The following is a 70,641-nucleotide window of genomic DNA, read 5'->3' on the forward strand; positions in this document are numbered from 1 at the left end:
TCCTGCACCCTCCTCTGTCACTGCTACGCTGAGTTTGGTCTCTCGTTGTCCTGCACCCTCCTCTGTCACTGCGACACTGAGTTTGGTCTCTCGTGGTCCTGCACCCTCCTCTGTCACTGCTACACTGAGTTTGGTCTCTCTTGTCTTGCACCCTCCTCTGTCACTGCTACACTGAGTTTGGTCTCTCATGGCCCTGCACCCTCCTCTGTCACTGCTACACTGAGTTTGGTCTCTCTTGTCTTGCACCCTCCTCTGTCACTGCTACACTGAGTTTCGTCTCTATTGGTCCTGCACCCTCCTCTGTCACTGCTACACTGAATTTGGTCTCTCGTGGTCCTGCACCCTCCTGTGTCACTGCTACACAGAGGTTGGTCTCTCGTGGTCCTGCACCCTTCTCTGTCACTGCTACACTGAGTTTGGTCTCTCGTTGTCCTGCACCCTCCTCTGTCACTGCTACGCTGAGTTTGGTCTCTCGTTGTCCTGCACCCTCCTCTGTCACTGCGACACTGAGTTTGGTCTCTCGTGGTCCTGCACCCTCCTCTGTCACTGCTACACTGAGTTTGGTCTCTCTTGTCTTGCACCCTCCTCTGTCACTGCTACACTGAGTTTGGTCTCTCATGGCCCTGCACCCTCCTCTGTCACTGCTACACTGAGTTTGGTCTCTCTTGTCTTGCACCCTCCTCTGTCACTGCTACACTGAGTTTCGTCTCACATGGTCCTGCACCCTCCTCTGTCACTGCTACACTGAATTTGGTCTCTCATGGTCCTGTCCCCTCCTGTGTCACTGCTGCACAGAGTTTGGTCTCTCGTGGTCCTGCACCCTTCTCTGTCACTGCTACACTGAGTTTGGTCTCTCGTGGTCCTGCACCCTCCTCTGTCACTGCGACACTGAGTTTGGTCTCTCTTGTCTTGCATCCTCCTCTGTCACTGCTACACTGAGTTTGGTCTCTCGTTGTCCTGCACCCTCCTCTCTCACTGCTACACTGAGTTTGGTCTCTCGTTGTCCTGCACCTTTCTCTGTCACTGCAACCATGAATTTGGTCTCTCGTGGTCCTGCACCCTCCTCTGTCACTGGTGCACTGAGTTTGGTCTCTCAATAACCAGCACCCTCCTCTGTCACTGCTGCACTGAGTTTGGTCTCTCCTGGTCCTGCACCGTCCTCTGTCACTGCTACACTGAGTTTGGTCTCTCGTGGCCCTGCCCCCTCCTCTGTCTCTGCTACACTGAATTTGGTCTCTCATGGTCCTGCCCCCTCCTGTGTCACTGCTGCACAGAGTTTGGTCTCTCGTGGTCCTGCACCCTCCTCTGTCACTGCTACACTGAGTTTGGTCTCTCGTGGCCCTGCCCCCTCCTCTGTCTCTGCTACACAGAGTTTGGTCTCTCGTGGTCCTGCACCCTCCTCTGTCACTGCTACACTGAGTTTGGTCTCTCGTGGCCCTGCACCCTCCTCTGTCTCTGCTACACTGAGTTTGGTCTCTCTTGTCTTGCACCCTCCTCTGTCACTGCTACACTGAGTTTGGTCTCTCCTGGTCCTGCACCCTCCTCTGTCACTGCTACACTGAGTTTAGTCTCTCCTGGTCCTGCACCCTCCTCTGTCACTGCTACACTGAGTTTGGTCTCTCGTGGTCCTGCACCCTCCTCTGTCACTACTACACTAAGTTTCGTCTCACATGGTCCTGCACCCTCCTCTGTCACTGCTACACTGAATTTGGTCTCTCATGGTCCTGCCCCCTCCTGTGTCACTGCTACACAGAGGTTGGTCTCTCGTGGTCCTGCACCCTTCTCTGTCACTGCTACACTGAGTTTGGTCTCTCGTTGTCCTGCACCCTCCTCTGTCACTGCTACGCTGAGTTTGGTCTCTCGTTGTCCTGCACCCTCCTCTGTCACTGCGACACTGAGTTTGGTCTCTCGTGGTCCTGCACCCTCCTCTGTCACTGCGACACTGAGTTTGGTCTCTCTTGTCTTGCATCCTCCTCTGTCACTGCTACACTGAGTTTGGTCTCTCGTGGTCCTGCACCCTCCTCTCTCACTGCTACACTGAGTTTGGTCTCTCGTTGTCCTGCACCTTTCTCTGTCACTGCAACCATGAATTTGGTCTCTCGTGGTCCTGCACCCTCCTCTGTCACTGGTGCACTGAGTTTGGTCTCTCAATATCCAGCACCCTCCTCTGTCACTGCTGCACTGAGTTTGGTCTCTCCTGGTCCTGCACCCTCCTCTGTCACTGGTGCACTGAGTTTGGTCTCTCAATATCCAGCACCCTCCTCTGTCACTGCTACACTGAGTTTGGTCTCTCGTGGTCCTGCCCCCTCCTGTGTCACTGCTACACAGAGTTTGCTCTCTCGTGGTCCTACACTCTCCTCTGTCACTGCTACACTGAGTTTGGTCTCTCGTGGCCCTGCACCCTCCTCTGTCTCTGCTACACTGAGTTTGGTCTCTCTTGTCTTGCACCCTCCTCTGTCACTGCTACACTGAGTTTCATCTCTCATGGTCCTGCACCCTCCTCTGTCACTGCTACACTGAATTTGGTCTCCGTGGTCCTGCCCCCTCCTGTGTCACTGCTACACAGATGTTGGTCTCTCGTGGTCCTGCACCCTCCTCTGTCACTGCTACACTCAGTTTCGTCTCTCATGGTCCTGCACCCTCCTCTGTCACTGCGACACTGAATTTGGTCTCTCATGGTCCTGCCCCCTCCTGTGTCACTGCTACACAGAGTTTGGTCTCTCGTGGTCCTGCACCCTTCTCTGTCACTGCTACACTGAGTTTGGTCTCTCGTTGTCCTGCACCCTCCTCTGTCACTGCTACGCTGAGTTTGGTCTCTCGTTGTCCTGCACCCTCCTCTGTCACTGCTACACTGAGTTTGGTCTCTCGTGGTCCTGCACCCTCCTCTGTCACTGCGACACTGAGTTTGGTCTCACATGGTCCTGCACCCTCCTCTGTCACTGCTACACTGAGTTTGGTCTCTCATTGTCTTGCACCCTCCTCTGTCATTGCTACACTGAGTTTGGTCTCTCGTGGTCCTGCAACCTCCTCTGTCACTCCTGCACTGAGTTTGGTCTCTCGTGGTCCTGCAACCTCCTCTGTCACTGCTACACTGAGTTTGTTCACTGATGGTCCTACACTCTCCTCTGTCACTGCTACACTGAGTTTGGTCTCTCGTGGCCCTGCACCCTCCTCTGTCACTGCTACACTGAGTTTGGTCTCTCTTGTCTTGCACCCTCCTCTGTCACTGCTACACTGAATTTGGTCTCTCGTGGTCCTGCCCCCTCCTGTGTCACTGCTACACAGAGTTTGGTCTCTCGTGGTCCTGTACCCTCCTCTGTCACTGCTACACTGAGTTTCGTCTCACATGGTCCTGCACCCTCCTCTGTCACTGCTACACTGAGTTTGGTCTCTCGTGGTCCTGCCCCCTCCTGTGTCACTGCTACACTGAGTTTGTTCACTGATGGTCCTACACTCTCCTCTGTCACTGCTACACTGAGTTTGGTCTCTCGTGGCCCTGCACCCTCCTCTGTCACTGCTACACTGAGTTTGGTCTCTCTTGTCTTGCACCCTCCTCTGTCACTGCTACACTGAATTTGGTCTCTCGTGGTCCTGCCCCCTCCTGTGTCACTGCTACACAGAGTTTGGTCTCTCGTGGTCCTGCACCCTCCTCTGTCACTGCTACACTGAGTTTCGTCTCACATGGTCCTGCACCCTCCTCTGTCACTGCTACACTGAGTTTGGTCTCTCGTGGTCCTGCCCCCTCCTGTGTCACTGCTACACAGAGTTTGGTCTCTCGTGGTCCTACACTCTCCTCTGTCACTGCTACACTGAGTTTGGTCTCTCGTGGCCCTGCACCCTCCTCTGTCTCTGCTACACTGAGTTTGGTCTCTCTTGTCTTGCACCCTCCTCTGTCACTGCTACACTGAGTTTCGTCTCTCATGGTCCTGCACCCTCCTCTGTCACTGCTGCACTGAATTTGGTCTCACGTGGTCCTGTCCCTCCTGTGTCACTGCTGCACAGATGTTGGTCTCTCGTGGTCCTGCACCCTCCTCTGTCACTGCTACACTGAGTTTGGTCTCTCTTGTCTTGCACCCTCCTCTGTCACTGCTACACTGAGTTTGGTCTCTCATGGTCCAGCACCCTCCTCTGTCACTGCTACACTGAGTTTGGTCTCTCCTGGTCCTGCACCCTCCTCTGTCACTGCTACACTGAGTTTGGTCTCTCGTGGTCCTGCACCCTCCTCTGTCACTACTACACTGAGTTTCGTCTCACATGGTCCTGCACCCTCCTCTGTCACTGCTACACTGAATTTGGTCTCTCATGGTCCTGCCCCCTCCTGTGTCACTGCTACACAGAGGTTGGTCTCTCGTGGTCCTGCACCCTTCTCTGTCACTGCTACACTGAGTTTGGTCTCTCGTTGTCCTGCACCCTCCTCTGTCACTGCTACGCTGAGTTTGGTCTCTCGTTGTCCTGCACCCTCCTCTGTCACTGCGACACTGAGTTTGGTCTCTCGTGGTCCTGCACCCTCCTCTGTCACTGCTACACTGAGTTTGGTCTCTCTTGTCTTGCACCCTCCTCTGTCACTGCTACACTGAGTTTGGTCTCTCATGGCCCTGCACCCTCCTCTGTCACTGCTACACTGAGTTTGGTCTCTCTTGTCTTGCACCCTCCTCTGTCACTGCTACACTGAGTTTCGTCTCTATTGGTCCTGCACCCTCCTCTGTCACTGCTACACTGAATTTGGTCTCTCGTGGTCCTGCACCCTCCTCTGTCACTGCTACACTGAGTTTCGTCTCACATGGTCCTGCACCCTCCTCTGTCACTGCTACACTGAATTTGGTCTCTCATGGTCCTGTCCCCTCCTGTGTCACTGCTGCACAGAGTTTGGTCTCTCGTGGTCCTGCACCCTTCTCTGTCACTGCTACACTGAGTTTGGTCTCTCGTGGTCCTGCACCCTCCTCTGTCACTGCGACACTGAGTTTGGTCTCTCTTGTCTTGCATCCTCCTCTGTCACTGCTACACTGAGTTTGGTCTCTCGTGGTCCTGCACCCTCCTCTCTCACTGCTACACTGAGTTTGGTCTCTCGTTGTCCTGCACCTTTCTCTGTCACTGCAACCATGAATTTGGTCTCTCGTGGTCCTGCACCCTCCTCTGTCACTGGTGCACTGAGTTTGGTCTCTCAATATCCAGCACCCTCCTCTGTCACTGCTACACTGAGTTTGGTCTCTCGTGGCCCTGCCCCCTCCTCTGTCTCTGCTACACTGAGTTTGGTCTCTCTTGTCTTGCACCCTCCCCTGTCACTGCTACACAGAGTTTGGTCTCTCGTGGTCCTGCACCCTCCTCTGTCACTGCTACACTGAGTTTGGTCTCTCGTGGCCCTGCACCCTCCTCTGTCTCTGCTACACTGAGTTTGGTCTCTCTTGTCTTGCACCCTCCTCTGTCACTGCTACACTGAGTTTCGTCTCTCATGGTCCTGCACCCTCCTCTGTCACTGCTACACTGAATTTGTTCTCTCGTGGTCCTGCCCCCTCCTGTGTCACTGCTACACAGATGTTGGTCTCTCGTGGTCCTGCACCCTTCTCTGTCACTGCTACACTGAGTTTGGTCTCTCATGGTCCTGCACCCTCCTCTGTCACTGCTACACTGAGTTTGGTCTCTCGTGGTCCTGCACCCTCCTCTGTCACTGCTACACTGAGTTTGGTCTCTCATGGTCCTGCACCCTCCTCTGTCACTGCTTCACTGAGTTTGGTCTCTCGTGGTCCTGCACCCTCCTCTGTCACTGCTACACTGAGTTTCGTCTCACATGGTCCTGCACCCTCCTCTGTCACTGCTACACTGAATTTGGTCTCTCATGGTCCTGCCCCCTCCTGTGTCACTGCTACACAGAGTTTGGTCTCTCGTGGTCCTGCACCCTTCTCTGTCACTGCTACACTGAGTTTGGTCTCTCGTTGTCCTGCACCCTCCTCTGTCACTGCTACGCTGAGTTTGGTCTCTCGTTGTCCTGCACCCTCCTCTGTCACTGCGACACTGAGTTTGGTCTCTCGTGGTCCTGCACCCTCCTCTGTCACTGCGACACTGAGTTTGGTCTCTCGTGGTCCTGCACCCTCCTCTGTCACTGCGACACTGAGTTTGGTCTCTCGTGGTCCTGCACCCTCCTCTCTCACTGCTACACTGTGTTTGGTCTCTCGTTGTCCTGCACCTTTCTCTGTCACTGCAACCATGAATTTGGTCTCTCGTGGTCCTGCACCCTCCTCTGTCACTGCTGCACTGTATTTGGTCTCTCCTGGTCCTGCACCGTCCTCTGTCACTGCTACACTGAGTTTGGTCTCTCGTGGTCCTACACTCTCCTCTGTCACTGCTACACTGAGTTTGGTCTCTCGTGGCCCTGCACCGTCCTCTGTCACTGCTACACAGAGTTAGGTCTCTCGTGGTCCTACACTCTCCTCTGTCACTGCTACACTGAGTTTGGTCTCTCGTGGCCCTGCACCGTCCTCTGTCTCTGCTACACTGAGTTTGGTCTCTCTTGTCTTGCACCCTCCTCTGTCACTGCTACACTGAGTTTCGTCTCTCATGGTCCTGCACCCTCCTCTGTCACTGCTACACTGAATTTGGTCTCTCGTGGTCCTGCCCCCTCCTGTGTCACTGCTACACAGATGTTGGTCTCTCCTGGTCCTGCACCCTCCTCTGTCACTGCTACACTGAGTTTCGTCTCTCATGGTCCTGCACCCTCCTCTGTCACTGCGACACTGAATTTGGTCTCTCATGGTCCTGCCCCCTCCTGTGTCACTGCTACACAGAGTTTGGTCTCTCGTGGTCCTGCACCCTCCTCTGTCACTGCTGCACTGAGTTTGGTCTCTCGTGGTCCTGCACCCTCCTCTGTCACTGCTACACTGAGTTTGGTCTCTCTTGTCTTGCATCCTCCTCTGTCACTGCTACACTGAGTTTGGTCTCTCGTGGTCCTACACTCTCCTCTGTCACTGCTACACTGAGTTTGGTCTCTCGTGGTCCTGCACCCTCCTCTGTCACTGCTACACTGAGTTTGGTCTCTCGTGGTCCTGCACCATCCTCTGTCACTGCTACACTGAGTTTGGTCTCTCTTGTCTTGCATCCTCCTCTGTCACTGCTACACTGAGTTTGGTCTCTCGTGGTCCTGCACCCTCCTCTGTCACTGCGGCACTGAGTTTAGTCTCTCCTGGTCCTGCACCCTCCTCTGTCACTGCTACACTGAGTTTAGTCTCTCCTGGTCCTGCACCCTCCTCTGTCACTGCTACACTGAGTTTGGTCTCTCGTGGTCCTGCACCCTCCTCTGTCACTGCTACACTGATTTTCGTCTCACATGGTCCTGCATCCTCCTCTGTCACTGCTACACTGAATTTGGTCTCTCGTGGTCCTGCACCCTCCTCTGTCACTGCTACACTGAGTTTCGTCTCACATGGTCCTGCACCCTCCTCTGTCACTGCTACACTGAATTTGGTCTCTCATGGTCCAGCCCCCTCCTGTGTCACTGCTACACAGAGTTTGGTCTCTCGTGGTCCTGCACCCTTCTCTGTCACTGCTACACTGAGTTTGGTCTCTCGTTGTCCTGCACCCTCCTCTGTCACTGCTACGCTGAGTTTGGTCTCTCGTTGTCCTGCACCCTCCTCTGTCACTGCTACACTGAGTTTGGTCTCTCGTGGTCCTGCACCCTCCTCTGTCACTGCGACACTGAGTTTGGTCTCTCGTGGTCCTGCACCCTCCTCTGTCACTGCTACACTGAGTTTGGTCTCTCATTGTCTTGCACCCTCCTCTGTCACTGCAACACTGAGTTTGGTCTCTCGTGGTCCTGCAACCTCCTCTGTCACTGCTACACTGAGTTTGGTCTCTCTTGTCCAGCACATTCCTCTGTCCCTGCTACACTGAGTTTGTTCATTCGTGGTCGTACACTCTCCTCTGTCACTGCTACACTGAGTTTGGTCTCTCATGGCCCTGCACCCTCCTCTGTCACTGCTACACTGAGTTTGGTCTCTCTTGTCTTGCACCCTCCTCTGTCACTGCTACACTGAGTTTCGTCTCTCGTGGTCCTGCACCCTCCTCTCTCACTGCTACACTGAGTTTGGTCTCTCGTTGTCCTGCACCTTTCTCTGTCACTGCAACCATGAATTTGGTCTCTCGTGGTCCTGCACCCTCCTCTGTCACTGGTGCACTGAGTTTGGTCTCTCAATATCCAGCACCCTCCTCTGTCACTGCTGCACTGAGTTTGGTCTCTCCTGGTCCTGCACCGTCCTCTGTCTCTGCTACACTGAGTTTGGTCTCTCTTGTCTTGCACCCTCCCCTGTCACTGCTACACAGAGTTTGGTCTCTCGTGGTCCTACACTCTACTCTGTCACTGCTACACTGAGTTTGGTCTCTCGTGGCCCTGCACCCTCCTCTGTCTCTGCTACACTGAGTTTGGTCTCTCTTGTCTTGCACCCTCCTCTGTCACTGCTACACTGAGTTTCGTCTCTCATGGTCCTGCACCCTCCTCTGTCATGCTACACTGAATTAGGTCTCTCGTGGTCCTGCCCCCTCCTGTGTCACTGCTACACAGATGTTGGTCTCTCGTGGTCCTGCACCCTTCTCTGTCACTGCTACACTGAGTTTGGTCTCTCATGGTCCTGCACCCTCCTCTGTCACTGCTACACTGAGTTTGGTCTCTCGTGGTCCTGCACCCTCCTCTGTCACTGCTACACTGAGTTTGGTCTCTCATGGTCCTGCACCCTCCTCTGTCACTGCTTCACTGAGTTTGGTCTCTCGTGGTCCTGCACCCTCCTCTGTCACTGCTACACTGAGTTTCGTCTCACATGGTCCTGCACCCTCCTCTGTCACTGCTACACTGAATTTGGTCTCTCATGGTCCTGCCCCCTCCTGTGTCACTGCTACACAGAGTTTGGTCTCTCATTGTCTTGCACCCTCCTCTGTCATTGCTACACTGAGTTTGGTCTCTCTTGTCTTGCACCCTCCTCTGTCACTCCTGCACTGAGTTTGGTCTCTCGTTGTCCTGCACCCTCCTCTGTCACTGCTACGCTGAGTTTGGTCTCTCGTTGTCCTGCACCCTCCTCTGTCACTGCGACACTGAGTTTGGTCTCTCGTGGTCCTGCACCCTCCTCTGTCACTGCGACACTGAGTTTGGTCTCTCGTGGTCCTGCACCCTCCTCTGTCACTGCTACACTGAGTTTGGTCTCATTGTCTTGCACCCTCCTCTGTCATTGCTACACTGAGTTTGGTCTCTCTTGTCTTGCACCCTCCTCTGTCACTCCTGCACTGAGTTTGGTCTCTCTTGTCTTGAACCCTCCTCTGTCACTGCTGCACTGAGTTTGGTCTCTCGTGGTCCTGCAACCTCCTCTGTCACTGCTACACTGAGTTTGGTCTCTCTTGTCTAGCACATTCCTCTGTCCCTGCTACACTGAGTTTGTTCACTCATGGTCCTACACTCTCCTCTGTCACTGCTACACTGAGTTTGGTCTCTCGTGGCCCTGCACCCTCCTCTGTCACTGCTACACTGAGTTTGGTCTCTCTTGTCTTGCACCCTCCTCTGTCACTGGTACACTGAGTTTCGTCTCTCATGGTCCTGCACCCTCCTCTGTCACTGCTACACTGAATTTGGTCTCTCGTGGTCCTGCCCCCTCCTGTGTCACTGCTACACAGAGTTTGGTCTCTCGTGGTCCTGCACCCTCCTCTGTCACTGCTACACTGAGTTTCGTCTCACATGGTCCTGCACCCTCCTCTGTCACTGCTACACTGAATTTGGTCTCTCATGGTCCTGCCCCCTCCTGTGTCACTGCTACACAGAGTTTGGTCTCTCGTGGTCCTGCACCCTTCTCTGTCACTGCTACACTGAGTTTGGTCTCTCGTGGTCCTGCACCCTCCTCTGTCACTGCGACACTGAGTTTGGTCTCTCTTGTCTTGCATCCTCCTCTGTCACTGCTACACTGAGTTTGGTCTCTCGTTGTCCTGCACCTTTCTCTGTCACTGCAACCATGAATTTGGTCTCTCGTGGTCCTGCACCCTCCTCTGTCACTGGTGCACTGAGTTTGGTCTCTCAATATCCAGCACCCTCCTCTGTCACTGCTGCACTGAGTTTGGTCTCTCCTGGTCCTGCACCCTCCTCTGTCACTGCTACACTGAGTTTGGTCTCTCGTGGTCCTGCCCCCTCCTGTGTCACTGCTACACAGAGTTTGGTCTCTCGTGGTCCTACACTCTCCTCTGTCAGTGCTACACTGAGTTTGGTCTCTCATGGCCCTGCACCCTCCTCTGTCACTGCTACACTGAGTTTGGTCTCTCTTGTCCTGCACCCTCCTCTCTCACTGCTACACTGAGTTTGGTCTCTCGTTGTCCTGCACCTTTCTCTGTCACTGCAACCATGAATTTGGTCTCTCGTGGTCCTGCACCCTCCTCTGTCACTGGTGCACTGAGTTTGGTCTCTCAATATCCAGCACCCTCCTCTGTCACTGCTGCACTGAGTTTGGTCTCTCCTGGTCCTGCACCCTCCTCTGTCACTGCTACACTGAGTTTGGTCTCTCGTGGTCCTGCCCCCTCCTGTGTCACTGCTACACAGAGTTTGGTCTCTCGTGGTCCTACACTCTCCTCTGTCACTGCTACACTGAGTTTGGTCTCTCATGGCCCTGCACCCTCCTCTGTCACTGCTACACTGAGTTTGGTCTCTCTTGTCTTGCACCCTCCTCTGTCACTGCTACACTGAGTTTCGTCTCTCGTGGTCCTGCACCCTCCTCTCTCACTGCTACACTGAGTTTGGTCTCTCGTTGTCCTGCACCTTTCTCTGTCACTGCTACACTGAGTTTGGTCTCTCGTGGCCCTGCACCCTCCTCTGTCACTGGTGCACTGAGTTTGGTCTCTCAATATCCAGCACCCTCCTCTGTCTCTGCTACACTGAGTTTGGTCTCTCTTGTCTTGCACCCTCCCCTGTCACTGCTACACAGAGTTTGGTCTCTCGTGGTCCTACACTCTCCTCTGTCACTGCTACACTGAGTTTGGTCTCTCGTGGCCCTGCACCCTCCTCTGTCTCTGCTACACTGAGTTTGGTCTCTCTTGTCTTGCACCCTCCTCTGTCACTGCTACACTGAGTTTCGTCTCTCATGGTCCTGCACCCTCCTCTGTCATGCTACACTGAATTAGGTCTCTCGTGGTCCTGCCCCCTCCTGTGTCACTGGTGCACTGAGTTTGGTCTCTCAATATCCAGCACCCTCCTCTGTCTCTGCTACACTGAGTTTGGTCTCTCTTGTCTTGCACCCTCCCCTGTCACTGCTACACAGAGTTTGGTCTCTCGTGGTCCTACACTCTCCTCTGTCACTGCTACACTGAGTTTGGTCTCTCGTGGCCCTGCACCCTCCTCTGTCTCTGCTACACTGAGTTTGGTCTCTCTTGTCTTGCACCCTCCTCTGTCACTGCTACACTGAGTTTCGTCTCTCATGGTCCTGCACCCTCCTCTGTCATGCTACACTTAATTAGGTCTCTCGTGGTCCTGCCCCCTCCTGTGTCACTGCTACACAGATGTTGGTCTCTCGTGGTTCCGCACCCTTCTCTGTCACTGCTACACTGAGTTTGGTCTCTCATGGTCCTGCACCCTCCTCTGTCACTGCTACACTGAGTTTGGTCTCTCGTGGTCCTGCACCCTCCTCTGTCACTGCTACACTGAGTTTGGTCTCTCATGGTCCTGCACCCTCCTCTGTCACTGCTTCACTGAGTTTGGTCTCTCGTGGTCCTGCACCCTCCTCTGTCACTGCTACACTGAGTTTCGTCTCACATGGTCCTGCACCCTCCTCTGTCACTGCTACACTGAATTTGGTCTCTCATGGTCCTGCCCCCTCCTGTGTCACTGCTACACAGAGTTTGGTCTCTCATTGTCTTGCACCCTCCTCTGTCACTCCTGCACTGAGTTTGGTCTCTCGTTGTCCTGCACCCTCCTCTGTCACTGCTACGCTGAGTTTGGTCTCTCGTTGTCCTGCACCCTCCTCTGTCACTGCGACACTGAGTTTGGTCTCTCGTGGTCTTGCACCCTCCTCTGTCATTGCTACACTGAGTTTGGTCTCTCGTGGTCCTGCAACCTCCTCTGTCACTCCTGCACTGAGTTTGGTCTCTCGTTGTCCTGCACCCTCCTCTGTCACTGCTACGCTGAGTTTGGTCTCTCTTGTCTTGCACCCTCCTCTGTCACTCCTGCACTGAGTTTGGTCTCTCGTTGTCCTGCACCCTCCTCTGTCACTGCTACGCTGAGTTTGGTCTCTCGTTGTCCTGCACCCTCCTCTGTCACTGCGACACTGAGTTTGGTCTCTCGTGGTCCTGCACCCTCCTCTGTCACTGCGACACTGAGTTTGGTCTCTCGTGGTCCTGCAACCTCCTCTGTCACTGCTACACTGAGTTTGGTCTCTCTTGTCTTGCACCCTCCTCTGTCACTCCTGCACTGAGTTTGGTCTCTCTTGTCTTGCACCCTCCTCTGTCACTGCTGCACTGAGTTTGGTCTCTCGTGGTCCTGCAACCTCCTCTGTCACTGCTACACTGAGTTTGGTCTCTCTTGTCTAGCACATTCCTCTGTCCCTGCTACACTGAGTTTGGTCTCTCGTGGTCCTACACTCTCCTCTGTCACTGCTACACTGAGTTTGGTCTCTCTTGTCTTGCACCCTCCTCTGTCACTGGTACACTGAGTTTCGTCTCTCATGGTCCTGCAGCCTCCTCTGTCACTGCTACACTGAATTTGGTCTCTCATGGTCCTGCCCCCTCCTGTGTCACTGCTACACAGAGTTTGGTCTCTCGTGGTCCTGCACCCTCCTCTGTCACTGCTACACTGAGTTTGGTCTCTCAATATCCAGCACCCTCCTCTGTCACTGCTACACAGAGTTTGGTCTCTCGTGGTCCTACACTCTCCTCTGTCACTGCTACACTGAGTTTGGTCTCTCGTGGCCCTGCACCCTCCTCTGTCTCTGCTACACTGAGTTTGGTCTCTCCTGGTCCTGCACCCTCCTCTGTCACTGCTGCACTGAGTTTGGTCTCTCATGGTCCTGCACCCTCCTCTGTCACTGCTGCACTGAGTTTGGTCTCTCCTGGTCCTGCACCCTCCTCTGTCACTGCTGCACTGAGTTTGGTCTCTCATGGTCCTGCACCCTCCTCTGTCACTGCTGCACTGAGTTTGGTCTCTCCTGGTCCTGCACCGTCCTCTGTCTCTGCTACACTGAGTTTGGTCTCTCTTGTCTTGCACCCTCCCCTGTCACTGCTACACAGAGTTTGGTCTCTCGTGGTCCTACACTCTCCTCTGTCACTGCTACACTGAGTTTGGTCTCTCGTGGCCCTGCACCCTCCTCTGTCTCTGCTACACTGAGTTTGGTCTCTCTTGTCTTGCACCCTCCTCTGTCACTGCTACACTGAGTTTCGTCTCTCATGGTCCTGCACCCTCCTCTGTCATGCTACACTGAATTAGGTCTCTCGTGGTCCTGCCCCCTCCTGTGTCACTGCTACACAGATGTTGGTCTCTCGTGGTTCTGCACCCTTCTCTGTCACTGCTACACTGAGTTTGGTCTCTCATGGTCCTGCACCCTCCTCTGTCACTGCTACACTGAGTTTGGTCTCTCGTGGTCCTGCACCCTCCTCTGTCACTGCTACACTGAGTTTGGTCTCTCATGGTCCTGCACCCTCCTCTGTCACTGCTTCACTGAGTTTGGTCTCTCGTGGTCCTGCACCCTCCTCTGTCACTGCTACACTGAGTTTCGTCTCACATGGTCCTGCACCCTCCTCTGTCACTGCTACACTGAATTTGGTCTCTCATGGTCCTGCCCCCTCCTGTGTCACTGCTACACAGGGTTTGGTCTCTCATTGTCTTGCACCCTCCTCTGTCATTGCTACACTGAGTTTGTTCTCTCGTGGTCCTGCAACCTCCTCTTTCACTGCTACACTGAGTTTGGTCTCTCTTGTCTTGCACCCTCCTCTGTCACTCCTGCACTGAGTTTGGTCTCTCGTTGTCCTGCACCCTCCTCTGTCACTGCTACGCTGAGTTTGGTCTCTCGTTGTCCTGCACCCTCCTCTGTCACTGCGACACTGAGTTTGGTCTCTCGTGGTCCTGCACCCTCCTCTGTCACTGCGACACTGAGTTTGGTCTCTCGTGGTCCTGCACCCTCCTCTGTCACTGCTACACTGAGTTTGGTCTCATTGTCTTGCACCCTCCTCTGTCACTGCTACACTGAGTTTGGTCTCTCTTGTCTTGCACCCTCCTCTGTCACTCCTGCACTGAGTTTGGTCTCTCTTGTCTTGCACCCTCCTCTGTCATTGCTGCACTGAGTTTGGTCTCTCGTGGTCCTGCAACCTCCTCTGTCACTGCTACACTGAGTTTGGTCTCTCTTGTCTAGCACATTCCTCTGTCCCTGCTACACTGAGTTTGTTCACTCATGGTCCTACACTCTCCTCTGTCACTGCTACACTGAGTTTGGTCTCTCGTGGCCCTGCACCCTCCTCTGTCACTGCTACACTGAGTTTGGTCTCTCTTGTCTTGCACCCTCCTCTGTCACTGGTACACTGAGTTTCGTCTCTCATGGTCCTGCAGCCTCCTCTGTCACTGCTACACTGAATTTGGTCTCTCATGGTCCTGCCCCCTCCTGTGTCACTGCTACACAGAGTTTGGTCTCTCGTGGTCCTGCACCCTCCTCTGTCACTGCGACATTGAGTTTGCTCTCTCGTGGTCCTGCACCCTCCTCTGTCACTGCGACACTGAGTTTGGTCTCTCTTGTCTTGCATCCTCCTCTGTCACTGCTACACTGAGTTTGGTCTCTCGTGGTGCTGCACCCTCCTCTCTCACTGCTACACTGAGTTTGGTCTCTCGTTGTCCTGCACCCTCCTCTGTCACTGGTGCACTGAGTTTGGTCTCTCCTGGTCCTGCACCGTCCTCTGTCACTGCTGCACTGAGTTTAGTCTCTCCTGGTCCTGCACCCTCCTCTGTCACTGCTACACTGAGTTTGGTCTCTCATGGTCCAGCACCCTCCTCTGTCACTGCTACACTGAGTTTGGTCTCTCCTGGTCCTGCACCCTCCTCTGTCACTGCTACACTGAGTTTAGTCTCTCCTGGTCCTGCACCCTCCTCTGTCACTGCTACACTGAGTTTGGTCTCTCGTGGTCCTGCACCCTCCTCTGTCACTACTACACTGAGTTTCGTCTCACATGGTCCTGCACCCTCCTCTGTCACTGCTACACTGAATTTGGTCTCTCATGGTCCTGCCCCCTCCTGTGTCACTGCTACACAGAGGTTGGTCTCTCGTGGTCCTGCACCCTTCTCTGTCACTGCTACACTGAGTTTGGTCTCTCGTTGTCCTGCACCCTCCACTGTCACTGCTACGATGAGTTTGGTCTCTCGTTGTCCTGCACCCTCCTCTGTCACTGCGACACTGAGTTTGGTCTCTCGTGGTCCTGCACCCTCCTCTGTCACTGCGACACTGAGTTTGGTCTCTCGTGGTCCTGCACCCTCCTCTGTCACTGCTACACTGAGTTTGGTCTCTCATTGTCTTGCACCCTCCTCTGTCAGTGCGACACTGAGTTTGGTCTCTCGTGGTCCTGCACCCTCCTCTGTCACTCCTGCACTGAGTTGGGTCTCTCTTGTCTTGCACCCTCCTCTGTCACTCCTGCACTGAGTTGGGTCTCTCTTGTCTTGCACCCTCCTCTGTCACTGCTACACTGAGTTTGGTCTCTCTTGTCTAGCACATTCCTCTGTTCCTGCTACACTGAGTTTGTTCACTCGTGGTCCTACACTCTCCTCTGTCACTGCTACACTGAGTTTGGTCTCTCGTGGCCCTGCACCCTCCTCTGTCACTGCTACACTGAGTTTGGTCTCTCTTGTCTTGCACCCTCCTCTGTCACTGCTACACTGAGTTTCGTCTCTCATGGTCCTGCACCCTCCTCTGTCACTGCTACACTGAATTTGGTCTCTCATGGTCCTGCCCCCTCCTGTGTCACTGCTAAACACAGTTTGGTCTCTCGTGGTCCTGCACCCTCCTCTGTCACTGCTACACTGAGTTTCGTCTCACATGGTCCTGCACCCTCCTCTGTCACTGCTGCACTGAATTTGGTCTCTCATGGTCCTGCCTTCTCCTGTGTCACTGCTACACAGAGTTTGGTCACTCGTGGTCCTGCACCCTTCTCTGTCACTGCTACACTGAGTTTGGTCTCTCGTGGTCCTGCACCCTCCTCTGTCACTGCTACACTGAGTTTCGTCTCTCGTGGTCCTGCACCCTCCTCTGTCACTGCTACACTGAGTTTGGTCTCTCGTGGTCCTGCACCCTCCTGTGTCACTGCGACACTGAGTTTGGTCTCTCTTGTCTTGCATCCTCCTCTGTCACTGCTACACTGAGTTTGGTCTCTCGTGGTCCTGCAACTTTCTCTGTCACTGCAACCATGAATTTGGTCTCTCGTGGTCCTGCACCCTCCTCTGTCACTTGTGCACTGAGTTTGGTCTCTCCTGGTCCTGCACCGTCCTCTGTCACTGCTACACTGAGTTTGGTCTCTCGTGGTCCTGCACCCTCCTCTGTCACTGCTACACTGAGTTTGGTCTCTCGTTGTCCTGCACCTTTCTCTGTCACTGCGACACTGAGTTTGGTCTCTCGTGGTCCTGCACCCTCCTCTGTCACTGGTGCACTGAGTTTGGTCTCTCAATATCCAGCACCCTCCTCTGTCACTGCTGCACTGAGTTTGGTCTCTCGTGGTCCTGCCCCCTCCTGTGTCACTGCTACACAGAGTTTGGTCTCTCGTGGTCCTACACTCTCCTCTGTCACTGCTACACTGAGTTTGGTCTCTCGTGGCCCTGCACCCTCCTCTGTCTCTGCTACACTGAGTTTGGTCTCTCGTGGTCCTGCACCCTCCTCTGTCACTGCGACACTGAGTTTGGTCTCTCGTGGTCCTGCACCCTCCTCTGTCACTGCTACACTGAGTTTGGTCTCATTGTCTTGCACCCTCCTCTGTCACTGCTACACTGAGTTTGGTCTCTCTTGTCTTGCACCCTCCTCTGTCACTCCTGCACTGAGTTTGGTCTCTCTTGTCTTGCACCCTCCTCTGTCATTGCTGCACTGAGTTTGGTCTCTCGTGGTCCTGCAACCTCCTCTGTCACTGCTACACTGAGTTTGGTCTCTCTTGTCTAGCACATTCCTCTGTCCCTGCTACACTGAGTTTGTTCACTCATGGTCCTACACTCTCCTCTGTCACTGCTACACTGAGTTTGGTCTCTCGTGGCCCTGCACCCTCCTCTGTCACTGCTACACTGAGTTTGGTCTCTCTTGTCTTGCACCCTCCTCTGTCACTGGTACACTGAGTTTCGTCTCTCATGGTCCTGCAGCCTCCTCTGTCACTGCTACACTGAATTTGGTCTCTCATGGTCCTGCCCCCTCCTGTGTCACTGCTACACAGAGTTTGGTCTCTCGTGGTCCTGCACCCTCCTCTGTCACTGCGACATTGAGTTTGCTCTCTCGTGGTCCTGCACCCTCCTCTGTCACTGCGACACTGAGTTTGGTCTCTCTTGTCTTGCATCCTCCTCTGTCACTGCTACACTGAGTTTGGTCTCTCGTGGTGCTGCACCCTCCTCTCTCACTGCTACACTGAGTTTGGTCTCTCGTTGTCCTGCACCCTCCTCTGTCACTGGTGCACTGAGTTTGGTCTCTCCTGGTCCTGCACCGTCCTCTGTCACTGCTGCACTGAGTTTAGTCTCTCCTGGTCCTGCACCCTCCTCTGTCACTGCTACACTGAGTTTGGTCTCTCATGGTCCAGCACCCTCCTCTGTCACTGCTACACTGAGTTTGGTCTCTCATGGTCCTGCACCCTCCTCTGTCACTGCTACACTGAGTTTAGTCTCTCCTGGTCCTGCACCCTCCTCTGTCACTGCTACACTGAGTTTGGTCTCTCGTGGTCCTGCACCCTCCTCTGTCACTACTACACTGAGTTTCGTCTCACATGGTCCTGCACCCTCCTCTGTCACTGCTACACTGAATTTGGTCTCTCATGGTCCTGCCCCCTCCTGTGTCACTGCTACACAGAGGTTGGTCTCTCGTGGTCCTGCACCCTTCTCTGTCACTGCTACACTGAGTTTGGTCTCTCGTTGTCCTGCACCCTCCACTGTCACTGCTACGATGAGTTTGGTCTCTCGTTGTCCTGCACCCTCCTCTGTCACTGCGACACTGAGTTTGGTCTCTCGTGGTCCTGCACCCTCCTCTGTCACTGCGACACTGAGTTTGGTCTCTCGTGGTCCTGCACCCTCCTCTGTCACTGCTACACTGAGTTTGGTCTCTCATTGTCTTGCACCCTCCTCTGTCAGTGCGACACTGAGTTTGGTCTCTCGTGGTCCTGCACCCTCCTCTTTCACTGCTACACTGAGTTTGGTCTCTCTTGTCTTGCACCCTCCTCTGTCACTCCTGCACTGAGTTGGGTCTCTCTTGTCTTGCACCCTCCTCTGTCACTCCTGCACTGAGTTGGGTCTCTCTTGTCTTGCACGCTCCTCTGTCACTGCTACACTGAGTTTGGTCTCTCTTGTCTAGCACATTCCTCTGTTCCTGCTACACTGAGTTTGTTCACTCGTGGTCCTACACTCTCCTCTGTCACTGCTACACTGAGTTTGGTCTCTCGTGGCCCTGCACCCTCCTCTGTCACTGCTACACTGAGTTTGGTCTCTCTTGTCTTGCACCCTCCTCTGTCACTGCTACACTGAGTTTCGTCTCTCATGGTCCTGCACCCTCCTCTGTCACTGCTACACTGAATTTGGTCTCTCATGGTCCTGCCCCCTCCTGTGTCACTGCTAAACACAGTTTGGTCTCTCGTGGTCCTGCACCCTCCTCTGTCACTGCTACACTGAGTTTCGTCTCACATGGTCCTGCACCCTCCTCTGTCACTGCTGCACTGAATTTGGTCTCTCATGGTCCTGCCTTCTCCTGTGTCACTGCTACACAGAGTTTGGTCACTCGTGGTCCTGCACCCTTCTCTGTCACTGCTACACTGAGTTTGGTCTCTCGTGGTCCTGCACCCTCCTCTGTCACTGCTACACTGAGTTTCGTCTCTCGTGGTCCTGCACCCTCCTCTGTCACTGCTACACTGAGTTTGGTCTCTCGTGGTCCTGCACCCTCCTGTGTCACTGCGACACTGAGTTTGGTCTCTCTTGTCTTGCATCCTCCTCTGTCACTGCTACACTGAGTTTGGTCTCTCGTGGTCCTGCAACTTTCTCTGTCACTGCAACCATGAATTTGGTCTCTCGTGGTCCTGCACCCTCCTCTGTCACTTGTGCACTGAGTTTGGTCTCTCCTGGTCCTGCACCGTCCTCTGTCACTGCTACACTGAGTTTGGTCTCTCGTGGTCCTGCACCCTCCTCTGTCACTGCTACACTGAGTTTGGTCTCTCGTTGTCCTGCACCTTTCTCTGTCACTGCGACACTGAGTTTGGTCTCTCGTGGTCCTGCACCCTCCTCTGTCACTGGTGCACTGAGTTTGGTCTCTCAATATCCAGCACCCTCCTCTGTCACTGCTGCACTGAGTTTGGTCTCTCGTGGTCCTGCCCCCTCCTGTGTCACTGCTACACAGAGTTTGGTCTCTCGTGGTCCTACACTCTCCTCTGTCACTGCTACACTGAGTTTGGTCTCTCGTGGCCCTGCACCCTCCTCTGTCTCTGCTACACTGAGTTTGGTCTCTCTTGTCTTGCACCCTCCTCTGTCACTGCTACACTGAGTTTCGTCTCTCATGGTCCTGCACCCTCCTCTGTCACTGCTGCACTGAATTTGGTCTCACTTGGTCTTGCCCCCTCCTGTGTCACTGCTACACAGATGTTGGTCTCTCGTGGTCCTGCACCCTCCTCTGTCACTGCTACACTGAGTTTCGTCTCTCATGGTCCTGCACCCTCCTCTGTCACTGCTACACTGAATTTGGTCTCTCATTGTCCTGCCCCCTCCTGTGTCACTGCTACACAGAGTTTGGTCTTTCGTGGTCCTGCACCCTCCTCTGTCACTGCGACACTGAGTTTGGTCTCTCTTGTCTTGCATCCTCCTCTGTCACTGCTACACTGAGTTTGGTCTCTCGTGGTCCTGCACCCTCCTCTCTCACTGCTACACTGAGTTTGGTCTCTCGTTGTCCTGCACCTTTCTCTGTCACTGCAACCATGAATTTGGTCTCTCGTGGTCCTGCACCCTCCTCTGTCACTGCTACACAGAGTTTGGTCTCTCATGGTCCTACACTCTCCTCTGTCACTGCTGCACTGAGTTTGGTCTCTCGTGGTCCTGCCCCCTCCTGTGTCACTGCTACACAGAGTTTGGTCTCTCATGGTCCTACACTCTCCTCTGTCACTGCTACACTGAGTTTGGTCTCTCGTGGCCCTGCACCCTCCTCTGTCTCTGCTACACTGAGTTTGGTCTCTCTTGTCTTGCACCCTCCTCTGTCACTGCTACACTGAGTTTGGTCTCTCCTGGTCCTGCACCGTCCTCTGTCACTGCTGCACTGAGTTTAGTCTCTCCTGGTCCTGCACCCTCCTCTGTCACTGCTACACTGAGTTTGGTCTCTCATGGTCCAGCACCCTCCTCTGTCACTGCTACACTGAGTTTGGTCTCTCCTGGTCCTGCACCCTCCTCTGTCACTGCTACACTGAGTTTAGTCTCTCCTGGTCCTGCACCCTCCTCTGTCACTGCTACACTGAGTTTGGTCTCTCGTGGTCCTGCACCCTCCTCTGTCACTACTACACTGAGTTTCGTCTCACATGGTCCTGCACCCTCCTCTGTCACTGCTACACTGAATTTGGTCTCTCATGGTCCTGCCCCCTCCTGTGTCACTGCTACACAGAGGTTGGTCTCTCGTGGTCCTGCACCCTTCTCTGTCACTGCTATACTGAGTTTGGTCTCTCGTTGTCCTGCACCCTCCTCTGTCACTGCTACGCTGAGTTTGGTCTCTCGTTGTCCTGCACCCTCCTCTGTCACTGCGACACTGAGTTTGGTCTCTCGTGGTCCTGCACCCTCCTCTGTCACTGCGACACTGAGTTTGGTCTCTCGTGGTCCTGCACCCTCCTCTGTCACTGCTACACTGAGTTTGGTCTCTCATTGTCTTGCACCCTCCTCTGTCATTGCTACACTGAGTTTGGTCTCTCGTGGTCCTGCAACCTCCTCTGTCACTGCTACACTGAGTTTGGTCTCTCTTGTCTAGCACATTCCTCTGTTCCTGCTACACTGAGTTTGTTCACTCGTGGTCCTACACTCTCCTCTGTCACTGCTACACTGAGTTTGGTTTCTCGTGGCCCTGCACCCTCCTCTGTCACTGCTACACTGAGTTTGGTCTCTCTTGTCTTGCACCCTCCTCTGTCACTGCTACACTGAGTTTCGTTTCTCATGGTCCTGCACCCTCCTCTGTCACTGCTACACTGAATTTGGTCTCTCGTGGTCCTGCCCCCTCCTGTGTCACTGCTACACACAGTTTGGTCTCTCGTGGTCCTGCACCCTCCTCTGTCACTGCTACACTGAGTTTCGTCTCACATGGTCCTGCACCCTCCTCTGTCACTGCTGCACTGAATTTGGTCTCTCATGGTCCTGCCTTCTCCTGTGTCACTGCTACACAGAGTTTGGTCACTCGTGGTCCTGCACCCTTCTCTGTCACTGCTACACTGAGTTTGGTCTCTCGTGGTCCTGCACCCTCCTCTGTCACTGCTACACTGAGTTTCGTCTCTCATGGTCCTGCACCCTCCTCTGTCACTGCTACACTGAATTTGGTCTCTCGTGGTCCTGCCCCCTCCTGTGTCACTGCTACACAGATGTTGGTCTCTCGTGGTCCTGCACCCTCCTCTGTCACTGCTACACTGAGTTTCGTCTCTCATGGTCCTGCACCCTCCTCTGTCACTGCTACACTGAATTTGGTCTCTCGTGGTCCTGCACCCTCCTCTGTCACTGCTACACTGGGTTTCGTCTCTCATGGTCCTGCACCCTCCTCTGTCACTGCTACACTGAATTTGGTCTCTCATGGTCCTGCCCCCTCCTGTGTCACTGCTACACAGAGTTTGGTCACTCGTGGTCCTGCACCCTTCTCTGTCACTGCTACACTGAGTTTGGTCTCTCGTGGTCCTGCACCCTCCTCTGTCACTGCTACACTGAGTTTCGTCTCTCATGGTCCTGCACCCTCCTCTGTCACTGCTACACTGAATTTGGTCTCTCATGGTCCTGCCCCCTCCTGTGTCACTGCTACACAGAGTTTGGTCACTCGTGGTCCTGCACCCTTCTCTGTCACTGCTACACTGAGTTTGGTCTCTCGTGGTCCTGCACCCTCCTCTGTCACTGCTACACTGAGTTTGGTCTCTCGTGGTCCTGCACCCTCCTGTGTCACTGCGACACTGAGTTTGGTCTCTCTTGTCTTGCATCCTCCTCTGTCACTGCTACACTGAGTTTGGTCTCTCGTGGTCCTGCACCCTCCTCTCTCACTGCTACACTGAGTTTGGTCTCTCGTTGTCCTGCACCTTTCTCTGTCACTGCAACCATGAATTTGGTCTCTCGTGGTCCTGCACACGCCTCTGTCACTGGTGCACTGAGTTTGGTCTCTCCTGGTCCTGCACCCTCCTCTGTCACTGCTACACTGAGTTTGGTCTCTCATGGTCCAGCACCCTCCTCTGTCACTGCTACACTGAGTTTGTTCTCTCCTGGTCCTGCACCCTCCTCTGTCACTGCTACACTGAGTTTAGTCTCTCCTGGTCCTGCACCCTCCTCTGTCACTGCTACACTGAGTTTGGTCTCTCGTGGTCCTGCACCCTCCTCTGTCACTGATACACTGAGTTTCGTCTCACATGGTCCTGCACCCTCCTCTGTCACTGCTACACTCAATTTGGTCTCTCATGGTCCTGCCCCCTCCTGTGTCACTGCTACACAGAGTGTGGTCTCTCGTGGTCCTGCACCCTTCTCTGTCACTGCTACACTGAGTTTGGTCTCTCGTTGTCCTGCACCCTCCTCTGTCACTGCTACGCTGAGTTTCGTCTCTCATGGTCCTGCACCCTCCTCTGTCACTGCTACACTGAATTTGGTCTCTCATGGTCCTGCCCCCTCCTGTGTCACTGCTACACAGAGTTTGGTCACTCGTGGTCCTGCACCCTTCTCTGTCACTGCTACACTGAGTTTGGTCTCTCGTGGTCCTGCACCCTCCTCTGTCACTGCTACACTGAGTTTGGTCTCTCGTGGTCCTGCACCCTCCTGTGTCACTGCGACACTGAGTTTGGTCTCTCTTGTCTTGCATCCTCCTCTGTCACTGCTACACTGAGTTTGGTCTCTCGTTGTCCTGCACCCTCCTCTGTCACTGCGACACTGAGTTTGGTGTCTCGTGGTCCTGCACCCTCCTCTGTCACTGCGATACTGAGTTTGGTCTCTCGTGGTCCTGCACCCTTCTCTGTCACTGCTACACTGAGTTTGGTCTCTCTTATCTTGCACCCTCCTCTGTCACTCCTGCACTGAGTTTGGTCTCTCTTGTCTTGCACCCTCCTCTGTCACTGCTGCACTGAGTTTGGTCTCTCGTGGTCCTGCAACCTCCTCTGTCACTGCTACACTGAGTTTGGTCTCTCTTGTCTAGCACATTCCTCTGTCCCTGCTACACTGAGTTTGTTCACTCGTGGTCCTACACTCTCCTCTGTCACTGCTACACTGAGTTTGGTCTCTCGTGGCCCTGCACCCTCCTCTGTCACTGCTACACTGAGTTTGGTCTCTCTTGTCTTGCACCCTCCTCTGTCACTGCTACACTGAGTTTCGTCTCTCATGGTCCTGCACCCTCCTCTGTCACTGCTACACTGAATTTGGTCTCTCGTGGTCCTGCCCCCTCCTTTGTCACTGCTACACACAGTTTGGTCTCTCGTGGTCCTGCACCCTCCTCTGTCACTGCTACACTGAGTTTCGTCTCACATGGTCCTGCACCCTCCTCTGTCACTGCTGCACTGAATTTGGTCTCTCATGGTCCTGCCTTCTCCTGTGTCACTGCTACACAGAGTTTGGTCACTCGTGGTCCTGCAGCCTTCTCTGTCACTGCTACACTGAGTTTGGTCTCTCGTGGTCCTGCACCCTCCTCTGTCACTGCGACACTGAGTTTGGTCTCTCTTGTCTTGCATCCTCCTCTGTCACTGCTACACTGAGTTTGGTCTCTCGTGGTCCTGCACCCTCCTCTGTCACTGCGACACTGAGTTTGGTCTCTCTTGTCTTGCATCCTCCTCTGTCACTGCTACACAGAGTTTGGTCTCTCCTGGTCCTGCACCCTCCTCTGTCACTGCGACACTGAGTTTGGTCTCTCTTGTCTTGCATCCTCCTCTGTCACTGCTACACTGAGTTTGGTCTCTCGTGGTCCTGCACCCTCCTCTCTCACTGCTACACTGAGTTTGGTCTCTCGTTGTCCTGCACCTTTCTCTGTCACTGCAACCATGAATTTGGTCTCTCGTGGTCCTGCACCCTCCTCTGTCACTGGTGCACTGAGTTTGGTCTCTCAATATCCAGCACCCTCCTCTGTCACTGCTGCACTGAGTTTGGTCTCTCCTGGTCCTGCCCCCTCCTGTGTCACTGCTACACAGAGTTTGGTCTCTCTTGTCTAGCACATTCCTCTGTCCCTGCTATACTGAGTTTGTTCACTCGTGGTCCTACACTCTCCTCTGTCACTGCTACACTGAGTTTGGTCTCTCTTGTCTTGCACCCTCCTCTGTCACTGCTACACTGAGTTTCGTCTCTCATGGTCCTGCACCCTCCTCTGTCACTGCTACACTGAATTTGGTCTCTCGTGGTCCTGCCCCCTCCTGTGTCACTGCTACACACAGTTTGGTCTCTCGTGGTCCTGCACCCTCCTCTGTCACTGCTACACTGAGTTTCGTCTCACATGGTCCTACACTCTCCTCTGTCACTGCTACACTGAGTTTGGTCTCTCTTGTCTTGCACCCTCCTCTGTCACTGCTACACTGAGTTTCGTCTCTCATGGTCCTGCACCCTCCTCTGTCACTGCTACACTGAATTTGGTCTCTCATGGTCCTGCCTTCTCCTGTGTCACTGCTACACAGAGTTTGGTCACTCGTGGTCCTGCAGCCTTCTCTGTCACTGCTACACTGAGTTTGGTCTCTCGTGGTCCTGCACCCTCCTCTGTCACTGCGACACTGAGTTTGGTCTCTCTTGTCCTGCACCCTCCTCTGTCACTGCTACACTGAGTTTGGTCTCTCGTGGTCCTGCACCCTCCTCTCTCACTGCTACACTGAGTTTGGTCTCTCGTTGTCCTGCACCTTTCTATGTCACTGCAACCATGAATTTGGTCTCTCGTGGTCCTGCACCCTCCTCTGTCACTGGTGCACTGAGTTTGGTCTCTCAATATCCAGCACCCTCCTCTGTCACTGCTGCACTGAGTTTGGTCTCTCTTGTCTTGCATCCTCCTCTGTCACTGCTACACTGAGTTTGGTCTCTCGTTGTCCTGCACCTTTCTCTGTCACTGCAACCATGAATTTGGTCTCTCGTGGTCCTGCACCCTCCTCTGTCACTGCTGCACTGAGTTTGGTCTCTCCTGGTCCTGCACCGTCCTCTGTCACTGCTACACTGAGTTTGGTCTCTCGTGGTCCTGCCCCCTCCTGTGTCACTGCTACACAGAGTTTGGTCTCTCATGGTCCTACACTCTCCTCTGTCACTGCTACACTGAGTTTGGTCTCTCGTGGCCCTGCACCCTCCTCTGTCTCTGCTACACTGAGTTTGGTCTCTCTTGTCTTGCACCCTCCTCTGTCACTGCTACACTGAGTTTCGTCTCTCATGGTCCTGCACCCTCCTCTGTCACTGCTACACTGAATTTGGTCTCTCGTGGTCCTGCCCCCTCCTGTGTCACTGCTACACAGATGTTGGTCTCTCGTGGTCCTGCACCCTTCTCTGTCACTGCTACACTGAGTTTGGTCTCTCATGGTCCTGCACCCTCCTCTGTCACTGCTACACTGAGTTTTGTCTCTCATGGTCCTGCACCCTCCTGTGTCACTGCTACACTGAGTTTGGTCTCTCGTGGTCCTGCAACCTCCTCTGTCACTGCTACACTGAGTTTCGTCTCACATGGTCCTGCACCCTCCTGTGTCACTGCTACACAGAGTTTGGTCTCTCGTGGTCCTGCACTCTCCTCTGTCACTGCTGCACTGAGTTTGGTCTCTCGTGGTCCTGCAACCTCCTCTGTCACTGCTACACTGAGTTTGGTCTCTCTTGTCTTGCACATTCCTCTGTCCCTGCTTCACTGAGTTTGTTCACTCGTGGTCCTACACTCTCCTCTGTCACTGCTACACTGAGTTTGGTCTCTCTTGTCTTGCACATTCCTCTGTCCCTGCTACACTGAGTTTGTTCACTCATGGTCCTACACTCTCCTCTGTCACTGCTACACTGAGTTTGGTCTCTCGTGGCCCTGCACCCTCCTCTGTCACTGCTACACTGAGTTTGGTCTCTCTTGTCTTGCACCCTCCTCTGTCACTGCTACACTTAGTTTCGTCTCTCATGGTCCTGCACCCTCCTCTGTCACTGCTACACTGAATTTGGTCTCTCATGGTCCTGTCCCCTCCTGTGTCACTGCTACACAGAGTTTGGTCTCTCATGGTCCTGCACCCTTCTCTGTCACTGCTACACTGAGTTTGGTCTCTCGTGGTCCTGCACCCTCCTCTGTCACTGCGACACTGAGTTTGGTCTCTCTTGTCTTGCATCCTCCTCTGTCACTGCTACACTGAGTTTGGTCCCTCGTGGTCCTGCACCATCCTCTGTCACTGCTACACTGAGTTTGGTCTCTCATGGTCCTGCACCGTCCTCTGTCACTGCTACACTGTGTTTGGTCTCTCGTGGTCCTGCCCCCTCCTGTGTCACTGCTGCACTGAGTTTGGTCTCTCTTGTCTTGCATCCTCCTCTGTCACTGCTACACTGAGTTTGGTCTCTCGTTGTCCTGCACCTTTCTCTGTCACTGCAACCATGAATTTGGTCTCTCGTGGTCCTGCACCCTCCTCTGTCACTGCTGCACTGAGTTTGGTCTCTCCTGGTCCTGCACCGTCCTCTGTCACTGCTTCACTGAGTTTGGTCTCTCGTGGTCCTGCCCCCTCCTGTGTCACTGCTACACAGAGTTTGGTCTCTCATGGTCCTACACTCTCCTCTGTCACTGCTACACTGAGTTTGGTCTCTCGTGGCCCTGCACCCTCCTCTGTCTCTGCTACAGTGAGTTTGGTCTCTCTTGTCTTGCACCCTCCTCTGTCACTGCTACACTGAGTTTCGTCTCTCATGGTCCTGCACCCTCCTCTGTCACTGCTACACTGAATTTGGTCTCTCGTGGTCCTGCCCCCTCCTGTGTCACTGATACACAGATGTTGGTCTCTCGTGGTCCTGCACCCTTCTCTGTCACTGCTACACTGAGTTTGGTCTCTCATGGTCCTGCACCCTCCTCTGTCACTGCTACACTGAGTTTTGTCTCTCATGGTCCTGCACCCTCCTGTGTCACTGCTACACTGAGTTTGGTCTCTCGTGGTCCTGCAACCTCCTCTGTCACTGCTACACTGAGTTTCGTCTCACATGGTCCTGCACCCTCCTCTGTCACTGCTACACTGAGTTTGGTCTCTCTTGTCTTGCACCCTCCTCTGTCACTCCTGCACTGAGTTTGGTCTCTCTTGTCTTGCACCCTCCTCTGTCACTGCTGCACTGAGTTTGGTCTCTCGTGGTCCTGCAACCTCCTCTGTCACTGCTACACTGAGTTTGGTCTCTCTTGTCTTGCACATTCCTCTGTCCCTGCTACACTGAGTTTGTTCACTCGTGGTCCTACACTCTCCTCTGTCACTGCTACACTGAGTTTGTTCACTCGTGGTCCTACACTCTCCTCTGTCCCTGCTACACTGAGTTTGTTCACTCGTGGTCCTACACTCTCCTCTGTCACTGCTACACTGAGTTTGGTCTCTCGTGGCCCTGCACCCTCCTCTGTCACTGCTACACTGAGTTTGGTCTCTCGTGGTCCTGCCCCCTCCTGTGTCACTGCTACACAGAGTTTGGTCTCTCGTGGTCCTGCACCCTCCTCTGTCACTGCTACACTGAGTTTCGTCTCACATGGTCCTGCACCCTCCTCTGTCACTGCTACACTGAGTTTGGTCTCTCATGGTCCTGTCCCCTCCTGTGTCACTGCTACACAGAGTTTGGTCTCTCATGGTCCTGCACCCTTCTCTGTCACTGCTACACTGAGTTTGGTCTCTCGTGGTCCTGCACCATCCTCTCTCACTGCTACACTGAGTTTGGTCTCTCGTTGTCCTGCACCTTTCTCTGTCACTGCAACCATGAATTTGGTCTCTCGTGGTCCTGCACCCTCCTCTGTCACTGCTGCACTGAGTTTGGTCTCTCATGGTCCTGCACCGTCCTCTGTCACTGCTACACTGTGTTTGGTCTCTCGTGGTCCTGCCCCCTCCTGTGTCACTGCTGCACTGAGTTTGGTCTCTCGTGGTCCTGCACCCTTCTCTGTCACTGCTACACTGAGTTTGGTCTCTCGTTGTCCTGCACCCTCCTCTGTCACTGCAACCAAGAATTTGGTCTCTCGTGGTCCTGCACCCTCCTCTGTCACTGCTGCACTGAGTTTGGTCTCTCCTGGTCCTGCACCGTCCTCTGTCACTGCTACACTGAGTTTGGTCTCTCGTGGTCCTGCCCCCTCCTGTGTCACTGCTCCACAGAGTTTGGTCTCTCGTGGTCCTACACTCTCCTCTGTCTCTGCTACACTGAGTTTGGTCTCTCTTGTCTTGCACCCTCCTCTGTCACTGCTGCACTGAGTTTCGTCTCTCATGGTCCTGCACCCTCCTCTGTCACTGCTACACTGAATTTGGTCTCTCGTGGTCCTGCCCCCTCCTGTGTCACTGCTACACAGAGTTTGGTCTCTCGTGGTCCTACACTCTCCTCTGTCACTGCTACACTGAGTTTGGTCTCTCGTGGCCCTGCACCCTCCTCTGTCTCTGCTACACTGAGTTTGGTCTCTCTTGTCTTGCACCCTCCTCTGTCACTGCTACACTGAGTTTCGTCTCTCATGGTCCTGCACCCTTCTCTGTCACTGCTACACTGAATTTGGTCTCCCGTGGTCCTGCCCCCTCCTGTGTCACTGCTACACAGATGTTGGTCTCTCGTGGTCCTGCACCCTTCTCTGTCACTGCTACACTGAGTTTGGTCTCTCATGGTCCTGCACCCTCCTCTGTCACTGCTACACTGAGTTTGGTCTCTCATGGTCCTGCACCCTCCTGTGTCACTGCTACACTGAGTTTGGTCTCTCGTGGTCCTGCAACCTCCTCTGTCACTGCTACACTGAGTTTCGTCTCACATGGTCCTGCACCCTCCTCTGTCACTGCCACACTGAATTTGGTCTCTCATGGTCCTGCCCACTCCTGTGTCACTGCTACACTGAGTTTGGTCTCTCGTGGTCCTGCAACCTCCTCTGTCACTGGTGCACTGAGTTTAGTCTCTCGTGGTCCTGCACCCTCCTCTGTCACTGCTACACTGAGTTTGGTCTCTCCTGGTCCTGCACCCTCCTCTGTCACTGCTACACTGAGTTTAGTCTCTCCTGGTCCTGCACCCTCCTCTGTCACTGCTACACTGAGTTTGGTCTCTCATTGTCCTGCACCCTCCTCTGTCACTGCTACACTGAGTTTGGTCTCTCGTTGTCCTGCACCCTCCTCTGTCACTGCTACGCTGAGTTTGGTCTCTCGTTGTCCTGCACCCTCCTCTGTCACTGCTACACTGAGTTTGGTCTCTCGTGGTCCTGCACCCTCCTCTGTCACTGCGACACTGAGTTTGGTCTCTCTTGTCTTGCACCCTCCTCTGTCACTGCTACACTGAGTTTGGTCTCTCATGGTCCTGTACCCTCCTCTGTCACTGCGACACTGAATTTGTTCTCTCGTGGTCCTGCCCCCTCCTGTGTCACTGCTACACAGAGTTTGGTCTCTCGTGGTCCTGCACCCTCCTGTGTCACTGCTACACTGAGTTTGGTCTCTCGTGGTCCTGCCCCCTCCCGTGTCACTGCTACAGAGAGTTTGGTCTCTCGGGGTCCTGCACCCTCCTCTGTCACTGCTGCACTGAGTTTGGTCTCTCATGGTCCTGCACCCTCCTCTGTCACTGCTACACTGATTTTGGTCTCTCGTGGTCCTGCACCCTTCTCTGTCACTGCAACCATGAATTAGGTCTCTCGTGATCCTGCACCCTCCTCTGTCACTGCTGCACTGAGTTTGGTCTCTCATGGTCTTGCACCCTCCTCTGTCACTGCAACACTGAATTTGGTCTCTCGTGGTCCTACCCCCTCCAGTGTCACTGCAACACTGAGTTTGGTCTCTCGTGGTCCTGCACCCTCCTCTGTCACTGCTACACTGAGTTTGGTCTCTCGTGGTCCTGCACCCTCCTCTGTCACTGCTGCACTGAGTTTGGTCTCTCATGGTCTTGCACCCTCCTCTGTCACTGCAACACTGAATTTGGTCTCTCGTGGTCCTACCCCCTCCAGTGTCACTGCAACACTGAGTTTGGTCTCTCGTGGTCCTGCACCCTCCTCTGTCACTGCTACACTGAGTTTGGTCTCTCTTGTCTTGCACCCTCCTCTGTCACTGCTACACTGAGTTTGGTCTCTCGTGGTCCTGCACCCTCCTCTGTCACTCCTGCACTGAGTTTGGTCTCCCTTGTCTTGCACCCTCCTCTGTCACTGCTACACTGAGTTTGGTCTCTCGTGGTCCTGCAGCCTCCTCTGTCACTGCTACACTGAGTTTGGTCTCTCGTGGTCCTACACTCTCCTCTGTCACTTCTACACTGAGTTTGGTCTCTCGTGGCCCTGCACTCTCCTCTGTCACTGCTACACTGAGTTTGGTCTCTCTTGTCTTGCACCCTCCTCTGTCACTGCTACACTGAGTTTCGTCTCTCATGGTCCTGCACCCTCCTCTGTCACTGCTACAATGAATTTGGTCTCTCGTGGTCCTGCCCCCTCCTGTGTCACTGCTACACAGAGTTTGGTCTCTCGTGGTCCTGCACCCTCCTTTGTCACTGCTACACTGAGTTTCGTCTCACATGGTCCTGCACCCTCCTCTGTCACTGCTACACTGAATTTGGTCTCTCATGGTCCTGCCCCCTCCTGTGTCACTGCTGCACAGAGTTTGGTCTCTCGTGGTCCTGCACCCTTCTCTGTCACTGCTACACTGAGTTTGGTCTCTCGTGGTCCTGCACCCTCCTCTGTCACTGCGACACTGAGTTTGGTCTCTCTTGTCTTGCATCCTCCTCTGTCACTGCTACACTGAGTTTGGTCTCTCGTGGTCCTGCACCCTCCTCTCTCACTGCTACACTGAGTTTGGTCTCTCGTTGTCCTGCACCTTTCTCTGTCACTGCAACCATGAATTTGGTCTCTCGTGGTCCTGCACCCTCCTCTGTCACTGCTGCACTGAGTTTGGTCTCTCCTGGTCCTGCACCCTCCTCTGTCACTGCTGCACTGAGTTTAGTCTGTCCTGGTCCTGCACCCTCCTCTGTCACTGCTACACTGAGTTTGGTCTCTCATGGTCCAGCACCCTCCTCTGTCACTGCTACACTGAGTTTGGTCTCTCCTGGTCCTGCACCCTCCTCTGTCACTGCTACACTGAGTTTGGTCTCTCATGGTCCTGCACCCTCCTCTGTCACTGCTACACTGAGTTTGGTCTCTCGTTGTCCTGCACCCTCCTCTGTCACTGCTACGCTGAGTTTGGTCTCTCGTTGTCCTGCACCCTTCTCTGTCACTGCTACACTGAGTTTGGTCTCTCGTGGTCCTGCACCCTCCTCTGTCACTGCGACACTGAGTTTGGTCTCTCTTGTCTTGCACCCTCCTCTGTCACTGCTACACTGAGTTTGGTCTCTCATGGTCCTGTACCCTCCTCTGTCACTGCGACACTGAATTTGTTCTCTCGTGGTCCTGCCCCCTCCTGTGTCACTGCTACACTGAGTTTGGTCTCTCGTGGTCCTGCACCCTCCTCTGTCACTGCTGCACAGAGTTTGGTCTCTCGTTGTCCTGCACCCTCCTCTGTCACTGCTACACTGAGTTTGGTCTCTCGTGTTCCTGCACCCTCCTCTGTCACTGCGACACTGAGTTTGGTCTCTCTTGTCTTGCACCCTCCTCTGTCACTGCTACACTGAGTTTGGTCTCTCATGGTCCTGTACCCTCCTCTGTCACTGCGACACTGAATTTGTTCTCTCGTGGTCCTGCCCCCTCCTGTGTCACTGCTACACAGAGTTTGGTCTCTCGTGGTCCTGCACCCTCATCTGTCACTGCTACACTGATTTTGGTCTCTCGTGGTCCTGCACCCTTCTCTGTCACTGCAACCATGAATTTGGTCTCTCGTGATCCTGCACCCTCCCATGTCACTGGTGCATTGAGTTTTGTCTCTCATGGTCCAGCACCCTCCTCTGTCACTGCTGCACTGAGTTTGGTCTCTCATGGTCTTGCACCCTCCTCTGTCACTGCAACACTGAATTTGGTCTCTCGTGGTCCTACCCCCTCCAGTGTCACTGCTACACTGAGTTTGGTCTCTCGTGGTCCTGCACCCTCCTCTGTCACTGCTACACTGAGTTTGGTCTCTCATTGTCTTGCACCCTCCTCTGTCACTGCTACACTGAGTTTGGTCTCTCGTGGTCCTGCACCCTCCTCTGTCACTGCTACACTGATTTTGGTCTCTCGTGGTCCTGCACCCTTCTCTGTCACTGCAACCATGAATTTGGTCTCTCGTGATCCTGCACCCTCCTCTGTCACTGGTGCATTGAGTTTTGTCTCTCATGGTCCAGCACCCTCCTCTGTCACTGCTACACTGAGTTTGGTCTCTCTTGTCTTGCACCCTCCTCTGTCACTGCTACACTGAGTTTCGTCTCTCATGGTCCTGCACCCTCCTCTGTCACTGCTACAATGAATTTGGTCTCTCGTGGTCCTGCCCCCTCCTGTGTCACTGCTACACAGAGTTTGGTCTCTCGTGGTCCTGCACCCTCCTCTGTCACTGCTACACTGAGTTTCGTCTCACATGGTCCTGCACCCTCCTCTGTCACTGCTACACTGAATTTGGTCTCTCATGGTCCTGCCCCCTCCTGTGTCACTGCTACACAGAGTTTGGTCTCTCGTGGTCCTGCACCCTTCTCTGTCACTGCTACACTGAGTTTGGTCTCTCGTGGTCCTGCACCCTCCTCTGTCACTGCGACACTGAGTTTGGTCTCTCTTGTCTTGCATCCTCCTCTGTCACTGCTACACTGAGTTTGGTCTCTCGTGGTCCTGCACCTTTCTCTGTCACTGCAACCATGAATTTGGTCTCTCGTGGTTCTGCACCCTCCTCTGTCACTGGTGCACTGAGTTTGGTCTCTCAATATCCAGCACCCTCCTCTGTCACTGCTGCACTGAGTTTGGTCTCTCCTGGTCCTGCACTGTCCTCTGTCACTGCTACACTGAGTTTGGTCTCTCGTGGTCCTGCCCCCTCCTGAGTCACTGCTACACAGAGTTTGGTCTCTCGTGGTCCTGCACCCTCCTCTGTCTCTGCTACACTGAGTTTGGTCTCTCGTGGTCCTGCACCCTCCTCTGTCACTGCTACACTGAGTTTGGTCTCTCGTGGTCCTGCACCCTCCTCTGTCTCTGCTACACTGAGTTTGGTCTCTCGTGGTCCTGCACCCTCCTCTGTCACTGCTACACTGAGTTTGGTCTCTCGTGGTCCTAAACCCTCCTCTGTCACTGCGACACTGAGTTTGGTCTCTCTTGTCTTGCATCCTCCTCTGTCACTGCTACACTGAGTTTGGTCTCTCATGGTCCTGCACCCTCCTCTCTCACTGCTACACTGAGTTTGGTCTCTCGTTGTCCTGCACCTTTCTCTGTCACTGCAACCATGAATTTGGTCTCTCGTGGTCCTGCACCCTCCTCTGTCACTGCTGCACTGAGTTTAGTCTCTCCTGGTCCTGCACCCTCCTCTGTCACTGCTACACTGAGTTTGGTCTCTCATGGTCCAGCACCCTCCTCTGTCACTGCGACACTGAGTTTGGTCTCTCCTGGTCCTGCACCCTCCTCTGTCACTGCTACACTGAGTTTAGTCTCTCCTGGTCCTGCACCCTCCTCTGTCACTGCTACACTGAGTTTGGTCTCTCATGGTCCTGCACCCTCCTCTGTCACTGCTACACTGAGTTTGGTCTCTCGTTGTCCTGCACCCTCCTCTGTCACTGCTACGCTGAGTTTGGTCTCTCGTTGTCCTGCACCCTTCTCTGTCACTGCTACACTGAGTTTGGTCTCTCGTGGTCCTGCACCCTCCTCTGTCACTGCGACACTGAGTTTGGTCTCTCTTGTCTTGCACCCTCCTCTGTCACTGCTACACTGAGTTTGGTCTCTCATGGTCCTGTACCCTCCTCTGTCACTGCGACACTGAATTTGTTCTCTCGTGGTCCTGCCCCCTCCTGTGTCACTGCTACACTGAGTTTGGTCTCTCGTGGTCCTGCACCCTCCTCTGTCACTGCTACACAGAGTTTGGTCTCTCGTTGTCCTGCACCCTCCTCTGTCACTGCTACACTGAGTTTGCTCTCTCGTGTTCCTGCACCCTCCTCTGTCACTGCGACACTGAGTTTGGTCTCTCTTGTCTTGCACCCTCCTCTGTCACTGCTACACTGAGTTTGGTCTCTCATGGTCCTGTACCCTCCTCTGTCACTGCGACACTGAATTTGTTCTCTCGTGGTCCTGCCCCCTCCTGTGTCACTGCTACACAGAGTTTGGTCTCTCGTGGTCCTGCACCCTCCTCTGTCACTGCTACACTGATTTTGGTCTCTCGTGGTCCTGCACCCTTTCTCTGTCACTGCAACCATGAATTTGGTCTCTCGTGATCCTGCACCCTCCTCTGTCACTGGTGCATTGAGTTTTGTCTCTCATGGTCCAGCACCCTCCTCTGTCACTGCTGCACTGAGTTTGGTCTCTCATGGTCTTGCACCCTCCTCTGTCACTGCAACACTGAATTTGGTCTCTCGTGGTCCTACCCCCTCCAGTGTCACTGCTACACTGAGTTTGGTCTCTCGTGGTCCTGCACCCTCGTCTGTCACTGCTACACTGAGTTTGGTCTCTCATTGTCTTGCACCCTCCTCTGTCACTGCTACACTGAGTTTGGTCTCTCATTGTCTTGCACCCTCCTCTGTCACTGCTACACTGAGTTTGGTCTCTCGTGGTCCTGCAACCTCCTCTTTCACTGCTACACTGAGTTTGGTCTCTCTTGTCTTGCACCCTCCTCTGTCACTGCTACACTGAGTTTGGTCTCTCGTGGTCCTGCACCCTCCTCTGTCACTGCTACACTGAATTTGGTCTCTCGTGGTCCTGCACCCTTCTCTGTCACTGCAACCATGAATTTGGTCTCTCGTGATCCTGCACCCTCCTCTGTCACTGGTGCATTGAGTTTTGTCTCTCATGGTCCAGCACCCTCCTCTGTCACTGCTGCACTGAGTTTGGTCTCTCATGGTCTTGCACCCTCCTCTGTCACTGCAACACTGAATTTGGTCTCTCGTGGTCCTACCCCCTCCAGTGTCACTGCTACACTGAGTTTGGTCTCTCGTGGTCCTGCACCCTCCTCTGTCACTGCTACACTGAGTTTGGTCTCTCATTGTCTTGCACCCTCCTCTGTCACTGCTACACTGAGTTTGGTCTCTCTTGTCTTGCACCCTTCTCTGTCACTCCTGCACTGAGTTTGGTCTCTCTTGTCTTGCACCCTCCTCTGTCACTGCTACACTGAGTTTGGTCTCTCGTGGTCCTGCACCCTCCTCTGTCACTGCTACACTGAGTTTGGTCTCTCGTGGTCCTGCACCCTTCTCTGTCACTCCTGCACTGAGTTTGGTCTCTCTTGTCTTGCACCCTCCTCTGTCACTGCTACACTGAGTTTGGTCTCTCTTGTCTTGCAACCTCCTCTTTCACTGCTACACTGAGTTTGGTCTCTCTTGTCTTGCACCCTCTTCTGTCACTCCTGCACTGAGTTTGGTCTCTCTTGTCTTGCACCCTCCTCTGTCACTGCTACACTGAGTTTGGTCTCTCGTGGTCCTGCAACCTCCTCTGTCACTGCTACACTGAGTTTGGTCTCTCTTGTCTAGCACATTCCTCTGTCCCTGCTACACTGAGTTTGTTCAATCGTGGTCCTACACTCTCCTCTGTCACTGCTACACTGAGTTTGGTCTCTCGTGGCCCTGCACCCTCCTCTGTCACTGCTACACTGAGTTTGGTCTCTCTTGTCTTGCACCCTCCTCTGTCACTGCTACACTGAGTTTCGTCTCTCATGGTCCTGCACCCTCCTCTGTCACTGCTACAATGAATTTGGTCTCTCGTGGTCCTGCCCCCTCCTGTGTCACTGCTACACAGAGTTTGGTCTCTCGTGGTCCTGCACCCTCCTCTGTCACTGCTACACTGAGTTTCGTCTCACATGGTCCTGCACCCTCCTCTGTCACTGCTACACTGAATTTGGTCTCTCATGGTCCTGCCCCCTCCTGTGTCACTGCTACACAGAGTTTGGTCTCTCGTGGTCCTGCACCCTTCTCTGTCACTGCTACACTGAGTTTGGTCTCTCGTTGTCCTGCACCCTCCTCTGTCACTGCAACCAAGAATTTGGTCTCTCGTGGTACTGCACCCTCCTCTGTCACTGGTGCACTGAGTTTGGTCTCTCAATATCCAGCACCCTCCTCTGTCACTGCTGCACTGAGTTTGGTCTCTCCTGGTCCTACACTCTCCTCTGTCTCTGCTACACTGAGTTTGGTCTCTCTTGTCTTGCACCCTCCTCTGTCACTGCTGCACTGAGTTTCGTCTCTCATGGTCCTGCACCCTCCTCTGTCACTGCTACACTGAATTTGGTCTCTCGTGGTCCTGCCCCCTCCTGTGTCACTGCTACACAGAGTTTGGTCTCTCGTGTTCCTACACTCTCCTCTGTCTCTGCTACACTGAGTTTGGTCTCTCTTGTCTTGCACCCTCCTCTGTCACTGCTGCACTGAGTTTCGTCTCTCATGGTCCTGCACCCTCCTCTGTCACTGCTACACTGAATTTGGTCTCTCGTGGTCCTGCCCCCTCCTGTGTCACTGCTACACAGATGTTGGTCTCTCGTGGTCCTGCACCCTCCTCTGTCACTGCTACACTGAGTTTGGTCTCTCGTTGTCCTGCACCTTTCTCTGTCACTGCAACCATGAATTTGGTCTCTCGTGGTCCTGCACCCTCCTCTGTCACTGGTGCACTGAGTTTGGTCTCTCAATATCCAGCACCCTCCTCTGTCACTGCTGCACTGAGTTTGGTCTCTCCTGGTCCTGCACCGTCCTCTGTCACTGCTACACTGAGTTTGGTCTCTCGTGGCCCTGCACCCTCCTCTGTCTCTGCTACACTGAGTTTCATCTCTTATGGTCCTGCACCCTCCTCTGTCACTGCTACACTGAATTTGGTCTCTCGTGGTCCTGCACCCTCCTCTGTCACTGGTGCACTGAGTTTGGTCTCTCATGGTCCTGCACCCTCCTCTGTCACTGCTACACTGAGTTTCGTCTCTCATGGTCCTGCACCCTCCTCTGCCACTGCTACACAGAGTTTGGTCTCTCGTGGTCCTGCACCCTCCTCTGTCACTGCTACACTGAGTTTGGTCTCTCGTGGTCCTGCACCCTCCTCTGTCACTGCGACACTGAGTTTGGTCTCTCTTGTCTTGCATCCTCCTCTGTCACTGCTACACTGAGTTTGGTCTCTCGTGGTCCTGCACCCTCCTCTGTCACTGCTACACTGAGTTTGGTCTCTCTTGTCTTGCATCCTCCTCTGTCACTGCTACACTGAGTTTGGTCTCTCATGGTCCAGCACCCTCCTCTGTCACTGCTACACTGAGTTTGGTCTCTCCTGGTCCTGCACCCTCCTCTGTCACTGCTACACTGAGTTTAGTCTCTCCTGGTCCTGCACCCTCCTCTGTCACTGCTACACTGAGTTTGGTCTCTCGTTGTCCTGCACCCTCCTCTGTCACTGCTACACAGAGTTTGGTCTCTCATGGTCCTGCACCCTCCTCTGTCACTGCTACACTGAGTTTGGTCTCTCGTTGTCCTGCACCCTCCTCTGTCACTGCTACGCTGAGTTTGGTCTCTCGTTGTCCTGCACCCTCCTCTGTCACTGCTACACTGAGTTTGGTCTCTCGTGGTCCTGCACCCTCCTCTGTCACTGCGACACTGAGTTTGGTCTCTCTTGTCTTGCACCCTCCTCTGTCACTGCTACACTGAGTTTGGTCTCTCATGGTCCTGTACCCTCCTCTGTCACTGCGACACTGAATTTGTTCTCTCGTGGTCCTGCCCCCTCCTGTGTCACTGCTACACAGAGTTTGGTCTCTCGTGGTCCTGCACCCTCCTGTGTCACTGCTACACTGAGTTTGGTCTCTCTTGTCTTGCACCCTCCTCTGTCACTGCTACACAGAGTTTGGTCTCTCGTGGTCCTGCACCCTTCTCTGTCACTGCAACCATGAATTTGGTCTCTCGTGATCCTGCACCATCCTCTGTCACTGCAACCAAGAATTTGGTCTCTCGTGGTCCTGCACCCTCCTCTGTCACTGGTGCACTGAGTTTGGTCTCTCAATATCCAGCACCCTCCTCTGTCACTGCTGCACTGAGTTTGGTCTCTCCTGGTCCTGCACCGTCCTCTGTCACTGCTACACTGAGTTTGGTCTCTCGTGGTCCTGCCCCCTCCTGTGTCACTGCTACACAGAGTTTGGTCTCTCGTGTTCCTACACTCTCCTCTGTCACTGCTACACTGAGTTTGGTCTCTCTTGTCTTGCACCCTCCTCTGTCACTGCTGCACTGAGTTTCATCTCTCATGGTCCTGCACCCTCCTCTGTCACTGCTACACTGAATTTGGTCTCTCGTGGTCCTGCCCCCTCCTGTGTCACTGCTACACAGATGTTGGTCTCTCGTGGTCCTGCACCCTCCTCTGTCACTGCTACACTGAGTTTGGTCTCTCGTGGTCCTGCACCCTCCTCTCTCACTGCTGCACTGAGTTTGGTCTCTCGTTGTCCTGCACCTTTCTCTGTCACTGCAACCATGAATTTGGTCTCTCATGGTCCTGCACCCTCCTCTGTCACTGGTGCACTGAGTTTGGTCTCTCAATATCCAGCACCCTCCTCTGTCACTGCTACACTGAGTTTCATCTCTCGTGGTCCTGCACCCTCCTCTGTCACTGCTACACTGAGTTTGGTCTCTCGTGGTCCTACACTCCCCTCTGTCACTGCTACACTGAGTTTGGTCTCTCGTGGTCCTGCACCCTCCTCTGTCACTGCTACACTGAGTTTGGTCTCTCGTGGTCCTACACTCTCCTCTGTCACTGCTACACTGAGTTTGGTCTCTCGTGGCCCTGCACCCTCCTCTGTCTCTGCTACACTGAGTTTCATCTCTCATGGTCCTGCACCCTCCTCTGTCACTGCTACACTGAATTTGGTCTCTCGTGGTCCTGCCCACTCCTGTGTCACTGCTACACAGAGTTTGGTCTCTCGTGGTCCTGCACCCTCCTCTGTCACTGCTACACTGAGTTTGGTCTCTCGTGGTCCTGCACCCTCCTCTGTCACTGCTACACTGAGTTTGGTCTCTCGTGGTCCTGCACCCTCCTCTGTCACTGCTACACTGAGTTTGGTCTCTCCTGGTCCTGCACCCTCCTCTCTCACTGCTACACTGAGTTTGGTCTCTCGTTGTCCTGCACCTTTCTCTGTCACTGCAACCATGAATTTGGTCTCTCGTGGTGCTGCACCATCCTCTGTCACTGCTGCACTGAGTTTAGTCTCTCCTGGTCCTGCACCCTCCTCTGTCACTGCTACACTGAGTTTGGTCTCTCATGGTCCAGCACCCTCCTCTGTCACTGCTACACTGAGTTTGGTCTCTCCTGGTCCTGCACCCTCCTCTGTCACTGCTACACTGAGTTTAGTCTCTCCTGGTCCTGCACCCTCCTCTGTCACTGCTACACTGAGTTTGGTCTCTCATGGTCCTGCACCCTCCTCTGTCACTGCTGCACTGAGTTTGGTCTCTCGTTGTCCTGCACCCTCCTCTGTCACTGCTACGCTGAGTTTGGTCTCTCGTTGTCCTGCACCCTCCTCTGTCACTGCTACACTGAGTTTGGTCTCTCGTGGTCCTGCACCCTCCTCTGTCACTGCGACACTGAGTTTGGTCTCTCTTGTCTTGCACCCTCCTCTGTCACTGCTACACTGAGTTTGGTCTCTCATGGTCCTGTACCCTCCTCTGTCACTGCGACACTGAATTTGTTCTCTCGTGGTCCTGCCCCCTCCTGTGTCACTGCTACACTGAGTTTGGTCTCTCGTGGTCCTGCCCCCTCCCGTGTCACTGCTACACAGAGTTTGGTCTCTCGTGGTCCTGCACCCTCCTCTGTCACTGCTGCACTGAGTTTGCTCTCTCATGGTCCTGCACCCTCCTCTGTCACTGCTACACTGATTTTGGTCTCTCGTGGTCCTGCACCCTTCTCTGTCACTGCAACCATGAATTTGGTCTCTCGTGATCCTGCACCCTCCTCTGTCACTGGTGCATTGAGTTTTGTCTCTCATGGTCCTGCACCCTCCTCTGTCACTGCAACACTGAATTTGGTCTCTCGTGGTCCTGCACCCTCCTCTGTCACTGCGACACTGAGTTTGGTCTCTCATTGTCTTGCACCCTCCTCTTTCACTGCGATACTGAGTTTGGTCTCTCTTGTCTTGCACCCTCCTCTGTCACTCCTGCACTGAGTTTGGTCTCTCTTGTCTTGCACCCTCCTCTGTCACTGCTACACTGAGTTTGGTCTCTCGTGGTCCTGCAACCTCCTCTGTCACTGCTACACTGAGTTTGGTCTCTCATTGTCTTGCACCCTCCTCTGTCACTGCTACACTGAGTTTGGTCTCTCTTGTCTAGCACATTCCTCTGTCCCTGCTACACTGAGTTTGGTCTCTCGTGGCCCTGCACCCTCCTCTGTCACTGCTACACTGAGTTTGGTCTCTCTTGTCTTGCACCCTCCTCTGTCACTGCTACACTGAGTTTTGTCTCTCATGGTCCTGCACCCTCCTCTGTCACTGCTACACTGAATTTGGTCTCTCGTGGTCCTGCCCCCTCCTGTGTCACTGCTACACAGAGTTTGGTCTCTCATGGTCCTGCCCCCTCCTGTGTCACTGCTACACAGAGTTTGGTCTCTCTTGTCTTGCATCCTCCTCTGTCACTGCTACACTGAGTTTGGTCTCTCATGGTCCTTCACCCTTCTCTGTCACTGCTACACTGAGTTTGGTCTCTCGTGGTCCTGCACCCTCCTCTGTCACTGCGACACTGAGTTTGGTCTCTCTTGTCTTGCATCCTCCTCTGTCACTGCTACACTGAGTTTGGTCTCTCGTGGTCCTGCCCCCTCCCGTGTCACTGCTACACAGAGTTTGGTCTCTCGTGGTCCTGCACCCTCCTCTGTCACTGCTGCACTGAGTTTGCTCTCTCATGGTCCTGCACCCTCCTCTGTCACTGCTACACTGATTTTGGTCTCTCGTGGTCCTGCACCCTTCTCTGTCACTGCAACCATGAATTTGGTCTCTCGTGATCCTGCACCCTCCTCTGTCACTGGTGCACTGAGTTTGGTCTCTCATGGTCCTACCCCCTCCAGTGTCACTGCTACACTGAGTTTGGTCTCTCTTGTCTTGCACCCTCCTCTGTCACTGCTACACTGAGTTTGGTCTCTCGTGGTCCTGGACCCTCCTCTGTCACTGCTACACTGAGTTTGGTCTCTCATTGTCTTGCACCCTCCTCTGTCATTGCTACACTGAGTTTGGTCTCTCGTGGTCCTGGACCCTCCTCTGTCACTGCTACACTGAGTTTGGTCTCTCATTATCTTGCACCCTCCTCTGTCACTGCTACACTGAGTTTGGTCTCTCTTGTCTTGCACCCTCCTCTGTCACTCCTGCACTGAGTTTGGTCTCTCATGTCTTGCACCCTCCTCTGTCACTGCTACACTGAGTTTGGTCTCTCGTGGTGCTGCAACCTCCTCTGTCACTGCTACACTGAGTTTGGTCTCTCTTGTCTTGCACCCTCCTCTGTCACTGCTACACTGAGTTTGGTCTCTCGTGGTCCTGCAACCTCCTCTGTCACTGCTACACTGAGTTTGGTCTCTCTTGTCTAGCACATTCCTCTGTCCCTGCTAGACTGAGTTTGTTCAATCTTGTTCCTACACTCTCCTCTGTCACTGCTACACTGAGTTTGGTCTCTCGTGGCCCTGCACCCTCCTCTGTCACTGCTACACTGAGTTTGGTCTCTCTTGTCTAGCACATTCCTCTGTCCCTGCTAGACTGAGTTTGTTCAATCTTGTTCCTACACTCTCCTCTGTCACTGCTACACTGAGTTTGGTCTCTCGTGGCCCTGCACCCTCCTCTGTCACTGCTACACTGAGTTTGGTCTCTCTTGTCTTGCACCCTCCTCTGTCACTGCTACACTGAGTTTCGTCTTTCATGGTCCTGCACCCTCCTCTGTCACTGCTACACTGAATTTGGTCTCTCGTGGTCCTGCCCCCTCCTGTGTCACTGCTACACAGAGTTTGGTCTCTCGTGGTCCTGCACCCTCCTCTGTCACTGCGACACTGAGTTAGGTCTCTCGTGGTCCTGCACCCTCCTCTGTCACTGCGACACTGAGTTTGGTCTCTCATGGTCCTTCACCCTTCTCTGTCACTGCTACACTGAGTTTGGTCTCTCGTGGTCCTGCACCCTCCTCTGTCACTGCGACACTGAGTTTGGTCTCTCTTGTCTTGCATCCTCCTCTGTCACTGCTACACTGAGTTTGGTCTCTCGTGGTCCTGCACCTTTCTCTGTCACTGCAACCATGAATTTGGTCTCTCGTGGTCCTGCACCCTCCTCTGTCACTGCTACACTGAGTTTGGTCTCTCGTGGTCCTACACTCTCCTCTGTCACTGCTACACTGAGTTTGGTCTCTCGTGGTCCTGCACCCTCCTCTGTCACTGGTGCATTGAGTTTTGTCTCTCATGGTCCTGCACCCTCCTCTGTCACTGCAACACTGAATTTGGTCTCTCGTGGTCCTACCCCCTCCAGTGTCACTGCTACACTGAGTTTGGTCTCTCGTGGTCCTGCACCCTCCTCTGTCACTGCTACACTGAGTTTGGTCTCTCGTGGTCCTGCAACCTCCTCTGTCACTGCTACACTGAGTTTGGTCTCTCTTGTCTAGCACATTCCTCTGTCCCTGCTACACTGAGTTTGTTCAATCGTGGTCCTACACTCTCCTCTGTCACTGCTACACTGAGTTTGGTCTCTCGTGGCCCTGCACCCTCCTCTGTCACTGCTACACTGAGTTTGGTCTCTCTTGTCTTGCACCCTCCTCTGTCACTGCTACACTGAGTTTCGTCTCTCATGGTCCTGCACCCTCCTCTGTCACTGCTACACTGAATTTGGTCTCTCGTGGTCCTGCCCCCTCCTGTGTCACTGCTACACAGAGTTTGGTCTCTCATGGTCCTGCCCCCTCCTGTGTCACTGCTACACAGAGTTTGGTCTCTCGTGGTCCTGCACCCTCCTCTGTCACTGCGACACTGAGTTTGGTCTCTCGTGGTCCTGCACCCTCCTCTGTCACTGCGACACTGAGTTTGGTCTCTCTTGTCTTGCATCCTCCTCTGTCACTGCTACACTGAGTTTGGTCTCTCATGGTCCTTCACCCTTCTCTGTCACTGCTACACTGAGTTTGGTCTCTCGTGGTCCTGCACCCTCCTCTGTCACTGCGACACTGAGTTTGGTCTCTCTTGTCTTGCATCCTCCTCTGTCACTGCTACACTGAGTTTGGTCTCTCGTGGTCCTGCACCCTCCTCTCTCACTGCTACACTGAGTTTGGTCTCTCGTTGTCCTGCACCTTTCTCTGTCACTGCAACCATGAATTTGGTCTCTCGTGGTCCTGCACCCTCCTCTGTCACAGGTGCACTGAGTTTGGTCTCTCAATATCCAGCACCCTCCTCTGTCACTGCTGCACTGTTTGGTCTCTCCTGGTCCTGCACCCTCCTCTGTCACTGCTACACTGAGTTTGGTCTCTCGTGGCCCTGCACCCTCCTCTGTCTCTGCTACACTGACTTTGGTCTCTCTTGTCTTGCACCCTCCTCTGTCACTGCTACACTGAGTTTCGTCTCTCATGGTCCTGCACCCTCCTCTGTCACTGCTACACTGAATTTGGTCTCTCGTGGTCCTGCCCCCTCCTATGTCACTGCTACACAGATGTTGGTCTCTCGTGGTCCTGCACCCTCCTCTGTCACTGCTACACTGAGTTTCGTCTCTCATGGTCCTGCACCCTCCTCTGTCACTGCGACACTGAATTTGGTCTCTCGTGGTCCTGCCCTCTCCTGTGTCACTGCTACACAGATGTTGGTCTCTCGTGGTCCTGCCCTCTCCTCTGTCACTGCTACACAGAGTTTGGTCTCTCCTGGTCCTGCACCCTCCTCTGTCACTGCTACACTGAGTTTCGTCTCTCATGGTCCTGCACCCTCCTCTGCCACTGCTACACTGAATTTGGTCTCTCATGGTCCTGCCCCCTCCTGTGTCACTGCTACACAGAGTTTGGTCTCTCGTGGTCCTGCACCCTCTTCTGTCACTGCTACACTGAGTTTGGTCTCTCGTGGTCCTGCACCCTCCTCTGTCACTGCGACACTGAGTTTGGTCTCTCTTGTCTTGCATCCTCCTCTGTCACTGCTACACTGAGTTTGGTCTCTCGTGGTCCTGCACCCTCCTCTCTCACTGCTACACTGAGTTTGGTCTCTCGTTGTCCTGCACCTTTCTCTGTCACTGCAACCATGAATTTGGTCTCTCGTGGTCCTGCACCCTCCTCTGTCACTGCTGCACTGAGTTTAGTCTCTCCTGGTCCTGCACCCTCCTCTGTCACTGCTACACTGAGTTTGGTCTCTCATGGTCCAGCACCCTCCTCTGTCACTGCTACACTGAGTTTGGTCTCTCCTGGTCCTGCACCCTCCTCTGTCACTGCTACACTGAGTTTACTCTCTCCTGGTCCTGCACCCTCCTCTGTCACTGCTACACTGAGTTTGGTCTCTCATGGTCCTGCACCCTCCTCTGTCACTGCTACACTGAGTTTGGTCTCTCGTTGTCCTGCACCCTCCTCTGTCACTGCTACGCTGAGTTTGGTCTCTCGTTGTCCTGCACCCTCCTCTGTCACTGCTACACTGAGTTTGGTCTCTCGTGGTCCTGCACCCTCCTCTGTCACTGCGACACTGAGTTTGGTCTCTCTTGTCTTGCACCCACCTCTGTCACTGCTACACAGAGTTTGGTCTCTCATGGTCCTGTACCCTCCTCTGTCACTGCGACACTGAATTTGTTCTCTCGTGGTCCTGCCCCCTCCTGTGTCACTGCTACACAGAGTTTGGTCTCTCGTGGTCCTGCACCCTCCTGTGTCACTGCTACACTGAGTTTGGTCTCTCGTGGTCCTGCCCCCTCCCGTGTCACTGCTACACAGAGTTTGGTCTCTCGTGGTCCTGCACCCTCCTCTGTCACTGCTGCACTGAGTTTGCTCTCTCATGGTCCTGCACCCTCCTCTGTCACTGCTACACTGATTTTGGTCTCTCGTGGTCCTGCACCCTTCTCTGTCACTGCAACCATGAATTTGGTCTCTCGTGATCCTGCACCCTCCTCTGTCACTGCTTCACTGAGTTTGCTCTCTCATGGTCTTGCACCCTCCTCTGTCACTGCAACACTGAATTTGGTCTCTCGTGGTCCTGCACCCTCCTCTGTCACTGCTACACTGAGTTTGGTCTCTCATTGTCTTGCACCCTCCTCTGTCACTGCTACACTGAGTTTGGTCTCTCGTGGTCCTGCACCCTCCTCTGTCACTGCTACACTGCATTTGGTCTCTCATTGTCTTGCACCCTCCTCTGTCACTGCTACACTGAGTTTGGTCTCTCGTGGCCCTGCACCCTCCTCTGTCACTGCTACACTGAGTTTGGTCTCTCTTGTCTTGCACCCTCCTCTGTCACTGCTACACTGAGTTTCGTCTCTCATGGTCCTGCACCCTCCTCTGTCACTGCTACACTGAATTTGGTCTCTCGTGTTCCTGCCCCCTCCTGTGTCACTGCTACACAGAGTTTGGTCTCTCATGGTCCTGCCCCCTCCTGTGTCACTGCTACACTGAGTTTGGTCTCTCGTGGTCCTGCACCCTCCTCTGTCACTGCTGCACTGAGTTTCGTCTCACATGGTCCTGCACCCTCCTCTGTCACTGCAACCATGAATTTGGTCTCTCGTGGTCCTGCACCCTCCTCTGTCACTGGTGCACTGAGTTTGGTCTCTCCTGGTCCTGCACCGTCCTCTGTCACTGCTGCACTGAGTTTAGTCTCTCCTGGTCCTGCACCCTCCTCTGTCACTGCTACACTGAGTTTAGTCTCTCCTGGTCCTGCACCCTCCTCTGTCACTGCTACACTGAGTTTGGTCTCTCGTGGTCCTGCACCCTCCTCTGTCACTGCGACACTGAGTTTGGTCTCTCTTGTCTTGCACCCTCCTCTGTCACTGCTACACTGAGTTTGGTCTCTCATGGTCCTGTACCCTCCTCTGTCACTGCGACACTGAATTTGTTCTCTCGTGGTCCTGCCCCCTCCTGTGTCACTGCTACACAGAGTTTGGTCTCTCGTGGTCCTGCACCCTCATGTGTCACTGCTACACTGAGTTTGGTCTCTCGTGGTCCTGCCCCCTCCTGTGTCACTGCTGCACAGAATTTGGTCTCTCGTGGTCCTGCACCCTCCTCTGTCACTGCTACACTGAGTTTGGTCTCTCATGGTCCTGCACCCTCCTCTGTCACTGCTACACTGAGTTTGGTCTCTCGTGGTCCTGCACCCTCCTCTGTCACTGCGAGACTGAGTTTGGTCTCTCTTGTCTTGCACCCTCCTCTGTCACTGCTACACCGAGTTTGGTCTCTCGTGGTCCTGCAACCTCCTCTGTCATTGCTACACTGAGTTTGGTCTCTCTTGTCTTGCACATTCCTCTGTCCCTGCTACACTGAGTTTGTTCACTCGTGGTCCTACACCCTCCTCTGTCACTGCTGCACTGAGTTTGGTCTCTCATGGTCTTGCACCCTCCTCTGTCACTGCAACACTGAATTTGGTCTCTCGTGGTCCTACCCCCTCCAGTGTCACTGCTACACTGAGTTTGGTCTCTCGTGGTCCTGCACCCTCCTCTGTCACTGCTACACTGAGTTTGGTCTCTCTTGTCTTGCACCCTTCTCTGTCACTCCTGCACTGAGTTTGGTCTCTCTTGTCTTGCACCCTCCTCTGTCATTGCTACACTGAATTTGGTCTCTCATGGTCCTGCCCCCTCCTGTGTCACTGCTACACAGAGTTTGGTCTCTCGTGGTCCTGCACCCTCCTGTGTCACTGCTACACAGAGTTTGGTCTCTCGTGGTCCTGCACCCTCCTCTGTCACTGCTACACTGAGTTTGGTCTCTCGTGGGCCTGCACCCTCCTCTGTCACTGCGACACTGAGTTTGGTCTCTCTTGTCTTGCATCCTCCTCTGTCACTGCTACACTGAGTTTGGTCTCTCGTGGTCCTGCACCCTCCTCTCTCACTGCTACACTGAGTTTGGTCTCTCGTTGTCCTGCACCTTTCTCTGTCACTGCAACCATGAATTTGGTCTCTCGTGGTCCTGCACCCTCCTCTGTCACTGCTACACTGAGTTTGGTCTCTCATTGTCCTGCCCCCTCCTGTGTCACTGCTACACAGAGTTTGGTCTCTCGTGGTCCTGCACCCTCCTCTGTCACTGCTACACTGAGTTTGGTCTCTCGTGGGCCTGCACCCTCCTCTGTCACTGCGACACTGAGTTTGGTCTCTCTTGTCTTGCATCCTCCTCTGTCACTGCTACACTGAGTTTGGTCTCTCGTGGTCCTGCACCCTCCTCTGTCACTGCGACACTGAGTTTGGTCTCTCTTGTGTTGCACCCTCCTCTGTCACTGCTATACTGAGTTTGGTCTCTCATGGTCCTGTACCCTCCTCTGTCACTGCGACACTGAATTTGTTCTCTCGTGGTCCAGCCCCCTCCTGTGTCACTGCTACACAGAGTTTGGTCTCTCGTGGTCCTGCCCCCTCCTGTGTCACTGCTACACAGAGTTTGGTCTATCGTGGTCCTGCACACTCTTCTGTCACTGCTACACTGAGTTTGGTCTCTCGTGGTCCTGCACCCTTCTCTGTCACTGCAACCATGAATTTGGTCTCTCGTGGTCCTGCACCCTCCTCTGTCACTGCTACACTGAGTTTGGTCTCTCGTGGCCCTGCACCCTCCTCTGTCACTCCTGCACTGAGTTTGGTCTCTCTTGTCTTGCACCCTCCTCTGTCACTGCTACACTGAGTTTGGTCTCTCATGGTCCTGCACCCTCCTCTGTCACTGCTACACTGAATTTGGTCTCTCGTGGTCCTGCCCCCTCCTGTGTCACTGCTACACAGAGTTTGGTCTCTCATGGTCCTGCCCCCTCCTGTGTCACTGCTACACAGAGTTTGGTCTCTCGTGGTCCTGCACCCTCCTCTGTCACTGCTGCACTGAGTTTGGTCTCTCCTGGTCCTGCACCCTCCTCTGTCACTGCTGCACTGAGTTTAGTCTCTCCTGGTCCTGCACCCTCCTCTGTCACTGCTACACTGAGTTTGGTCTCTCATGGTCCAGCACCCTCCTCTGTCACTGCTACACTGAGTTTGGTCTCTCCTGGTCCTGCACCGTCCTCTGTCACTGCTGCACTGAGTTTAGTCTCTCCTGGTCCTGCACCCTCCTCTGTCACTGCTACACTGAGTTTGGTCTCTCATGGTCCAGCACCCTCCTCTGTCACTGCTACACTGAGTTTGGTCTCTCATGGTCCTGCACCCTCCTCTGTCACTGCTACACTGAGTTTGGTCTCTCGTGGTCCTGCACCCTCCTCTGTCACTGCGACACTGAGTTTGGTCTCTCTTGTCTTGCACCCTCCTCTGTCACTGCGACACTGAGTTTGGTCTCTCATGGTCCAGCACCCTCCTCTGTCACTGCTACACTGAGTTTGGTCTCTCATGGTCCTGCACCCTCCTCTGTCACTGCTGCACTGAGTTTGGTCTCTCGTGGTCCTGCACCCTCCTCTGTCACTGCGACACTGAGTTTGGTCTCTCTTGTCTTGCACCCTCCTCTGTCACTGCGACACTGAGTTTGGTCTCTCATGGTCCTGTACCCTCCTGTGTCACTGCTACACAGAGTTTGGTCTCTCGTGGTCCTGCCCCCTCCTGTGTCACTGCTGCACAGAATTTGGTCTCTCGTGGTCCTGCACCCTCCTCTGTCACTGCTACACTGAGTTTGGTCTCTCATGGTCCTGCACCCTCCTCTGTCACTGCTACACTGAGTTTGGTCTCTCGTGATCCTGCACCCTCCTCTGTCACTGTGACACTGAGTTTGGTGTCTCCTGGTCCTGCACCCTCCTCTGTCACTGCTACACTGAGTTTGGTCTCTTGTGGTCCTGCACCCTCCTCTGTCTCTGCTACACTGTATTTGGTCTCTCATGGTCCTGCACCCTCCTCTGTCACTGCTACCCTGAGTTTGGTCTCTCCTGGTCCTGCACTCTCCTCTGTCTCTGCTACACTGAGTTTGGTCTCTCATGGTCCTGCACCCGCCTGTGTCACTGCTGCACTGAGTTTGGTCTCAAATGGTCCTGCACCCTCCTCTGTCACTGCTACACTGAGTTTGGTCTCTCATGGTCCTGCACCCTCCTCTGTCACTGCTACAGTCTGTTTGGTCTCTCGTGGTCCTGCACCCTCCTCTGTCACTGCTACACTGAGTTTTGTCTCTCGTGGCCCTGCACCCTCCTCTGTCACTGCTACACTGAGTTTTGTCTGTCATGGCCCTGCACCCTCCTCTGTCACTGCTCTACTGAGTTTGGTCAGTCATTGTCTTGCACCCTCCTCTGTCCCTGCGAAACTGAAATTGGTCTCTCGTGGTCCTGCACCCTCCTCTGTCACTGCTGCACTGAGTTCGGTCTCTCTTGTCTTGCATCCTCCTCTGTCACTGCTACACTGAGTTTGGTCTCTCTTGTCTTGCTCCCTCCTCTGTCACTGCTGCACTGAGTTTGGTCTCTCGTTGTCCTGCACCCTCCTCTGTCACTGCTACACTGAGTTTGGTCTGTCGTGGTCCTGCACCCTCCTCTGTCACTGCTACACTGAGTGTTGTCTCTCCTGGTCCTGCTCCCTCCTCTGTCACTGCTACACTGAGTTTGGTCTGTCCTGGTCCTGCACCCTCCTGTCACTGCGTCACTGAGTTTGGTCTCTCCTGTTCCTGCACCCTCCTCTGTCACTGCTACAGTGAGTTTGGTCTCTCGTGGTCCTGCACCCTCCTCTGTCACTGCTACCCTGAGTTTGGTCTCTCGTGGTCCTGCACTCTCCTCGGTCTCTGCTACAGTGAGTTTGGTCTCTCGTGGTCCTGCACCCTCCTCTGTCACTGCTACACTGAGTTTGGTCTCTCGTGGTCCTGCACTCTCCTCTGTCACTGCTGCTCTGAGTTTGGTCTCAAATGGTCCTGCACCCTCCTCTGTCACTGCTGCACTGAGTTTGGTCTCTCGTTGTCCTGCACCCTCCTCTGTCACTGCGACACTGAGTTTTGTCTCTCGTGGTCCTGCACCCTCCTCTCTCACTGCTACACTGAGATTTGTCTCTCGTGATCCTGCACCCTCCTCTGTCACTGCTACACTGAGTTTGGTCAGTCATTGACTTGCACCCTCCTCTGTCCCTGCGAAACTGAAATTGCTCTCTCGTGGTCCTGCACCCTCCTCTGTCACTGCTGCACTGAGTTTGGTCTGTCGTGGTCCTGCACCCTCCTCTGGTACTGCTGCACTGAGTTTGGTCTCTTATGGTCCTGCACCCTCCTCTGTCACTGCTCCACTGAGTTTGGTCTCTCGTGGTCCTGCACCCTCCTCTGGTACTGCTACACTGAGTTTGGTCTCTCCTGGTCCTGCACCCTCCTCTGTCACTGCTACACTGAGTTTGGTCTCTTGTGGTCCTGCACCCTCCTCTGTCACTGCTACACTGTGTTTGGTCTCTCGTGGTCCTGCACCCTCCTCTGTCACTGCTACACTGAGTTTGGTCTCTTGTGCTCCTGCACCCTCCTCTGTCACTGCTGCACTGAGTTTGGTCTCTCCTGGTCCTGCACCCTCCTCTGTCACTGCTACACTGAGTTTGGTCTCTCATGTTCCTGCACCCTCCTCTGTCACTGCTACACTGAGTTTGGTCTCTCGTGGTCCTGCACCCTCCTCTGTCCCTGCTACACTGAGTTTGGTCTCTCATGGTCCTGCACCCTCCTCTGTCACTGCTGCACTGAGTTTGGTCTATCGTTGTCCTGCACCCTCCTCTGTCACTGCTACACTGAGTTTGGTCTCTCATGTTCCTGCACCCTCCTCTGTCACTGCTACACTGAGTTTGGTCTCTCGTGGTCCTGCACCCTCCTCTGTCCCTGCTACACTGAGTTTGGTCTCTCATGGTCCTGCACCCTCCTCTGTCACTGCTACACTGAGTTTGGTCTCTCGTGGTCCTGCACCCTCCTCTGTCACTCCTACAGTGAGTTTGGTCTCTTATGGTCCTGCACCCTCCTCTGTCACTGGTGCACTGAGTTTGGTCTCTCGTGGTCCTGCACCCTCCTCTGTCACTGCTACACTGAGTTTGGTCTCTTATGGTCCTGCACCCTCCTCTGTCACTGCTACACTGAGTTTGGTCTCTCGTGGTCCTGCACCCTCCTCTGTCACTGCTACACTGAGTTTGGTCTCTCATGGTCCTGCACTCTCCTCTGTCACTCCTACAGTGAGTTTGGTCTCTCGTGGTCCTGCACCCTCCTCTGTCACTGCTACACTGAGTTTGGTCTCTCATGGTCCTGCACCCTCCTCTTTCACTGCTACACTGAGTTTGGTCTCTCGTGGTCCTGCACCCTCCTCTATCACTCCTACAGTTAGTTTGGTCTCTCGTGGTCCTGCAGCCTCCTCTGTCACTGCTACACTGAGTTTGGTCTCTCCTGGTCTTGCACCCTCCTCTGTCACTGCTACACTGAGTTTGGTCTCTCATGTTCCTGCACCGTCCTCTGTCACTGCTACACTGAGTTTGGTCTCTCATGGTCCTGCACCTTCCTCTGTCACTGCTGCACTGATTTTTCTCTCTCCTGTTCCTGCACCCTCCTCTGTCACTGCTACACTGTGTTTGTTCTCTCATGGTCTTGCACCCTCCTCTGTCACTGCGACACTGAGTTTGGTCTGTCGTTGTCCTGCACCCTCCTCTGTCACTGCTGCACTGAGTTTGGTCTCTCGTTGTCCTGCACACTCCTCTGTCACTGCTATACTGAGTTTGGTCAGTCATTGACTTGCACCCTCCTCTGTCCCTGCGAAACTGAAATTGGTCTCTCGTGGTCCTGCACCCTCCTCTGTCACTGCTACAATGTGTTTGGTCTCTGATGGTCCTGCACCCTCCTCTGTCACTGCTACACTGAGTTTGGTCTCTCATGGTCCTGTACCCTCCTCTGTCCCTGCTACACTGAGTTTGGTCTCTCATGGTCTTGCACCCGCCTCTGTCACTGCTACACTGAGATTGGTCTCTCATTGTCCTGCACCCTCCTCTGTCACTGCTACACTGTGTTTGGTCTCTCGTGGTCCTGCACCTTCCTCTGTCACTGCTACACTGAGTTTGGTCTCTCCTGGTCCTGCACCATCCTCTGTCACGGCTACACTGTGTTTGGTCTTTCGTGGTCCTGCACCCTCCTCTGTCACTGCTACACTGAGTTTGGTCTCTCGTTGTCCTGCACCCTCCTCTGTCACTGCTACACTGAGTTTGGTCTGTCCTGGTCCTGCACCCTCCTCTGTCCCTGCTAAACTGAATTTGATCGCTCGTGGTCCTGCACCCTCCTCTGTCAACTGCTACACTGAGTTTGGTTTCTCATGGTCCTGCACCCTCCTCTGTCACTGCTACACTGAGCTTGGTCTCTCCTGGTCCTGCACCCTCCTCTGTCACTGCTACACTGAGTTTGGTCTCTCCTGGTCCTGCAGCATCCTCTGTCACTGCTACACTGAGTTTTGTCTCTCCTGGTCCTGAACCCTCCCCCGTCACTGCTACACTGTGTTTGGTCTCTCGTGGTCCTGCACCCTCCTCTGTCACTGCTACACTGAGTTTGGTCTCTCGTGGTACTGCACCCTACTCTGTCACTGCTACACTGAGTTTGGTCTCTCGTGGTCCTGCACCCTCCTCTGTCACTGCTGCACGGAGTTTAGTCTCTCCTGGTCCTGCACCCTCCTCTGTCACTGCTACACTGAGTTTGGTCTCTTGTGGTCCTGCACCCTCCTCTGTCTCTGCTACACTGTATTTGGTCTCTCATGGTCCTGCACCCTCCTCTGTCACTGCTACACTGAGTTTGGTCTCTACTGGTCCTGCACCCTCCTCTGTCACTGCTACACTGAGTTTGGTCTCTCGTGGTCCTGCACCCTCCTCTGTCACTGCTACACTGAGTTTGGTCTCTCATGGTCCTGCACCCTCCTCTTTCACTGCTACACTGAGTTTGGTCTCTCGTGGTCCTGCACCCTCCTCTATCACTCCTACACTGAGTTTGGTCTCTCGTGGTCCTGCACCCTCCTCTGTCACTCCTACAGTGAGTTTGGTCTCTCGTGGTCCTGCACCCTCCTCTATCACTCCTACAGTTAGTTTGGTCTCTCGTGTTCCTGCACCCTCCTCTATCACTCCTACACTGAGTTTGGTCTCTCCTGGTCTTGCACCCTCCTCTGTCACTGCTACACTGAGTTTGGTCTCTCATGTTCCTGCACCCTCCTCTGTCACTGCGACACTGAGTTTGGTCTGTCGTGGTCCTGCACCCTCCTCTGTCACTGCTGCACTGAGTTTGGTCTCTCGTTGTCCTGCACACTCTTCTGTCACTGCTATACTGAGTTTGGTCAGTCATTGACTTGCACCCTCCTCTGTCCCTGCGAAACTGAAATTGGTCTCTCGTGGTCCTGCACCCTACTCTGACACTGCTACACTGAGTTTGGTCTCTCGTGGTCCTGCACCCTCCTCTGTCACTGCTGCACGGAGTTTAGTCTCTCCTGGTCCTGCACCCTCCTCTGTCACTGCTACACTGAGTTTGGTCTCTTGTGGTCCTGCACCCTCCTCTGTCTCTGCTACACTGTATTTGGTCTCTCATGGTCCTGCACCCTCCTCTGTCACTGCTACACTGAGTTTGGTCTCTCCTGGTCCTGCACCCTCCTCTGTCACTGCTACACTGTGTTTGGTCCCTCGTGGTCCTGCACTCTCCTCTGTCTCTGCTACACTGAGTTTGGTCTCTCATGGTCCTGCACCCTCCTGTGTCACTGCTGCACTGAGTTTGGTCTCAAATGGTCCTGCACCCTCCTCTGTCACTGCTACACTGAGTTTGGTCTCTCATGGTCCTGCACCCTCCTCTGTCACTGCTACAGTCTGTTTGGTCTCTCGTGGTCCTGCACTCTCCTCTGTCACTGCTACACTGAGTTTGGTCTGTCGTGGCCCTGCACCCTCCTCTGTCACTGCTACACTGAGTTTGGTCTCTCGTGGTCCTGCACCCTCCTCTGTCACTGCTGCACGGAGTTTAGTCTCTCCTGGTCCTGCACCCTCCTCTGTCACTGCGACACTGAGTTTGGTCTCTTGTGGTCCTGCACCCTCCTCTGTCTCTGCTACACTGTATTTGGTCTCTCATGGTCCTGCACCCTCCTCTGTCACTGCTACACTGAGTTTGGTCTCTCCTGGTCCTGCACCCTCCTCTGTCACTGCTACACTGTGTTTGGTCCCTCGTGGTCCTGCACTCTCCTCTGTCTCTGCTACACTGAGTTTGGTCTCTCATGGTCCTGCACCCTCCTGTGTCACTGCAGCACTGAGTTTGGTCTCAAATGGTCCTGCACCCTCCTCTGTCACTGCTACACTGAGTTTGGTCTCTCATGGTCCTGCACCCTCCTCTGTCACTGCTACAGTCTGTTTGGTCTCTCGTGGTCCTGCACCCTCCTCTGTCACTGCTACACTGAGTTTGGTCTGTCGTGGTCCTGCACCCTCCTCTGTCACTGCTACACTGAGTTTTGCCTCTCGTGGCCCTGCACCCTCCTCTGTCACTGCTACACTGAGTTTTGTCTCTCATGGCCCTGCACCCTCCTCTGTCACTGCTATACTGAGTTTGGTCAGTCATTGTCTTGCACCCTCCTCTGTCCCTGCGAAACTGAAATTGGTCTCTCGTGGTCCTGCACCCTCCTCTGTCACTGCTACACTGAGTTCGGTCTCTCTTGTCTTGCATCCTCCTCTGTCACTGCTACTCTGAGTTTGGTCTCTCTTGTCTTGCTCCCTCCTCTGTCACTGCTGCACTGAGTTTGGTCTCTCGTTGTCCTGCACCCTCCTCTGTCACTGCTACACTGAGTTTGGTCTGTCGTGGTCCTGCACCCTCCTCTGTCACTGCTACACTGAGTTTTGTCTCTCCTGGTCCTGCTCCCTCCTCTGTCACTGCTACACTGAGTTTGGTCTCTCCTGGTCCTGCACCCTCCTGTCACTGCGACACTGAGTTTGGTCTCTCCTGTTCCTGCACCCTCCTCTGTCACTGCTACAGTGAGTTTGGTCTCTCCTGGTCCTGCACCCTCCTCTGTCACTGCTACACTGAGTTTGGTCTCTCGTGGTCCTGCACTCTCCTCTGTCTCTGCGACAGTGAGTTTGGTCTCTCGTGGTCCTGCACCCTCCTCTGTCACTGCTGCACTGACTTTGGTCTCTCGTGGTCCTGCACTCTCCTCTGTCACTGCTGCACTGAGTTTGGTCTCAAATGGTCCTGCACACTCCTCTGTCACTGCTACAGTCTGTTTGGTCTCTCGTGGTCCTGCACCCTCCTCTGTCACAGCTGCACTGAGTTTGGTCTCTCGTTGTCCTGCACCCTCCTCTGTCACTGCAACACTGAGTTTTGTCTCTCGTGGTCCTGCACCCTCCTCTGTCACTGCTACACTGAGTTTGGTCTCTCGTGGTCCTGCACCCTCCTCTGTCACTGCTACACTGAGTTTGGTCAGTCATTGACTTGCACCCTCCTCTGTCCCTGCGAAACTGAAATTGGTCTCTCGTGGTCCTGCACCCTCCTCTGTCACTGCTACACTGAATTTTGTCTCTCCTGTTCTTGCACCATCCTCTGTCACTGCTGCACTGAGTTTGGTCTCTCGTTGTCCTGCACCCTCCTCTGTCACTGCTACACTGAGTTTGGTCTGTCGTGGTCCTGCACCCTCCTCTGTCACTGCTACACTGAGTTTGGTCTCTCATGGTCCTGCACCCTCCTCTGTCACTGCTCCACTGAGTTTGGTCTCTTGTGGTCCTGCACCCTCCTCTGTCACTGCTACACTGAGTTTGGTCTCTTGTGGTCCTGCACCCTCCTCTGTCACTGCTACACTGTGTTTGGTCTCTCGTGGTCCTGCACCCTCCTCTGTCAATGCTGCACTGAGTTTGGTCTCTTGTGCTCCTGCACCCTCCTCTGTCACTGCTACACTGAGTTTGGTCTCTCCTGGTCCTGCACCCTCCTCTGTCACTGCTACACTGAGTTTGGTCTCTCATGTTCCTGCACCCTCCTCTGTCACTTCTGCACTGAGTTTGGTCTATCGTTGTCCTGCACCCTCCTCTGTCCCTGCTACACTGAGTTTGGTCTCTCCTGGTCCTGCACCCTCCTCTGTCACTGCTGCACTGAGTTTGGTCTCTCCTGGTCCTGCACCCTCCTCTGTCACTGCTCCACTGAGTTTGGTCTCCCATGGTCCTGCACCCTCCTCTGTCACTGCGACACTGAGTTTGTTCTCTCCTGGTCCTGCAGCATCCTCTGTCACTGCTACACTGAGTTTTGTCTCTCCTGGTCCTGAACCCTCCCCCATCACTGCTACACTGTGTTTGGTCTCTCATGGTCCTGCACCCTCCTCTGTCACTGCTACACTGAGTTTGGTCTCTCATGGTCCTGCACCCTCCTGTGTCACTGCTGCACTGAGTTTGGTCTCAAATGGTCCTGCACCCTCCTCTGTCACTGCTACACTGAGTTTGGTCTCTCATGGTACTGCACCCTCCTCTGTCACTGCAACAGTCTGTTTGGTCTCTCGTGGTCCTGCACCCTGCTCTGTCACTGCTACACTGAGTTTGGTCTGTCGTGGTCCTGCACCCTCCTCTGTCACTGCTACACTGAGTTTTGCCTCTCGTGGCCCTACACCCTACTCTGTCACTGCTACACTGAGTTTGGTCTCTCGTGGTCCTGCACCCTCCTCTGTCACTGCTGCACGGAGTTTAGTCTCTCCTGGTCCTGCACCCTCCTCTGTCACTGCTACACTGAGTTTGGTCTCTTGTGGTCCTGCACCCTCCTCTGTCTCTGCTACACTGTATTTGGTCTCTCATGGTCCTGCACCCTCCTCTGTCACTGCTGCACTGAGTTTGGTCTCTCCTGGTCCTGCACCCTCCTCTGTCACTGCTACACTGTGTTTGGTCCCTCGTGGTCCTGCACTCTCCTCTGTCTCTGCTACACTGAGTTTGGTCTCTCATGGTCCTGCACCCTCCTGTGTCACTGCTGCACTGTGTTTGGTCTCAAATGGTCCTGCACCCTCCTCTGTCACTGCTACACTGAGTTTGGTCTCACATGGTCCTGCACCCTCCTCTGTCACTGCTACAGTCTGTTTGGTCTCTCGTGGTCCTGCACCCTCCTCTGTCACTGCTACACTGAGTTTGGTCTGTCGTGGTCCTGCACCCTCCTCTGTCACTGCTACACTGAGTTTTGCCTCTCGTGGCCCTGCACCCTCCTCTGTCACTGCTACACTGAGTTTGGTCTCTCTTGTCTTGCTCCCTCCTCTGTCACTGCTGCACTGAGTTTGGTCTCTCGTTGTCCTGCACCCTCCTCTGTCACTGCTACACTGAGTTTGGTCTGTCGTGGTACTGCACCCTCCTCTGAGACTGCTACACTGAGTTTTGTCTCTCCTGGTCCTGCTCCCTCCTCTGTCACTGCTACACTGAGTTTGGTCTCTCCTGGTCCTGCACCCTCCTGTCACTGCGACACTGAGTTTGGTCTCTCCTGTTCCTGCACCCTCCTCTGTCACTGCTACAGTGAGTTTGGTCTCTCCTGGTCCTGCACCCTCCTCTGTCACTGCTACACTGAGTTTGGTCTCTCGTGGTCCTGCACTCTCCTCTGTCTCTGCGACAGTGAGTTTGGTCTCTCGTGGTCCTGCACCCTCCTCTGTCACTGCTGCACTGACTTCGGTCTCTCGTGGTCCTGCATTCTCCTCTGTCACTGCTGCACTGAGTTTGGTCTCAAATGGTCCTGCACCCTCCTCTGTCACTGCTACACTGAGTTTTGTCTCTCGTGGTCCTGCACCCTCCTCTGTCACAGCTGCACTGAGTTTGGTCTCTCGTTGTCCTGCACCCTCCTCTGTCACTGCTACACTGAGTTTGGTCAGTCATTGACTTGCACCCTCCTCTGTCCCTGCGAAACTGAAATTGGTCTCTCGTGGTCCTGCACCCTCCTCTGTCACTGCTACACTGAATTTTGTCTCTCCTGTTCTTGCACCATCCTCTGTCACTGCTACACTGTGTTTGGTCTCTCATGGTCTTGCACCCTCCTCTGTCACTGCTGCACTGAGTTTGGTCTCTCGTGGTCCTGCACCCTCCGCTGTCACTGCTACACTGAGTTTGGTCTCTCCTGGTCCTGCACCCTCCTCTGTCACTGCTCCACTGAGTTTGGTCTCTTGTGGTCCTGCACCCTCCTCTGTCACTGCTACACTGAGTTTGGTCTCTTGTGGTCCTGCACCCTCCTCTGTCACTGCTACACTGTGTTTGGTCTCTCGTGGTCCTGCACCCTCCTCTGTCACTGCTACACTGAGTTTGGTCTCTTGTGCTCCTGCACCCTCCTCTGTCACTGCTACACTGAGTTTGGTCTCTCCTGGTCCTGCACCCTCCTCTGTCACTGCTACACTGAGTTTGGTCTCTCCTGGTCCTGGACCCTCCTCTGTCACTGCTGCACTGAGTTTGGTCTATCGTTGTCCTGCACCCTCCTCTGTCCCTGCTACACTGAGTTTGGTCTCTCGTGGTCCTGCACCCTCCTCTGTCACTGCTACACTGAGTTTGGTCTCTCCTGGTCCTGCACCCTCCTCTGTCACTGCGACACTGAGTTTGGTCTCTCATGTTCCTGCACCCTCCTCTGTCACTGCTGCACTGAATTTGATCGCTCGTGGTCCTGCACCCTCCTCTGTCAACTGCTACACTGAGTTTGGTTTCTCATGGTCCTGCACCCTCCTCTGTCACTGCTACACTGAGTTTGGTGTCTCCTGGTCCTGCACCCTCCTCTGTCACTGCTCCACTGAGTTTGGTCTCCCATGGTCCTGCACCCTCCTCTGTCACTGCTACACTGAGTTTGTCTCTCATGGCCCTGCACCCTCCTCTGTCACTGCTATACTGAGTTTGGACAGTCATTGTCTTGCACCCTCCTCTGTCCCTGCGAAACTGAAATTGGTCTCTCGTGGTCCTGCACCCTCCTCTGTCACTGCTACACTGAGTTCGGTCTCTCTTGTCTTGCATCCTCCTCTGTCACTGCTACACTGAGTTTGGTCTCTCTTGTCTTGCTCCCTCCTCTGTCACTGCTGCACTGAGTTTGGTCTCTCGTTGTCCTGCACCCTCCTCTGTCACTGCTACACTGAGTTTGGTCTGTCGTGGTCCTGCACCCTCCTCTGTCACTGCTACACTGAGTTTTGTCTCTCCTGGTCCTGCTCCCTCCTCTGTCACAGCTACACTGAGTTTGGTCTCTCCTGGTCCTGCACCCTCATGTCACTGCGACACTGAGTTTGGTATCTCCTGTTCCTGCACCCTCCTCTGTCACTGCTACAGTGAGTTTGGTCTCTCGTGGTCCTGCACCCTCCTCTGTCACTGCTACCCTGAGTTTGGTCTCTCGTGGTCCTGCACTCTCCTCTGTCTCTGCTACAGTGAGTTTGGTCTCTCGTGGTCCTGCACCCTCCTCTGTCACTGCTACACTGAGTTTGGTCTCTCGTGGTCCTGCACTCTCCTCTGTCACTGCTGCACTGAGTTTGGTCTCAAATGGTCCTGCACCCTCCTCTGTCACTGCTACAGTCTGTTTGGTCTCTCTTGGTCCTGCACCCTCCTCTGTCACTGCTGCACTGAGTTTGTTCTCTCGTTGTCCTGCACCCTCCTCTGTCACTGCGACACTGAGTTTTGTCTCTCGTGGTCCTGCACCCTCCTCTGTCACTGCTACACTGAGTTTGGTCTGTCGTGGTCATGCACCCTCCTCTGTCACTGCTACACTGAGATTTGTCTCTCGTGGTCCTGCACCCTCCTCTGTCACTGCTACACTGAGTTTGGTCAGTCATTGACTTGCACCCTCCTCTGTCCCTGCGAAACTGAAATTGGTCTCTCGTGGTCCTGCACCCTCCTCTGTCGCTGCTACACTGAGTTTGGTCTCTCGTTGTCCTGCACCCTCCTCTGTCACTGCTACACTGAGTTTGGTCTGTCGTGGTCCTGCACCCTCCGCTGTCACTGCTGCACTGAGTTTGGTCTGTCGTGGTCCTGCACCCTCCGCTGTCACTGCTACACTGAGTTTGGTCTCTCGTGGTCCTGCACCCTCCTCTGGTACTGCTACACTGAGTTTGCTCTCTCCTGTTCCTGCACCCTCATCTGTCACTGCTGCACTGAGTTTGGTCTCTTGTGGTCCCGCACCCTCCTCTGTCACTGCTACACTGTGTTTGGACTCTCGTGGTCCTGCACCCTCCTCTGTCACTGCTACACTGAGTTTGGTCTGTCGTGGTCATGCACCCTCCTCTGTCACTGCTACACTGAGATTTGTCTCTCGTGGTCCTGCACCCTCCTGTCACTGCTACACTGAGTTTGGTCTCTCATGTTCCTGCACCCTCCTCTGTCACTTCTGCACTGAGTTTGGTCTATCGTTGTCCTGCACCCTCCTCTGTCCCTGCTACACTGAGTTTGGTCTCTCCTGGTCCTGCACCCTCCTCTGTCACTGCTGCACTGAGTTTGGTCTCTCCTGGTCCTGCACCCTCCTCTGTCACTGCTCCACTGAGTTTGGTCTCCCATGGTCCTGCACCCTCCTCTGTCACTGCGACACTGAGTTTGTTCTCTCCTGGTCCTGCAGCATCCTCTGTCACTGCTACACTGAGTTTTGTCTCTCCTGGTCCTGAACCCTCCCCCATCACTGCTACACTGTGTTTGGTCTCTCATGGTCCTGCACCCTCCTCTGTCACTGCTACACTGAGTTTGGTCTCTCATGGTCCTGCACCCTCCTGTGTCACTGCTGCACTGAGTTTGGTCTCAAATGGTCCTGCACCCTCCTCTGTCACTGCTACACTGAGTTTGGTCTCTCATGGTACTGCACCCTCCTCTGTCACTGCAACAGTCTGTTTGGTCTCTCGTGGTCCTGCACCCTGCTCTGTCACTGCTACACTGAGTTTGGTCTGTCGTGGTCCTGCACCCTCCTCTGTCACTGCTACACTGAGTTTTGCCTCTCGTGGCCCTACACCCTACTCTGTCACTGCTACACTGAGTTTGGTCTCTCGTGGTCCTGCACCCTCCTCTGTCACTGCTGCACGGAGTTTAGTCTCTCCTGGTCCTGCACCCTCCTCTGTCACTGCTACACTGAGTTTGGTCTCTTGTGGTCCTGCACCCTCCTCTGTCTCTGCTACACTGTATTTGGTCTCTCATGGTCCTGCACCCTCCTCTGTCACTGCTGCACTGAGTTTGGTCTCTCCTGGTCCTGCACCCTCCTCTGTCACTGCTACACTGTGTTTGGTCCCTCGTGGTCCTGCACTCTCCTCTGTCTCTGCTACACTGAGTTTGGTCTCTCATGGTCCTGCACCCTCCTGTGTCACTGCTGCACTGTGTTTGGTCTCAAATGGTCCTGCACCCTCCTCTGTCACTGCTACACTGAGTTTGGTCTCACATGGTCCTGCACCCTCCTCTGTCACTGCTACAGTCTGTTTGGTCTCTCGTGGTCCTGCACCCTCCTCTGTCACTGCTACACTGAGTTTGGTCTGTCGTGGTCCTGCACCCTCCTCTGTCACTGCTACACTGAGTTTTGCCTCTCGTGGCCCTGCACCCTCCTCTGTCACTGCTACACTGAGTTTGGTCTCTCTTGTCTTGCTCCCTCCTCTGTCACTGCTGCACTGAGTTTGGTCTCTCGTTGTCCTGCACCCTCCTCTGTCACTGCTACACTGAGTTTGGTCTGTCGTGGTACTGCACCCTCCTCTGAGACTGCTACACTGAGTTTTGTCTCTCCTGGTCCTGCTCCCTCCTCTGTCACTGCTACACTGAGTTTGGTCTCTCCTGGTCCTGCACCCTCCTGTCACTGCGACACTGAGTTTGGTCTCTCCTGTTCCTGCACCCTCCTCTGTCACTGCTACAGTGAGTTTGGTCTCTCCTGGTCCTGCACCCTCCTCTGTCACTGCTACACTGAGTTTGGTCTCTCGTGGTCCTGCACTCTCCTCTGTCTCTGCGACAGTGAGTTTGGTCTCTCGTGGTCCTGCACCCTCCTCTGTCACTGCTGCACTGACTTCGGTCTCTCGTGGTCCTGCATTCTCCTCTGTCACAGCTGCACTGAGTTTGGTCTCTCGTTGTCCTGCACCCTCCTCTGTCACTGCTACACTGAGTTTGGTCAGTCATTGACTTGCACCCTCCTCTGTCCCTGCGAAACTGAAATTGGTCTCTCGTGGTCCTGCACCCTCCTCTGTCACTGCTACACTGAATTTTGTCTCTCCTGTTCTTGCACCATCCTCTGTCACTGCTACACTGTGTTTGGTCTCTCATGGTCTTGCACCCTCCTCTGTCACTGCTGCACTGAGTTTGGTCTCTCGTGGTCCTGCACCCTCCGCTGTCACTGCTACACTGAGTTTGGTCTCTCCTGGTCCTGCACCCTCCTCTGTCACTGCTCCACTGAGTTTGGTCTCTTGTGGTCCTGCACCCTCCTCTGTCACTGCTACACTGAGTTTGGTCTCTTGTGGTCCTGCACCCTCCTCTGTCACTGCTACACTGTGTTTGGTCTCTCGTGGTCCTGCACCCTCCTCTGTCACTGCTACACTGAGTTTGGTCTCTTGTGCTCCTGCACCCTCCTCTGTCACTGCTACACTGAGTTTGGTCTCTCCTGGTCCTGCACCCTCCTCTGTCACTGCTACACTGAGTTTGGTCTCTCCTGGTCCTGGACCCTCCTCTGTCACTGCTGCACTGAGTTTGGTCTATCGTTGTCCTGCACCCTCCTCTGTCCCTGCTACACTGAGTTTGGTCTCTCGTGGTCCTGCACCCTCCTCTGTCACTGCTACACTGAGTTTGGTCTCTCCTGGTCCTGCACCCTCCTCTGTCACTGCGACACTGAGTTTGGTCTCTCATGTTCCTGCACCCTCCTCTGTCACTGCTGCACTGAATTTGATCGCTCGTGGTCCTGCACCCTCCTCTGTCAACTGCTACACTGAGTTTGGTTTCTCATGGTCCTGCACCCTCCTCTGTCACTGCTACACTGAGTTTGGTGTCTCCTGGTCCTGCACCCTCCTCTGTCACTGCTCCACTGAGTTTGGTCTCCCATGGTCCTGCACCCTCCTCTGTCACTGCTACACTGAGTTTGTCTCTCATGGCCCTGCACCCTCCTCTGTCACTGCTATACTGAGTTTGGACAGTCATTGTCTTGCACCCTCCTCTGTCCCTGCGAAACTGAAATTGGTCTCTCGTGGTCCTGCACCCTCCTCTGTCACTGCTACACTGAGTTCGGTCTCTCTTGTCTTGCATCCTCCTCTGTCACTGCTACACTGAGTTTGGTCTCTCTTGTCTTGCTCCCTCCTCTGTCACTGCTGCACTGAGTTTGGTCTCTCGTTGTCCTGCACCCTCCTCTGTCACTGCTACACTGAGTTTGGTCTGTCGTGGTCCTGCACCCTCCTCTGTCACTGCTACACTGAGTTTTGTCTCTCCTGGTCCTGCTCCCTCCTCTGTCACAGCTACACTGAGTTTGGTCTCTCCTGGTCCTGCACCCTCATGTCACTGCGACACTGAGTTTGGTATCTCCTGTTCCTGCACCCTCCTCTGTCACTGCTACAGTGAGTTTGGTCTCTCGTGGTCCTGCACCCTCCTCCGTCACTGCTACCCTGAGTTTGGTCTCTCGTGGTCCTGCACTCTCCTCTGTCTCTGCTACAGTGAGTTTGGTCTCTCGTGGTCCTGCACCCTCCTCTGTCACTGCTACACTGAGTTTGGTCTCTCGTGGTCCTGCACTCTCCTCTGTCACTGCTGCACTGAGTTTGGTCTCAAATGGTCCTGCACCCTCCTCTGTCACTGCTACAGTCTGTTTGGTCTCTCTTGGTCCTGCACCCTCCTCTGTCACTGCTGCACTGAGTTTGTTCTCTCGTTGTCCTGCACCCTCCTCTGTCACTGCGACACTGAGTTTTGTCTCTCGTGGTCCTGCACCCTCCTCTGTCACTGCTACACTGAGTTTGGTCTGTCGTGGTCATGCACCCTCCTCTGTCACTGCTACACTGAGATTTGTCTCTCGTGGTCCTGCACCCTCCTCTGTCACTGCTACACTGAGTTTGGTCAGTCATTGACTTGCACCCTCCTCTGTCCCTGCGAAACTGAAATTGGTCTCTCGTGGTCCTGCACCCTCCTCTGTCGCTGCTACACTGAGTTTGGTCTCTCGTTGTCCTGCACCCTCCTCTGTCACTGCTACACTGAGTTTGGTCTGTCGTGGTCCTGCACCCTCCGCTGTCACTGCTGCACTGAGTTTGGTCTGTCGTGGTCCTGCACCCTCCGCTGTCACTGCTACACTGAGTTTGGTCTCTCGTGGTCCTGCACCCTCCTCTGGTACTGCTACACTGAGTTTGCTCTCTCCTGTTCCTGCACCCTCATCTGTCACTGCTGCACTGAGTTTGGTCTCTTGTGGTCCCGCACCCTCCTCTGTCACTGCTACACTGTGTTTGGACTCTCGTGGTCCTGCACCCTCCTCTGTCACTGCTACACTGAGTTTGGTCTGTCGTGGTCATGCACCCTCCTCTGTCACTGCTACACTGAGATTTGTCTCACGTGGTCCTGCACCCTCCTCTGTCACTGCTACACTGAGTTTGGTCAGTCATTGACTTGCACCCTCCTCTGTCCCTGCGAAACTGAAATTGGTCTCTCGTGGTCCTGCACCCTCCTCTGTCACTGCTACACTGAGTTTTGTCTCTCCTGTTCTTGCACCATCCTCTGTCACTGCTACACTGTGTTTGGTCTCTCATGGTCTTGCACCCTCCTCTGTCACTGCTGCACTGAGTTTGGTCTCTCGTGGTCCTGCACCCTCCGCTGTCACTGCTACACTGAGTTTGGTCTCTCCTGGTCCTGCACCCTCCTCTGTCACTGCTCCACTGAGTTTGGTCTCTTGTGGTCCTGCACCCTCCTCTGTCACTGCTACACTGAGTTTGGTCTCTTGTGGTCCTGCACCCTCCTCTGTCACTGCTACACTGTGTTTGGTCTCTCGTGGTCCTGCACCCTCCTCTGTCACTGCTACACTGAGTTTGGTCTCTTGTGCTCCTGCACCCTCCTCTGTCACTGCTACACTGAGTTTGGTCTCTCCTGGTCCTGCACCCTCCTCTGTCACTGCTACACTGAGTTTGGTCTCTCCTGGTCCTGGACCCTCCTCTGTCACTGCTGCACTGAGTTTGGTCTATCGTTGTCCTGCACCCTCCTCTGTCCCTGCTACACTGAGTTTGGTCTCTCGTGGTCCTGCACCCTCCTCTGTCACTGCTACACTGAGTTTGGTCTCTCCTGGTCCTGCACCCTCCTCTGTCACTGCGACACTGAGTTTGGTCTCTCATGTTCCTGCACCCTCCTCTGTCACTGCTGCACTGAATTTGATCGCTCGTGGTCCTGCACCCTCCTCTGTCAACTGCTACACTGAGTTTGGTTTCTCATGGTCCTGCACCCTCCTCTGTCACTGCTACACTGAGTTTGGTGTCTCCTGGTCCTGCACCCTCCTCTGTCACTGCTCCACTGAGTTTGGTCTCCCATGGTCCTGCACCCTCCTCTGTCACTGCTACACTGAGTTTGTCTCTCATGGCCCTGCACCCTCCTCTGTCACTGCTATACTGAGTTTGGACAGTCATTGTCTTGCACCCTCCTCTGTCCCTGCGAAACTGAAATTGGTCTCTCGTGGTCCTGCACCCTCCTCTGTCACTGCTACACTGAGTTCGGTCTCTCTTGTCTTGCATCCTCCTCTGTCACTGCTACACTGAGTTTGGTCTCTCTTGTCTTGCTCCCTCCTCTGTCACTGCTGCACTGAGTTTGGTCTCTCGTTGTCCTGCACCCTCCTCTGTCACTGCTACACTGAGTTTGGTCTGTCGTGGTCCTGCACCCTCCTCTGTCACTGCTACACTGAGTTTTGTCTCTCCTGGTCCTGCTCCCTCCTCTGTCACAGCTACACTGAGTTTGGTCTCTCCTGGTCCTGCACCCTCATGTCACTGCGACACTGAGTTTGGTATCTCCTGTTCCTGCACCCTCCTCTGTCACTGCTACAGTGAGTTTGGTCTCTCGTGGTCCTGCACCCTCCTCTGTCACTGCTACCCTGAGTTTGGTCTCTCGTGGTCCTGCACTCTCCTCTGTCTCTGCTACAGTGAGTTTGGTCTCTCGTGGTCCTGCACCCTCCTCTGTCACTGCTACACTGAGTTTGGTCTCTCGTGGTCCTGCACTCTCCTCTGTCACTGCTGCACTGAGTTTGGTCTCAAATGGTCCTGCACCCTCCTCTGTCACTGCTACAGTCTGTTTGGTCTCTCTTGGTCCTGCACCCTCCTCTGTCACTGCTGCACTGAGTTTGTTCTCTCGTTGTCCTGCACCCTCCTCTGTCACTGCGACACTGAGTTTTGTCTCTCGTGGTCCTGCACCCTCCTCTGTCACTGCTACACTGAGTTTGGTCTGTCGTGGTCATGCACCCTCCTCTGTCACTGCTACACTGAGATTTGTCTCTCGTGGTCCTGCACCCTCCTCTGTCACTGCTACACTGAGTTTGGTCAGTCATTGACTTGCACCCTCCTCTGTCCCTGCGAAACTGAAATTGGTCTCTCGTGGTCCTGCACCCTCCTCTGTCGCTGCTACACTGAGTTTGGTCTCTCGTTGTCCTGCACCCTCCTCTGTCACTGCTACACTGAGTTTGGTCTGTCGTGGTCCTGCACCCTCCGCTGTCACTGCTGCACTGAGTTTGGTCTGTCGTGGTCCTGCACCCTCCGCTGTCACTGCTACACTGAGTTTGGTCTCTCGTGGTCCTGCACCCTCCTCTGGTACTGCTACACTGAGTTTGCTCTCTCCTGTTCCTGCACCCTCCTCTGTCACTGCTGCACTGAGTTTGGTCTCTTGTGGTCCCGCACCCTCCTCTGTCACTGCTACACTGTGTTTGGACTCTCGTGGTCCTGCACCCTCCTCTGTCACTGCTACACTGAGTTTGGTCTGTCGTGGTCATGCACCCTCCTCTGTCACTGCTACACTGAGATTTGTCTCTCGTGGTCCTGCACCCTCCTCTGTCACTGCTACACTGAGTTTGGTCAGTCATTGACTTGCACCCTCCTCTGTCCCTGCGAAACTGAAATTGGTCTCTCGTGGTCCTGCACCCTCCTCTGTCACTGCTACACTGAGTTTTGTCTCTCCTGTTCTTGCACCATCCTCTGTCACTGCTACACTGTGTTTGGTCTCTCATGGTCTTGCCCCCTCCTCTGTCACTGCTGCACTGAGTTTGGTCTGTCGTGGTCCTGCACCCTCCTCTGTCACTGCTGCACTGAGTTTGGTCTCTCGTGGTCCTGCACCCTCCGCTGTCACTGCTGCACTGAGTTTGGTCTCTCGTGGTCCTGCACCCTCCTCTGGTACTGCTACACTGAGTTTGGTCTCTCCTGTTCCTGCACCCTCCTCTGTCACTGCTGCACTGAGTTTGGTCTCTCGTGGTCCTGCACCCTCCTCTGGTACTGCTACACTGAGTTTGGTCTCTCCTGGTCCTGCACCCTCCTCTGTCACTGCTACACTGTGTTTGGTCTCTCGTGGTCCTGCACCCTCCTCTGTCACTGCTACACTGAGTTTGGTCTCTTGTGCTCCTGCACCCTCCTCTGTCACTGCTACACTGAGTTTGGTCTCTCCTGGTCCTGCACCCTCCTCTGTCACTGCTACACTGAGTTTGGTCTCTCATGTTCCTGCACCCTCCTCTGTCACTGCTGCACTGAGTTTGGTCTATCGTTGTCCTGCACCCTCCTCTGTCACTGCTACAGTCTGTTAGGTCTCTCGTGGTCCTGCACCCTCCTCTGTCACTGCTACACTGAGTTTGGTCTGTCGTGGTCCTGCACCCTCCTCTGTCACTGCTACACTGAGTTTTGTCTCTCGTGGCCCTGCACCCTCCTCTGTCACTGCTACACTGAGTTTGTCTCTCATGGCCCTGCACCCTCCTCTGTCACTGCTATACTGAGTTTGGTCAGTCATTGTCTTGCACCCTCCTCTGTCCCTGCGAAACTGAAATTGGTCTCTCGTGGTCCTGCACCCTCCTCTGTCACTGCTGCACTGAGTTTGGTCTCTCGTTGTCCTGCACCCTCCTCTGTCACTGCTACACTGAGTTTGGTCTGTCGTGGTCCTGCACCCTCCTCTGTCACTGCTACACTGAGTTTTGTCTCTCCTGGTCCTGCTCCCTCCTCTGTCACTGCGACACTGAGTTTGGTCTCTCCTGTTCCTGCACCCTCCTCTGTCACTGCTACAGTGAGTTTGGTCTCTCCTGGTCCTGCACCCTCCTCTGTCACTGCTACCCTGAGTTTGGTCTCTCGTGGTCCTGCACTCTCCTCTGTCTCTGCTACAGTGAGTTTGGTCTCTCGTGGTGCTGCACCCTGCTCTGTCACTGCTACACTGAGTTTGGTCTCTCGTGGTCCTGCACTCTCCTCTGTCACTGCTGCACTGAGTTTGGTCTCAAATGGTCCTGCACCCTCCTCTGTCACTGCTACAGTCTGTTTGGTCTCTCTTGGTCCTTCACCCTCCTCTGTCACTGCTGCACTGAGTTTGGTCTCTCGTTGTCCTGCACCCTCCTCTGTCACTGCGACACTGAGTTTTGTCTCTCGTGGTCCTGCACCCTCCTCTGTCACTGCTACACTGAGTTTGGTCTGTCGTGGTCATGCACCCTCCTCTGTCACTGCTACACTGAGATTTGTCTCTCGTGGTCCTGCACCCTCCTCTGTCACTGCTACACTGAGTTTGGTCAGTCATTGTCTTGCACCCTCCTCTGTCCCTGCGAAACTGAAATTGGTCTCTCGTGGTCCTGCACCCTCCTCTGTCACTGCTACACTGAATTTTGTCTCTCCTGTTCTTGCACCATCCTCTGTCACTGCTACACTGTGTTTGGTCTCTCATGGTCTTGCACCCTCCTCTGTCACTGCTGCACTGAGTTTGGTCTCTCGTTGTCCTGCACCCTCCTCTGTCACTGCTACACTGAGTTTGGTCTCTTGTGGTCCTGCACCCTCCTCTGTCACTGCTACACTGTGTTTGGTCTCTCGTGGTCCTGCACCCTCCTCTGTCACTGCTACACTGAGTTTGGTCTCTTGTGCTCCTGCACCCTCCTCTGTCACTGCTACACTGAGTTTGGTCTCTCCTGGTCCTGCACCCTCCTCTGTCACTGCTACACTGAGTTTGGTCTCTCATGTTCCTGCACCCTCCTCTGTCACTGCTGCACTGAGTTTGGTCGATCGTTGTCCTGCACACTCCTCTGTCACTGCTACACTGAGTTTGGTCTCTCCTGGTCCTGCACCCTCCTCTGTCACTGGTTCACTGAGTTTGGTCTCCCATGGTCCTGCACCCTCCTCTGTCACTGCTACACTGAGTTTTGTCTCCCCTGGTCCTGCACCATCCTCTGTCACGGCTACACTGAGTTTGGTCTCTCCTGGTCCTGCACCCTCCACTGTCACTGCTACACTGTGTTTGGTCTTTCGTGGTCCTGCACCCTCCTCTGTCACTGCTGCACTGAGTTTGGTCTCTCATGGTCCTGCACCCTCCTCTGTCACTGCTACACTGAGTTTGGTCTCTCATGTTCCTGCACCCTCCTCTGTCACTGCTGCACTGGGTTTGGTCTCTCGTTGTCCTGCACCCTCCTCTGTCCCTGCTAAACTGAATTTGATCGCTCGTGGTCCTGCACCCTCCTCTGTCAACTGCTACACTGAGTTTGGTTTCTCATGGTCCTGCACCCTCCTCTGTCACTGCTACACTGAGTTTGGTCTCTCCTGGTCCTGCACCCTCCTCTGTCACTGCTCCACTGAGTTTGGTCTCCCATGGTCCTGCACCCTCCTCTGTCACTGCGACACTGAGTTTGTTCTCTCCTGGTCCTGCACCATCCTCTGTCACTGCTACACTGAGTTTTGTCTCTCCTGGTCTTGAACCCTCCCCCGTCACTGCTACACTGAGTTTTGTCTCTCCTGGTCTTGAACCCTCCCCCGTCACTGCTACACTGAGTTTGGTCTCTCATGTTCCTGCACCCTCCTCTGTCACTGCTACACTGGGTTTGGTCTCTTGTTGTCCTGCACCCTCCTCTGTCACTGCTACACTGAGTTTGGTCTGTCGTGGTCCTGCACCCTCCTCTGTCCCTGCTAAACTGAATTTGATCGCTCGTGGTCCTGCACCCTCCTCTGTCAACTGCTACACTGAGTTTGGTTTCTCATGGTCCTGCACCCTCCCTTGTCACTGCTACACTGAGTTTGGTCTCTCCTGGTCCTGCACCCTCCTCTGTCACTGCTACACTGAGTTTGG

The sequence above is a fragment of the Heterodontus francisci genome, chromosome 26, assembly GCF_036365525.1.
Source record: "Heterodontus francisci isolate sHetFra1 chromosome 26, sHetFra1.hap1, whole genome shotgun sequence".
Taxonomy (NCBI): Eukaryota; Metazoa; Chordata; class Chondrichthyes; order Heterodontiformes; family Heterodontidae; genus Heterodontus; species Heterodontus francisci.